This window comes from Nycticebus coucang, chromosome 11 (genome assembly GCF_027406575.1).
Source record: "Nycticebus coucang isolate mNycCou1 chromosome 11, mNycCou1.pri, whole genome shotgun sequence".
NCBI classification, from domain to species: Eukaryota; Metazoa; Chordata; class Mammalia; order Primates; family Lorisidae; genus Nycticebus; species Nycticebus coucang.
The window spans coordinates 56,820,473-56,892,561 of NC_069790.1; the positions used below are offsets into that span (position 1 = coordinate 56,820,473).

Genomic DNA, 72,089 nt, shown 5'->3' on the forward strand with positions numbered 1-72,089 from the left:
TGTCCATTACAAAATATTTCATGAACAGAGCAAAACAGCAACCTGCATAGAGAGATGATAGTTTCCATCTATAAGGCTGACAAAGGAATGGTATTCAGAATGCATAGACACTTCTATATATGATTAAGGAAGACAAAAACAGCCCATTGGAAAATGGGCAGAGGATATGAAAAAGCAATTCACAGAAGGGGAAACTGGAAGATTTCAAAAATACATGAATAGGCATTCAACTACACCGAGACAGAGAGAGTACACATCGAACCATTTCATCCCAAGAGATAAGAATGACAATAAGTCTGTTATCACCAAATAAAGATAAAAATGTAGGGCAGCAAACTAAGATAATGCTAGCAGGAGCAGATTGTGACAACCGCTTTGGAAAATAATATTTAATTAATAGTAATGATGGGAATGCACATATGCTGACGTTTTGAGATTCTCTTTTTGATTTACTCCTTAAAAAAAACTCTCACACATGTGCAACAAAATCCTCATACACCAAGATTTTCATTGCAGCAGTGTTTATAAAAAATGAGAAAGTGAAAACAGCATTAACTGCCCCTTAGCAGGGAACTGGAGAGATAAGCTGGTTTTATTTATACAATGAATATCGTACAATAGTTAAAATGAGTTAACTGTATCTACGTGTATCAGTATGAATAAATCTCACCAAGTGTGTTTACTGGAAAAAGCAAGTTGTAGGAAGATAAATTCAATAATAGAAACATTTATATAAAATTAAAAAACACTCCAAACAATAAGATGCCTTATTTATGGACATATGCCTAAGTGGTAAAATAGAGTAACTTAAAAGGCAAAGATATATCCACACTGAATAAAAGTGCTTATCACTCAAAGACTGGGGCAGGAAAGGCTATTGCTGGTAGAGCTTTGTTTGTGTTTGGACATTTTATTTCTTATCAAAATGTTAACAGCAAAGAGTTATGTATATTAAGTAAATGTGATAAAACAATTACATAATGTGTTTTGAATGTGGTGGATGTGTGATGGTTTTATAAACTGTATTTTTCTATTTGCTGGAAATTTCATTATTGCAACCCAAATTTTAAAAAGTTACATAGCCAAGATGTTTTATGTATTTCGGGTAAAGCTAAGAGCTCCACTCCTCCTGGGGAAGTTTTAATACGGACCCAATCTTCATTATTTCCCATCTTTCAGAATCACTGATACGTGCGGGAGGGAATTGTTACCTCCTGCTAGCATTTTGTTGCAATTTATCACTTGTGGTTTTTGTTATCAAAGCAAGAAAGCATTTCCCCAATTTGAAATATATTTTAGCACTGGTTACACTTTTCTAAACCAAACATACTCTTTGGAAATGCTGATAGACCCTCTTTCCATTCCCATCTCCCTGCACCTAATTGGGACTCAGAGGTACAAAGAGTTAGCAGTGCACATGTGTTTTTCTGGAAAGTTTATTAACAAGGAGCCTGAGAGTTAAGGGGATGGTTTTTGGCATTGGAGCCGGGAGGCCTGGCTTCTCTCTATGTTTTCTAATTGTGCAATTGTTTTCTGAACTTTTCTATGCTAGTTTACTTATTTTAAAAATGGGAATGTTGACTTTTCTCTAAATCTTTGCCTGCTATCAGGTTTTCTAATTTTATGGAGTGTGAGTGAAGTCAGTCATAAAACTAAGTGTGACCGAAATATACGAATTGAGGAGGGGTCTCGTGGCTGCTCTGTCTTGGAGTACCTCTTCCAGGGTCTTGGCCAGGGTATTGCTGTCTTGGGTTAAGGGAAGGAAGGTTGAAAATGAAAGCCAACATTTTCTGAGAATGATGATCTATTATAGTTTATTAATAACTTGGCACAAGTGGATTTTAAAATAGGCAGGACTAATAACAAAATCCTTGAAAGATGAGGGTTTTGATTAGAAAGTGAGGTAGGAAGAGGCTCAAAAGAGGAAAACACCATCTTAGCTGGGGTTCCTGCCATTTAGAAAGACAAAAAGGGCACTGGGTGCTTGGAAATGTGGATCCTGAATAGGGAGAAAGTGGGAAAAGAGGAAGACAGAAAACAAAAGATGAGCGTTGCCTTGAGCTGTGAGGGAAGCTCCCAGAATCACCTCCTTCATTCCAGCTTGTGAAGAACTGTTTCTCAGAGACAGAAGGAATTTTTTTTGTGTGTGTGGTTAAGCACACAGATTTATTTTTTTATTAAATCATAACTGTATACATTAATGCATTTATAGGGTACAATGTGCTGATTTTATATATAATTTGGAATGCTTGTACCAAACTGGTTAACATAGCCTTCACCTCACTTACTTAATTTAGGGATCTAAAAGTAGACCTGCCATTTGATCCTGCAATTCCTCTACTAGGTATATTTTCAAAAGACCAAAAATCACTTTACAACAAAGATATGTGCACCAGGTTGTTTGTTGCAGCTCAATTCATAATAGCCAAGTCACGGAAGAAGCCCAAAGGCCCAGTGACCCATGAATAGATTAATAAATTGTGGTATATGTATATATACATATATATACACATATATAATGGAATATTATGCAGCCTTAAAAAAGATGGAGGCTTTACCTCTTTTAAAGACAGAGGGACTTTACATTTTTTTTTGTAATTTAGGAAGGGTGTTCTGACAACTTTGAATCTGTGATGGGGATGGTATTCCTATCTCTCAATTAAATTGAAGAGAAGCTGCTAGCTAAACTGCCCAAGGACTTTCTCTACTGCACATGATCCTTCATCAGTTAGTTCAGCAATCTGTAAATGCACCTATGCTAAGCCTCATGCTTCTGTAAAAATTACATTAGCGTTAAATGAAAAAGGTAGAGGAAAACATGGTTCAAAAACTTTTAACAATGTGCAATCTACTCTCTTGTTATAGGAAAATCTGAATTGGTGTTTAAGTTCTCAAAGATTCTACAGGAGAGATTTAAATGCAATTTCCTTGGGTATAATTGCTAATTATTTTAACTAAGAGCTCTAAATTAAACGTTCTCTATTTTGAAGGCTTTAAGGAGTTTAAAGCAATTGCTGTCACTGGAAATGTGTTTAGTATCCGTTCTCAGGAGTGGAATCCAATCAGCCACATAAGGATGAAGACCTCAGAGAGACAGCCAGAAACCTTAATTATATTAAAAACTCAGTGTCCACTGGAATTAAAAACCACCTTTGACTGATGGAAAGTTTTAGAACTTAAACTTCAGTTGATTTTGAGGCTATCATGTGTGGAATATCTAAAAGATCATTTTAAAATGTATTATTCAATATGCCGATTCAATAGCCTATTGAGCAACTCAATAAAATAAAATTGAGATTGGTGATTTAAGGGTTGAGACAGGACCCAATCTGCCTGATTGTACCCTAAGTGACATTAAAAATTGTAATAAGAAAATATTATTTTCAATTGGTTATGTTTATTTTTTTTTTATTTCACCAAAGAAGGGGAAAAAAAATCTGTATATTGAAAGTAAATCTGTAGAATGCAAATTAATACATTCCTTTTGGAAAGATGTTTGGAGAACACTTAGAGATCTAAAAATAGACTTTCCATTAGATCCTACAATTCCTCTACTATGATATACCCAGAAGACCAAAAATCACATTATAACTAAGATATTTGTACCAGAATGTTTATTGCAGCCCAATTCATAATTGCTAAGTCATGGAAGAAGCCCAAGTGCCCATCGACCCATGAATGGATTAATAAATTTTGGTGTATGTACACCATGGAATATTATGCAGCCTTAAAAAAGATGGAGACTTTACCTCTTTCATGTTTACATGGATGGAGCTAGAACATATTCTTCTTAGCAAATTATCTCAGGAATGGAAGAAAAAGTATCCAATGTACCCATCCCTATTATGAAACTAATTTACAGCTTTCATATCAAAGCTATAACCCAATTATAACCTAATAATATGGGGAAAGGGGAAAGGGAGGGGAAGAGGAGGATGGGTGGAGGGAGGCTAATTGGTGGGACCACACCTACAGTGCATCTTAGAAGGGTAAATGTGAAACATACTAAATATAGAATATAAATGTCTTAACACAATAACTAAGAAAGTGCCAGGAAGGCTATGTTAACCAGTGTGATGAAAATATGTCAAATGGTCTATAAAACCAGTGTATGGTGTCGCATGATCGCATTAATGTACACAGCTGTGATTTAATAAAAAAAAATCTGTAAATATAGTACTTTCAACAATCCCTGAATCTGTAATATAGTACTTATTAATAGTAACTTTCAATACTTAAGACTACATATCCCCATAAAATTCTTTCAGAATATAGACTGTTAACCCATCTGCCATTTTTAAAATGTGCTAAAGTTTTATTTTTCCATATGCAAGACCCCCAAAGATTTTGATGATAAAATGTTTGGGTTACTATAAGAAGAGGTGAAACAAAATTTTAATATTTTTTTTCCTGTTTCTGAGTTATAGTTAAGTCCCAAATCTGTAAGGAAAAGGTACTAGAATTCTAAATGGAGGCAACCAGCAGTTTCTAGGACCAAATAACTTTCTGTAGGAAATAACTCCTATGAATACAATCTCTATGACCCGCTTACATCAGTGGAAGAAGAGAAAAGAAACTCCTTTTTGGGCAGTTCAGTGTTCCTGAAGATGGTCATACCCCACTTACAGATTGTTTTCCAGCTGAATATCTGCTTAGCCAGTTGACTTGCCATCTGTACTACTGAAAAGAAAAAGGCTATTGAGGAGACAGATGGCATACCTTGTAGGTGAGGGAATGGCTGGGACCGGGGCACAATCCCTACCTATTCCCAAGCCAACAATACTTGGTTCCAAGAGTTGTTTTGAGAAAGCAGATGATGTAAGGGGCTATAGTCTTGCTAGACCTGCTGCGTAACAAGGAGAATCAGCAGATCATGGACAATCTGTTGGGAATTGGCCAGAAGTCACAGAGTTCTCCTCTAAGTCTCATGGGAAATGGCCACTGCCCAGGGAAATCTATGAGGGGGCTCACCACTCTTCACCAGTAGGCATGTCGAAATTGCTGCTTACTTTCATCAAACCCACAAACTATGAACACGCATGGTAGTCTTGAGCCAATGGGTATGGAAGGCAACCTCCTCAGTCAAGAGACGTGGCGTTTTCCCTCTCCTAGGTCTGAGACTCTCCCTTCTGAACGGCTGCTACCCTCCTTGAATGCATCTCCACCTCTTGCAGTATGCTAACAGATTTTTAACTGGTTACTGGTGCATCTAGCTTGATTTCCCCCTTTCTCCAAACACCAGTTAGAATGATCTACAGAAGGCACATCTAGTCATGTCACTTTCCAGATTAAAACTCTCCAGTGGCTCCTTATGTTACCTTTAGGATAATTCAGACTTGTAATTTTTGCCTTCTTTGTCTCTCAGCCTCATCTCTTGACCCTGGAGAGCTTCTTTCAGTGCTTCCACCTTGCTGAAATGCTCTCATTCACACCTAGGCTTTCATGGTATCTTCTACTCTATGGGAATGCTTCTCTTCTCTAAAACACTGTTCCCTTCCCTGCCCACCTGCTTTGAACCTGCTAATTCTCACCTGACATTTACTTTAGCAGATTAAATGTTGCTTCCCTGCAATATGCCTGGCCATTAATTCCTGTAACATAAGCTGATCCCTCCAGTGTGGGGGGTGAAAACCTACCTGCCTGTCTTATTCACAGCATTATTCTGGCAGAGGGTACATACTTAATAGATATTTGCTGAAAGAATAGGAGTTAATTGGGGACCATTTAATCCTTGGGCACTAAAAAGATAAAGTTAGTTACCTTAATCAGATCAAAACTGGGCCTTCTGCCCACACCATATTAACTTCTGACTCAGAGCAGATGCTAACATAATATCAAGGTATCAACTAGAGAATAGTGCATATAATCTATCATTTTCTAGAGAAGAAGCAGAAGCAAAAGCTTAGTACTCATTATAGAGCTTGTCCTGACAACTATGCATCACACACCCTCTCCTGGTCTCCAACTGCCTGAACTATGCGCTATTGTTTGTCCTCAGCCTATTCTTTGTCTGCTAACTGCAAAACCAGCTGTTTGATCTCATCAATTTTTTTTCTCTGTGAACCCAAGGAAGACTTAGGCAAAACTGTGACATATTTAGATCTATATTGGGAAGCCAGACTATGAACTTTCTATAATAATTTCTCTGCTCTGGCTTCACCTACCACAATAACCTCATGTGAATTTGCCACCTTAATCTCCCCAAGAGTAGTCTCTCTCTCTCTCTTTTTTTTTTTTTTGCAGTTTTTGGCTGGGGCTGGCTTTGAACCCATCATGTCTGGCATATGGGGCTGGCGCCTTGCCTTACTCCTTTGAACCACAGGGCCACCTGGTAGTCTCCTTTTTTTAAGAAGAAAAAAAAGTGAGAGTGGGTGTTTTGATGCCTCATCAATTGCTAGGGCTCTTTTACAAAGTACCACAAGCTGGGTGGTTTAAATCACAGACATTTGTCTCAAAGTTATGGAGGATAGAAGTCTAAGACCAAGGTTGTGAAAGATCTCGATGATTGGAACTTCTCGAGAATCCCTTTCAGGCTCTCAGCCAGAAAGAATGGATTCTATTTCTTCCACCCTTCAACAACTTAACAAGCTCAGTTAGCCATGCTTTGGTCACATGCCTCCTCTCTGGCTGTAAGGGATGATGGTATGGTGCTGAGAAGAAGTTTTGGCAAGAGGAATCTCTTTAGTTTCCACAGTGGGAGGGCAGATACTTGGGTTTATTGTTCTGCAAAGTCTGCATGCAAGGGTGGGTAAAGGTGATTACCCAAAAGAGATCTGGGATCTCGGACTATTAGAGAGGAGAAATGAATGACAGGGAGCTAGAAAGAAAAAAAAAATTCTCTATTTTTTTTTCCTAAGGAGAAAGTAAACTCAAAAGGAATTTTTTTTTTCTCATGTGAATGTCACATCCTGCAATAACAAACTCTGGAGATATAGGCAGATGCAGTTGGGGCTTTGGGAAGCCCTTTGATCATACTATATAATGATCCTCTCTGCCCGACGATGGTATTTTTTGTCGTTGTTGTTGGGGTTTTTTTTGGTTTGTTTTTTTGTTTGCTTTTTGTTTTTGAGACAGATTCTCACTATTGCCATGGGTACAGCGCTGGGGCAGTATAACTCACAGCAACCTGAAATTCTTGGGCTCAAGCAATCCTCTTCCTCTGTCTCCTCAGTATCTAGGACTACAGGCACCCACTACAAGGCCCAGCTAGTTTTCTATTTTTAGCAGAGACAGTGGTCTCACTCTTGCTCAGCTGGTTTCGAATTCCTGAGCTCAGGGGATCAGCCCGTCTTGGCCGCCCAGAGTGCTAGCATTGCAGGCCAGAACCACTGGTGATGGTTCTTTAAAACAGATATCATCAACTGTGAAAGGGCTCAGGACATGTCCGTTTGTAGGATAAGGATTTCCTGGAAGAATCAAAGGATAGTCAGGCATCAGGCTCATCCAATTCTTTTGATGTTTGCTTTTCAAACCAGTCTTCAGGCCTAGCAGGGCCTTTGCACACTTGCACACGGGAAGTAGAACAAATCCTATGTAAAAGGCAATCTCAATGCCTCCTAACCTCCAACAGCCCAGCTTTTTATCTACCGGGCTCACTTGCCTGCCAGCTGCTGTCTGAAACTGAAGGCGCTAAACCATCTCCTTACAGTAGCAGCTCGGGTCCAGTGGGTAGGATGTGGACCTCGGCATCACTTTGTTCGTGGGAAGTAGCTGTGGGATGGAGCGAGCCAGGTAACTTCAGGATTCTCCAGTGTGAAAAGGGCAATAATATTTCACAGGGTTTGTGTCAGATCAAGTGCGGACATGTATGCCAAGTGCAACTCTAGAATATACAATTTTGTGGGGAGAAGAGAGGTCACATTAGCATGTATAATCAGATTTTACTACCCAGCTATCTCCTTCTTCAAAATTGCGCTACCTTACATGTCACTGTTTCTCCTCCAAAAATCCACCCAAGTATTTCTAGAATTCCCAGGGAGCCCTCTTGTCTGCTCAAAACAGCCCTGTCACTACTGCACAGACCATCTTGCTTTTGTCATCTGTCGGCTTCTCAAGGAAGACACTTTCTCCCTTGCCATTTTCACTCTTTCCTGCTGTGAAGACGGTGCTTCTGTCTTCTGTGTACACATGATCAGTCTGATCCTGGGGTCCTTTGGGCTTCTTCAGTCTGGCTAAAAGTATTAAATATTCTAAAGGGGATGTTAGACTTGAAGAGTGAGATGAAATGAGCGAGTTACAGCCTCTCCTATCACCAGCTGACCATGTAATAGACACTTGTGGGGGTTTGAAAGCTCACTGGAGCAGCACCATCGGCACCTGTAACTTTCCAAAATGTGTTGGCAAGATTGGAACATCTTATCGGATTAACTCAAGGATCAGTAAGTTTGAAAATTTACTTAGAAGATTAAAAAATCTTTTATTGTGAACTGCTTTTATCTTTCCACCCAAATCTTCTCTAATAAAATTTCTACTACAGTGAGTGAAAGTAGAGAGGGAGATTATAGTTTGGAAAGTTTTGGAAATGTGTTAACATTGGAAATCTATGTACATGAAACCCAAACTCTGTAAATAAATATGGGGGATGATTTCCTGAGGCTGTTGACTTTGCTCAAACTGGAAAGTTGCAAGGTCCCTCCTTTCCCCTATCCAGGCCCCTGATGTGCCCAGGCTGGGCCTTCCAAGCCTTTGGCTGCCCAGCCCTCTCAGGCTATGTGGGCCCCCTTCCTTTGCACGTTCCTCCATACTTCTTAATGGCTTCCTCCCTTTCTTCCTCTTCCTTCTTTGTCTGAATGTTTAGCACTTTTTATCTGATAATCTTTGTTAGGAGAAGATAAGTGCTCCAGGATAACACTTGTGTACTTTAGGAAGCTCTATTCATTCGTTTACATTTTTATTTTTGAAATCTAACCCCCAGTTTCCCAAGCCTCTACCATCTTCACGAATCTACCATCTTCACGAATTTATATCTTAGTAACCTTAGTATCTTTGTTCAATAGTATATTGAACCAACTAGCATTTTAAATTTCAGTGCATATTTCAGCCTTATTCTAAGCAGTAATATCTGTGGAGAAATAGCTTTGTCCTATAAGCTATGTAATTTCAAATACATATTAAAATACTACATAACTATTAAAAACTTCTTTGCAAATCATCCTATATACTATCACTAGCTCCCTCATCAGTCTATGTTAGTGCTATCCAATAGAGCTTTTTGTGACAATGGAAATGTTCCATAGCTGCACCATCTAATATGGTAGCCAACATGGTACCCACTAGCTGCATGGGGGGGGATTTTGTTGTTTGTGTTGTGTTTATTGAGATAGAGTCTTGCTCTGTTGACCTGGGCTAGAATGCAGTGGCACCCTCATAGCTCACTGCAACCTCAAAGTCCTAGACTCACGTGAACCTCCTGTCTCAGGCTTCTGAGTAGCTGGGACAACAGCACATGCTTGGCTGATTTTTTTCTATTTTTAGTGAAAATGAGGTCTTGCTGTTGCTCAGGCTGATCTCAAACTCCTGAGCTCAAGTGATCCTGCAGCCTTCCAGAGTGCTAGGATTATAGGCATGAACCACTTGGCCCAGCCTGCTTGTGGGTATTGAGGACTTGGAATGTGGCTAGTGCAACTGAGAAACTTAATTTTAAATTAAATTAAATTTAATTAAATTTAATCAATTAACTTTAAATAGCCACATATAGCTCATGGCTACTGTATTGGAAAATGAGAGTCTATGTTGTGAGGCAATATAGTACCTAGTTTTTTTTTTCCAGCTCTAAAATTAAAAAATGGAGCTGTAAGGCTCCCTTAAAAAGAAATAAATGGGTAGACATAAGATGAACAGGTTTCTAGGACCATAAATTGGGCAGGAGAGACATTTTTAATATGGTTAGCTAATAGCACAGTACTTGCCACACAAAAAGGAAAGGAAGGAAGGAAGGAAGGAAGGAAGGAAGGAAGGAAGGAAGGAAGGAAGGAAGGAAGGAAGGAAGGAAGGAAGGAAGGAAGGAAAAATTCTCGTGGGTAGTAGCTTTAATTTAAGCTTTAATGTGATTACCAGCAGGTCACATCGCATCAGCCTTGGCGATAGAAAAATAAAATTTAAGTGACCTTGATTAATTAAAGTTGGGAGTTTGTCACCTTATCTATCAGTCTGTCACAACACTTAATCCAGGATTGACTGTGTTCAGAGCTGTTTATTAGAAAGGGGTACAGACCCCAGAAATTTAGCTCCAGATATGTGGTCAGAGGCCTGCTGGTAGAGTATACGTTTTATTAAAGTTATAGTTTATAGAGCTAGAAAACTTTCAAGCACAGTTCTTTCTCCAAGTTAGTTTCAACTTGAACAAACACAAGAGTACTTGTAGAGAGAAATTCTCCTGCAAAGGACGCTCTTCTGGTGATTACCAGCAGGTCCACAGGCAGCAGCTAGATTGAGTGTCTGAATCAGCCCGGCTGATTACCTTAATCACCTTAATCATAGAATCTACCCTCCCTGGAATGGCGTCAATGTGAAGAGTGGCAGAACAGTCACTCCAAGCTGAAGCCTCATTGTTAGAACATATTCTGATGCGTTTAATGAAGAGCTTGTGATTTGTATTAGGGACAAGATAATTTCCAGGCTTTGTCAGTCCTTCGCCAGTTCTTTTATTACTAATGAAGAGTTTTCCAAGAATGTCTTTGTTAAAACCCCTGGCACATCCTGGAGAAGTGCGGCTGACATCTCAAGGTGAGCATCTTTTCGCCGACTACTCATTAACCATTTAAAGTTGTCCATGGTGACTTTTCCTTCTCTATGTCTTCATTCCGAAACCCCCTCATTCCACACGTATTTGGGAATGGGGGATGGAGCTCCCCATTCATCAGCTCCCCAGAGTAAGAAGCAGTGCCCCAAATATTCATCATCATAAATACTTCTAAGCGGGTTCACTTGATAGACATTCACTTTCCCAGGGTCAAATTACTTGAGTATTCACAGTGTTCTGCCAAGTTGATTGTTTGTGTTGTTTCTCAAGCGCTACATCAGTAGATAGGGAACAACAACAAAACGAACTTGCATACTCACACCCATAATTGTATTGTTGGAGTTTTTATATCTTCTCATGAGATTATAAGTTTGAGTTTGAGAGACGAACCCATTAGAGAACTTTTTTTTTCTAGCATTGCCTTTTGGTAAAAATCACCATGAAAATAATAATGGTAGGATTATGCTGTATTGCCCAGACTACTAGATTTATCATAGGCAGGGCTCACATTTAATGATTGTAATAAATGATCTCTTCACTGACCTAATAACATGCTAGTATCAATGAATTTCTAGTTACTGGTATTCAGAGAAAACTTGACAGAGCAATGCATTTTGGTTATAGCTAGGTCTAGTTTAGTATGCTTATTAGAAAAATTAATCACTCATAATGATTAGAACTTTAATCTTGGGTTCAGGACCCAAGGAAGACCTGGATTTGAATTCTGCTTCCTCTTTCTATGACCTAGTGAGGCAGATTTCTAAACCACTACCTTGATCCAGTTTCCTTGTCTATAAAATGGTGATAATTTGTAATTCATAAAATTTTCTGAGAATTTTATTAAGAAATATATGTGAAATGATTAGGATAGTCTCAAGCACAAGGTAAAATCATAGTAAAAGGTAACTAATTGGGAGTGATATCATTATATTTGTTAACCGATCCTTGAGAATGTCTATTTTCCAAAGTTGTTATAATTTTTCAATTTGCCCTGATTATTCCTATTTTACAAATGAGAAAACTGAAGCCAGAGAGGAAAGAGAATTTGCTTGAGATAATCCTAACAGAGCCCCAGGGTATGAACCTGGTAGGTAGCTCAAGCTATGCTGCCTTTTAGAATCAGAAACAAAGGTTAATGTATGATTATAATTAATAGAATTATAAACTACATACGTTAACTGAAGAAAATAAAAACATATGTAAAAATAAATAATGAGTGATATCTTTAGGATGTCATTGAACAAGACAACCACAGCATAATTTGTTCCTCCGGGTCCCCCTGGATGAATATTCCTATTCAGAAGACTCTGCATTTGGCTTAAGACTCAGGATTTCAATTTTTCTAGAATAACAAAGTTCTCTGTAGATGAGTGATTTTCTCTTTTTTGTGTGCCAGATCTCTTACTCTTAGTGAGTAAAACCCCAGTTTACTTTTGTAAAAGTCATCCTGAAAAGAAACCCAACACCTAGTGCCAGGGAGACACAGAGAGAGTAAAGGGTATGAAAAAATAATGTCTTCTTCAAAACCAAAATTTTAGGCTGATTAAGAATAGATGGGGGAGTCTGCCTGTCACTTGGCTCTGTGATTAAATGGAGCTTTAAAAAGACCTATCTTAGGCTCTGTAAAACCTGAGTTTGGGCGGGAATTATATGCCATTGCAACAGTTAAAAATTTGGGGATTTCCAAAGTACATATTCATGAAGAAACAGAGCCTGTGTGTAAATATATTTTAAAACACACAATTGGGATTGTAACTACATATACACATATATTTTAAATTTTATTTATTTAAATAATATACTGTATTTTCCTGTTGTGTTAAATCTTCTACCAGATCTTTTAAACAATTCTCCTCATGGAAAATAGATTGTTTCTGTTATTCATTATTACAAATAATTCTGTAATAATTACCCTCGTGCATGTATCATTTCATGTCATTTATTGTCCTTGATTGCATCCTAGTAGTTTACTGAATCGAAAGCTCTAAATTCCAGGGCATATCACCAAACAACTTTTCACAGAAGTTATCCCCGTTTGTGCATTTGCTGCGTGTGAAATAGAATGCCTATCCAAGTACCTTTGCCAGTCTTGAATATCATAATGAAATAACTGTATTTTATTTTGCAATTTGCAAGTTATTATGAGATTGGACAGGCCATTGGTAGTTTTCTTCTGATTAATAAGTGCTCATGTCTGTATTTTAATTAGACATAACAATATTTCTTTTTTTTTCTTTTTTTATTTTATTATTGTTGTTCTTTTTTTTTTTTTATTGTTGGGGATTCATTGAGGGTACGATAAGCCAGGTTACACTGATTGCAATTGTTAGGTAAAGTCCCTCTTGCAATCATGTCTTGCCCCCATAAAGTGTGACACACACTAAGGCCCCACCCCCCTCCCTCCTTCCCTCTTTCTGCTTCCCCCCCATAACCTTAATTGTCATTAATTGTCCTCATATCAAGATTGAGTACATAGGAGTCATGCTTCTCCATTCTTGTGATGCTTTACTAAGAATAATGTCTTCCACGTCCATCCAGGTATTTCTTAGTAACTTGTGTCAGCTCTTTCGATTTTAAGGATGTCTGTCATACATTAATTTTTACAATATTTTTCTAAGCTTGTCATTTGCATGTTACGTGTATACTTATGACTTTTTAATATGTTTTAAAATCAAGATAGATTGTGGCTTATTCAAAAATATAATCAAACATCATATTTACTTTAATAGAGAGTCATAGTGAAGAAGGACAGGCTTAGTAAAATCTGTCTTCTAGGCTAACATCACCTGCTATTAGCATCAAGGTGCCCAACAAAAAGGACACGGAGTTCTTACAAAGGGCTTAAAAGTTATTATAGGGATAAATTCACATTATATAAAAGAGTTCGTTTTCTCCCTTTCACCATTCTTGATATATCTAGTGTTTCTCTCTCCTTCTAATGTATTATATTCCATCTGCCTTACACATCTTTTCTAGAACTTGTGTGTATTGGATTGTAATCCTGGAGCTTCTGTCCCCTGCCTTCTCCATCATTCCTTTTCTTCTCTACTGCTTACTTTTACTACCTACCTGTTTTCTTTGTCTTCTTTTCAGAACAATACTTTCAAGGAAAGAAGAAAATACTGTAAGAAAGAAAAAAGTTCATTTTTTCCCCCCATGGCATTTGAAAATCAAATGAACTATCCTAAGGGCTCTCCGTTGTGGGACAGGATGGGGCTCTTGTTAGCCTGGGGCATGTCGCTCTGTACATGAACTTTGCATAAATAATTTCCCCGTGTGTTTAGGGGATAATAGAGAATCAGAACTTCTGACCTGGGGGGCTCTGCAGAGACTGCTTATTACTTGGTTTTTGTCTGAAAATTAGATAAGGGTCCTGACCAAAAAATGATACCACATTGAAAAAACAAAATCACTGAAGTTCAGCAGAACAGTGTTTGGGTCAGCGGAAGGGGCAGGATGATCATTTGACAAAAAGGACCTCTGAACAGTCAGATGAGCACCACGTGCTTCCAGAGCCGGTCAGTGGATGTTGGTGACAGCTGCTGTTTTCTTTTTGTACTTTCATCTAATCTCAAGTCCAAATGTATATATTTTTTTCCATCCAGCCCTCTGCTCAGTCACTAGTGGTACACTGTAGGCAAGAGGAAACTGGATGGCAAGCCCTTTAGTGAAAAAGAGCGGCTGGGTGCCTGAAGCTCAGTAGTTAGATGCTGGCCACATGCCCTGGGCCTGCTAAACAAAAATAGCCGGGCATTGTGGTGGGCGCCTGTAGTCCCAGCTACTAGGGAGGCTGAGACCAGAGAATCGCGTAAGCCCAAGAGTTTGAGGTTGCTGTGAGAGGTGATGCTAGGGTCACCACTACCAAGGTCTCTATCTAAAAAAAAAAAAAAGAAGAAGAAGAAGAAGAAGACAAGGAAGAAAGAGAGAAAAAAATGGAATGTTCCTAGACCACGCCTTGTTTTATGCAGGACTCCACCTGCTTCTATCAGCTTTTCCTTCAGATTCAAGCAACTTGCCTCCAGGAAGTTCCCAGAGACACACTCTAATGGCTCTTCTTAAAGGGGAAAATTGGTCTGGTTAAAATAATCCTGCAGGTTACGTCTCATTCCTTGAAGACTCTTTGTTTCCTATTTGTTCAGAGTTTTAAAGGGGCATTTCCCTGTGGATGTACTTGGTGTACAAGTCAGAAACCTGGCAGCATCTGAATGGTGTCATATTCATCTCATCATCCAGATGTTCATTCACTACCATCATGCTCTTTTGGGAAACAGCCAAAGAGATATGAAAGTTCCATTTAAAAACAAGCACTTCAGCGACTGTGTGTCTAGAGCCTCGTTCTCATGTTAAGCCTCTGCACTCCTCCCCACAATGTGGTTACTTTGTGTAGTTTTTCTCATACTTCTGGGGTATCCTCTTTGATTACATTCATTTTATCAAGCTAGTGGTTGGTAGGAACATACTTTAACCTGATTTTACTAATTTTCCAGGCAACCTCATTCATTAGGCATTCACTGACACCCTGATATACTGGTGCCATTAGAAACCAAAATACAGAGGGAAGTGGTTTAAAATCAACTCATTAAAACTCACTTCTTCCATGAAGCCTACTCCTGACACTGCCAGCTACAGGCTGCCCCTTGGCACATTCCAAACTCACCGGGTCACGGCTGTCATTTGTGATATTCTCTTTAAAGGACACATTGTTTTATCCACCCTGGACAACATTGTTTCAAGTGGGCCTGGGAATGTATATTAAAAAAAACATATTAAATATATATTTTAACACCATCCCAACATATGTCTTATGATTAGGCAAGCTTAGGAAACTATCTTAATTATTGCTTCCCATCTTCTGCCTCAAAGATCTGATGACTTAATTACATCTTCAGTCTTATGGTTGAAGTGTACCTTGCGGAGAGATTTCAAAGAAACAAGAAGGGCAGTTTGATTTTTAAAAAGGTGGTCATAGGGACTGGAGTGTGAAAAGATAATTAAGGAGAGAGACAGGAGTAGTGCTTCACTGAAGAAAAAGGGACAGAGTGGGTGTGAGTGGGGAGCTGAAGCACTCGAGCTGTCCAGGCAGCGCGGTAATGACCTCCTTATGAGTCTTCCCGCCTCAGCCTCTGCAGCCCCAGATCCTTCACAGCTGTCAAAAACCTCTTCCTCAGGACTCTCTTTGATTGCATTATTTCCCCGCTCAGAGTCTTGTGCCAATGCCCAATTGCCTCTCGAGCCAAATTAGCACTCTTAATCACAGGCATCAAGGCCCTTCTCCCCCTGGGTTCCTGTCACTAATGGCCGCCTCACCCCAGCCCTTGCATGAGACTTGTCATCTTGCTTCTGGCAGAACACCACTCTGCCTCGAACAATTCCCACTTCCTTTCCAGGAAGTTGTGTGCTTTTCTTTTTGAAAAAATACTGCTCAAAAGTAACCTTTCCAGTGTTAGAGTTTCTCTTTTCTTATTTACTGATCAGCCTTAAAGTTCTCCATAGCTTGACTAAGTTTTAGACAGACTTCCAACTTACTCCAGGCCCCAGGCCTCCCTCTTCCTCAAGCATTTATTTCAGAAAAGTTATCATGATGAATGCTTTCCCTGCCCCTTTGAAATGTGTATAAACTTTCTCCCAGCCTCAAGCCACTTTCACAGCCCAGGAAATGCCTTTATCAGGGATCTTGGAATCATGTGTTTGAAATGTAAACATCGAAGGAAACAGCACCCCTATCTCTCAGTCTCTGTGGTTGGGTAGGAGCCTAACTTAGATGCACACCAATTAGCAGAAACAGATGGCCTAATCACAGAGAAAAGCATTTTCAAGCTCAGGAATAACTCAAATGTGCTTAACACATCCATTGATCAGCTTCCCCGCTAACGTCCTCCAGTATTTTTCCACTAGCTCACAGCAGGGCTTAAAAACCTTCCCGCCTTTTGTTTCAGTAGAGTTGAATTCTCTCCTCTATTACGATAGCTGAAAATAAAGTATTCCTTGCCTGTTTAACTTTGCCCAGAGCAATTATTGTTTGACATTACGTGAAACTCTAGAGATAGAACTGGTTGTACTAATATACAACCAACACATTTCAGAAAAAAATAATACAGATGTATGTTTTATTGTATTTCTTAAATGTAAGACTTGAGGTTGGTGACCAGTTATCGAAGCACTAAACTCTTCTTGGCATGAATTCTTGTTAAACCAAAGAGAAGTTAAACTGTGTATGATTGAGCTGTCATTCCGTAGAAGTGATGGAAGTTTGAAGAATGTCTGAAAACATATTAGAACTCTTTGCCAGTAGAAGAAAAAAAGCTGCTGTCTATTTTAATGTGGAATTTTCTCCTAGATTTACACATTGCCGTAATTTAAAAAGGTAGAATGATTTGCCCCATATGCATTTTGGTAAAGAGCTACTGCCTAATTAAATGAAATCCCAGGTCCAAGTTTCAATCTAAATGGAACTTCAGTCTTGTTAGTAAAAAGTATGAAACAGAAGAAAACTTTTAAAAGAAGAAAAAGAAAAGAAAAAAGCCAATCAAAATGTACAGACAGATTTTTGTGTGCAACATATTCATGTAAATGGTAATTAGGCTATATATCTTTTATTGATTTGTCAAGAGAAAACCAAACAAATGTTTTTTTGCCACATAGTTTCTTCAAATTGGAGAATTATTATATCGAGTGTGGAAAAATACCTGCTAACAGAAGTATGTATGTGCTTGTAAGATTGCCTTTTTGCGGGGTAAGACTGCCTTTCTTTTTTTTTTTTTCTTTTAAGATTGCCTTTTGTAAGATTGTGTCAAGTTTCAAAACTTTTCATTGTATGCCTTGTCAATATAGTTTTCTGTTCAGTGTGTGGGAAAGGACCATCAATTGTTGGATGATTTCAATAAGAACAAGGAAGATTTATAGCATTTCTTTTCTGATCTTCAATTCCACCTGGACCGTCCTTGTTTTTTTCCCAGCCCAGGCGAAGGTACTCATTTATTATTGCATTGTGAATGAGGACTCATTCGTGGGAGACAGAGATTTTTCTTGGTCGTGCTGAATTGCTTTGGGAATCACAACTGCTCTCACTAGCCAGCAGCTGGGAGAAACTTTGTTTGCCAAGGACTTCAAAGGGATCCCTGCCTTCCCTTTCCTGGGAATGTGAAGAAATAAACTCCACAAAAAATGCAATGAATTAATTTGCTTTTAACCCGAGAGCCTGTTTATTTTTCTTCCCATGTACTTATTTATTTTATTTTAAAATTTTTGGGCACACCAGTCCTGGGTTTGCCTTATGTATTGTACTATTTCAGATTCTAGGTGTTAAACTGAAATAAAGAGGTTGTCACCCTTGTGAAAGAGAAACATGGGATATTGATATGGTATCAGTTAATTAATTTTCAGAATTATGCTAATCTTCAGATCCTACTCTTTTTTTAATTTTTAAAAAATTTTCAGACCCTATTCTGTCCCTAAAGAAAAAAATACCTTAGATTAAAAAAAAGCTGTTGGTGAGCCTTAACATTTATTTGCATATGCATGTAGGATTATACATTTGAGAATCACTGAAATTAGGAAGTGCAGATGGCAAATTTGAACCAATCTGCTAAATCTCTTACATCAAGTCAAGATTATATAATTTTCTGTTATTATGTAAACAGCCCCTTACAATTTGCAGATACTGCTCTGTGGCCAAGTTTATTAGACCTTTTCAAAAAAACGAATGACTTCCAATTAAAACTATTCCTGTTCTTTCCATTTCCCACCTTGAAATGCAGATGGAAAATGTTGAAAAAAAAAAAAAGCTGTAGACAAATTTAATTTAACAGTTTAATTGAGCAAGAAAAGACAAAAAAGAACAAAACTATTCGTGAACTGGGCATCCATCAGGATCAGAACAGTTTCAGAGAGACACTCCAGGGCTGAGGCCCAGCTAGGTAAGATTGATAGACAGGAAAAAGAAAGTGGTGTACAGAAGTCAGAACTGAGGTACAGAAACATCTGGATTAGTTCCAGCTCTGCATTTGCCTTATTTAAACACAATTTGAATAGTTGGCCAACTATGAGGGGTTCAAGTACTGGCTGCTGGGGATGGCTGAGACTCAGCGATTGTTCCAGAAGTGAACTCTTTCAATTAGGTTTTTCATTTGTCTATCTACTAAGGTAGGTTGTGGTTTTTATGTAAGAATTCATAGACCTACCATTGAATCCAGAAGTCCCATTACCAGGTGTCTACCAAAAGAGAAAAAAGTCATTATATCAAAAAGACACTTGTACCCGAAAGTTTATTGGAGCACAATTCACAATTGCGAAGATAAGAAATCAACCTAAAGTGTCCATCGGTTGATAATGAGTAAAGAAACTGTGGTATTTATATAACACAGAGTTCTACTCAGCTATAAAAAGGAATGAATAATGTCATTTGCAGCAACTTGGGTGAAACTGGAGAACATTATCCTAAGGGAAGTATCTCAGGAATGGAAAAACGCGTACCACATGTCCTCTCTAATAAATTGGAACTAACTGATGGACACAAACAAACACAGAGGGAAGTAAAAGTCATTGGAAATCAACCAGTGGGAGGAAGAACAAAAACCCAGCTAACAAATACAATGAACACTATTTGGGCGACGAGCACATGTATAGCCCTGACTCAAGCCATGTCAAAAAAATCATTTGTACCTCTTGACTATTTTGAAATAATAATAAAAAAGAAGCAATAATGGGTGATCTCAGCCCGTAAACCCATTTGCTACAGGGAATTGTGTAATTTTTTTCTGTGAGCAGGGATATGAAATGTATGTTCAGCCTAATGACAGTGTCCGGAATTCCGTTGCATCCTTTCTGTTCATTTGTGGTCAATATCCCCACTAATACTCTTTCTCATCACTCTTTATGTTAAACTTACTCTTTGTTTTCAGCAGTTAGATCATGATAGGTGTAGGAATGATTTTCTTTGTGTTTAAACTCTTTGAGGATTATTGAGTTTACCGAAGATAATATACTTCTCAAATCTGAGAAAATTTTTTGCATTAAAAAAAAAATGTTTTCTGTGATATTCTGTCTTTTCCTTTGGGTACCTCTTGCTATCTCACACAAATCACACATGATATGAGTGAGATATCATATCATATCTTAATATATATGATGATATATTAAGTCTTTCAATTTTTTATGAGTTTAGAGTTTAGATAATTTTTATTGACCCATTATCGAGTTCTTTGATCTCTTTTGTTGCTGTGTCCAATCTGCTATTGAGGGCATCTGATAAGTTTTTTTACTTCAGATATTGTACATTTTGACTCTAAAATTTCCTCATTTTTTTACCCCTGGGACTATGTCTCTGCATTCTCATTATGTTCATCCTTCCTTCAAGCCCTTAAAGGACGTCCTTACAATTGTCTTTTCAAGTCTTTGATATTTCTAACATCTGGATTATCTTCAGGTCTTTTTCTGTTTACAGCTAAAAACTCTTGATTATGGGTTACATTTTTAACTGCTTCATGTCTAGTAAATTTTATTGTATCCCACACACTGTAGATTTTACATAGTATGAGGTTTGGATTATTGAATATTGTTGTGGCAGATAGTCAAATTACTGGTATATCTTCTTAATACTTTGAGGCTTTGTTTTTTGTGCTTTGTTAGGTTGAGTGTACTTCTGCTGTGCCCTTAATGTCCCAGATATGACTTTTTCTGTAAGGCACGGACTTTTGGGAGTGCCAAGTGAATACCTACTTAGTGTGGTCTATTTCCTCTTGCTGTGCCAAGACCCATCATTTCCCAGAACTGCACCACCTTCAATATTTTTGTTCAGCTTTCAACCCCACCCCAGCCATTTTCTGCTTTGCATCTTGTTATTTCTCACTGTACAAGATGCCCCAGTCCTTAGCTGTCACTCTGAGGAGAAGCCCATGCAAATCTCTGCTGTTTCTGTCCTTTGTGCAGCTTCCTCCTTTCCTTGCAAATTGCAGCCAGCTCAATGAACTCCTATGTTTGTCTCCTTAGCTCTTCAGCAGTGGAGACCAAGGCCCTCCGGCTGGGCTCTAGTAGTCCTTGCTGAAGTCAGGAAACTGCCCCCAGGAAGAAGATCCAAGTTCATCTCCTACACTGACGGTTATCTGATATCTGATAAGACGGACCAGTTTTATAGCAGTTTACGGTGCAAGAGTAAGTCCAGAAAACCAATTACTAAGTCAAACCAGATATCTTCTTGTTATATTTGGATGTTATTGTTTCAACATGCAAACTTTGGGAGTCTGGAGCCTCACCTTTATTTTTTTTTGAGACAGAGTTACTCTGTCTCTGGGTAGAGCGCTGTGGCATCATAGCTCATAGTGACCTTAAACTCTTGGGTGCAAGTGCTCCTCCTCCTGCCTCAGCCTCCCAAGTAGCTGCCACAATGCCCAGCGTCTGGTTTTTCTGGTTTTTAGTAAAGGTGGAGTCTCGCTTTTGTTCAGGCTGGTGATGCCATTGCACTGTAATGAGGGTTACAAGAATCATCTCCCCCCCTACCCAGACATGGTCTGTTTCTGTTGTCCAGGCTAGAGTGCAGTGGCATCACCATAACTCACTGCACCCTCAAACTCCTGGGCTTAAGCAATCCTCCTCCTCAGTCTCTCAAAGTGCTGGGATTATAGGTGTGTTAGCCATTGCACCTGGGCAAAAATCATCTTTGTAGTTGGCAATGAGGAAAAGTGAAAAAACAGATGTAAGCGCGTATAACAAAAACTTAATTCCTTTTGCTTATGGTCACTCTCTTTTTTTCTCTTCTCTAAAATATTCTCTCTTCTTCATGGTATTCAGATGGGTCCTCTGCTGATGTCTCTTCCTGCTACATTACTGGCCTTAGAATATTGTATGTATCTTATTTGGACTGATTTTCTGCTTTGTACTTGATATTGGTATCTTTGATTTTTACTATTTTGGCATTTGATCTCTGATCAGGTTACCCCAATTTTTCTTGCATAATTAGGCTTAGACTGCCCTGCAGGCCCCAATAATGTTGCCCTGGAGGCAACTCTAGGCTCATGTGCGCTCTCCTGCTCTCCTGATTCCCAAGTCATCCTCCCAGAGCCTTTGTCAATGTCAGTGCTCTTCTTTGGCCATATTTTCCTATAAGACTGGCCGCCCTAATATGATACTATCCAATTTCTGAAAAGCAGCTGAACTTATGTCACATTAATTTTCTGGGTAGTCTGCATGGCTCAGTCAGTTTTTCTTGCCTCTATCTCTGCTGCCTATCCTTCATGCTACATAAAGTGCTATTTCGATTCCTCCAGCTCAGGACTTGCTTATTTTCTTTTATACCCCTTGTTGTTTTGCATTGTTGACACCAATTACTTGAAATTAGAAGATTGGGGGGGGGGTTGTTAGCTTAGCACATATGATCACAGTCACATAAAACAATCTTATGGACATAGTAGATTTTGGGCTAAGTATGATACTAAGGCAATCTCTAATTTCCAAAACTACTAACACATGCTGTATTAATGGTTTATTACCATAGCAACAGCATATATAAGACAATCTTATGATGTTGCCACGTTGTTAGCCCTCTAGTTATAACTCTATATTTCTTTTGCAATTAGGGAAATATGCCACAATAGATATTATTGATGTGAAGTTATTGTAAGACTATCTTTAAACTAATTACTAATTATATAAAGTTAATAATTCATAAAATTCATTGTTTTATTATATAAGAAATAACTCACTTCATGAATGGCAGGCTAAGCTAGTTGGACATCAAGGCTGAGAACTGGCCCTCATACTGGGAGCATTTATGGACCTGGCAATCTATGATTCCTGTTTCTTGTCTCCTTTCTGAAAGTTATTGCAGCTTGCATTTGGTCCGTGGAGACGGGAAGAAGATCGCAACTTGTCTACTTTTGCCTACAATGGTACCCCTCAAACTCTAAGGTGTACTAAAACCTTTAAGGGCTTATAAAACACAGATTACTTTGAGTTTCTGATTCAGTAGGTATGAATGAGACCTGAGAATTTGCATTTCTATCAAATTCCCAGGTGATGTTTCTGGTGAGAATCACCCTCCTAAGATATTTCAGAATTTTTAAACTTGAAAATCCCCTAGAACTGATTCTCCTTTTGGATACTTCTAAGACATATTGCTATTGACTCAGCTCTGGTTGACCTTCTGTGACATTGCCCAAGTCCCTTAATGCTTCTGTGTTTCCATATCACTGTCTGCAAGACGGACTATGTCATCTAAGGCTTAATGATGCTTAGGCTCACATGAATAGTGCTATGGATTTGCAAGTATTTATTTTAAAGTATTATTTTTCAGACTTGGAAAATTCCCCAGAGAAGTTATGGTTAAGGCTCCATATAGAAATTGAAATCACTCTTTGGCTTGAAAATCGTTCACTCTTGAACATTGGCTTACTCAGGGGGGGAAATGTCAGCTTTTTTGTTATCTCAGTCTCTGTGAAGTGGTGGTTAAAAATAATTTTTAAAGTTAAACTGTCACTAAATCCAAATGCCTATTGGTACATTTGGTCAAACTTGGCCACACTTGAAGAACTTTTAAATGGTACGTTAGGAAGCTTTCAAGTAACTTTGAAAAGTCATAGGTACAACAGATATATACATTTTATTAATTATTAATTGTAATAAAGTTTTCTTCATAGGAACAAAATATTGACTTGATAAGAATGTCACATTACATTGCAGAGCCTTTAGGTCAGAGTCCTGTGATGCATTTGTTCTACTTTATCTCCAAGGTTTTAGCCTTGGCAAATGTTTACTCTTGGCATTCTGTATCCTTAAGAGTAATAGCTCACTTGAAACTCTTTCTTATTTGGTATTGGTGACAATGTAGAACTATCCTCCATAAAATTGATTAAAGCCTTAAGATTATGTAGTGAAAATATTTTGGGACAATATGGGTCATTAGGTAGTTGAAATTCACCCATTAAATATATATTTAGATCTTGCAATAATTACACAAAGCGAATTTTCAATGGATTGTTGCTCTTTTTAGAGTGTAAGGAAACTCTCTGTGGCAAATCAAAACAAAATGACTATTAAAAAATAAAACAAAAGGAGCAGTGAGCTAAGTCTAAACAGGGGAAAATCTCAGAAGTAAAGTTAAGAGTTATTCAGGCAAAAATCTCAGTTTTGAGAGTGAAGAATAAGCTTTGGGTTAGCAGCAAGATGAAAGAGAGAAATCTGAGATTCTCATATTAATTTAAGACCTCAAATCAGCTCTCATTCCTATTTCTGGAGATAAGTATGCCCATTTTTTCCTGAAACATAGAATTCCTACAAAGTAAGTTCAACAAAAAGTTCATAGTAAACATGTCCAGGAAAACGAGACTCTGTAAGTGAAAGTTGCAAGAACAGTGAACAACATATACGGTGCATATGCTTCTAAGGACTTCAGATATTAAAAATTGCAGATGATGAATATAAATAACAGTGTAAAAAAATTAAAAGGAAAATATGAAAAAAACACATGAAAAAGAATATATTAAAATGGCCAGGCATATTTGAAAGTCATCTAAGTAGAACCTCTAAATACAAAAATAATAATGTTAAAATTAAAACCATAATAGATTTGTTAACCACAGAATAAATGCCATGAAGAGCGAATGACTAAATTAAAATATAGATCAAAAGAAGCTCCCCCAGAAAGCAGCAGAGAAAAAGTCGAAGATGAAAAATATGAAAGAGGGCGGCACCCGTGGCCCTGTGTGTAGGGCACTGGCCCCATATACTGAGGGTGGCAGGTTCAAACCCAGCCCCGGCCGAACTGCAACAAAAAATAGCCGGGCATTGTGATGAGCATCTGTAGTCCCAGCTGCTCAGGAGGCTGAGGCAAGAGGATTGCCTAAGACCAAGAGCTGGAGGTTGCTGTGAGCTGTGATTCCACAGCACACTACCGAGGGTGATGAAATGAAACTATCTCTAAAAAAAAAAAAATATATATATATATATGTGTATATATATATATATATATATATGAAAGACAGTTTAAGAGTCATGGAAGATAGAATGAAAAGAACTAACATGTATTTATTTGAAGAAATATCTAAAGCATAATGGCCAACAGATTTTTTTCAGAAGTCTACCAATTAGAGGAATCAGATATGTTTCATGCAGAATAAAAAAAAATCCATATTTTGAACATGTTTAGCAAATTTTAGAGCATTACTGACAAAAAAAGTCTTGATAACAGCCAAAGAGAGGGAATGTGTATTATCCATAAAAGAGCAACACATAGACTAGCAGCTTGAATTTTCCACTTCAATGATAGGTACCAAATGATGGTGGAACAATATTTTCAATATGCTGGGGAAAATACGTATTCTTCCAAGTTAGATTTTAAGAACAAGAGTAAAATAATGATTTTTAATGTAAATAAAAAAGAACAGAATTTACCAGTAGAAGATCTTCACTTATAAGGGCTGTCTTTTAGAATAAAAAGATGAAAGGCCCGAGTTGCAAGAGAAAGTGACAAGCAAAGAAAGCAGGGCCATTTACAGAAATCTAGACACAAATGGGCACCATTATAAGGGATACCTAACAAGTGCAATCAGGGTAACTGGTTCTTTGTAACCTCAACCAATCCCCAATAATTAAATAAAAATCCTTATAAAATACCAATTTTAATAACACTTAACTTGGGAGTTAAAAAGTACATAGCTAATCTCTTAGAAAACAGTAGCATATATGTTGGGAAGGAGTGTTTATAATGAAACTATTATGAAGTTCTTGTATGGTCTTAGGAAAAAAGATTGACTTTAGATTTTGTGTACTAAGCATAATAAAATTTTAAGGATATGTATCAATAAGTAGAAATAGAACATGCAAATTTTAAACAAATAGAAGGAGGATTTGCAATGAGAAAAAGCAAGCCAACAGAGAATTCAACCATTTTTTTCACCTTCCATAAAGGAAAAGGAGACAATATTGGGAAATACAAGAAGTACAAAAATCAAAAAAAATACAGTAGAAAAAAATAAAAATATTTTAATAAGAACGTATCCTTTAGCTATTGCCATGAAATTACTTAGTGACAAACAATTCCACAACTCAGTGGATTCTGAAATCTTAAGTTAGATAACTAGCAAATTAATTTCAGCCTTTTTTATTTTCTATCATAGCATTAAAGGGCCAGGTGCAGTGGCTCACATCTGTAATCCCAAGCACTTTGAGAGGCTGAGGTGAGAGGATCACTTGAGACCAGGAGTTCAAGATCAGCCTGCGCAATATGGTGAAGCCGTATCTTACAAAAATATTTTTTAAAAAAGATTTTTTAGGGGAGGAGACAAGATGGCTGACTGAAGCCAGTTTTCCACAGAGGCTCCCATTCAGAAAGAGAGTTAAAGGACAAAAATTCAGCAAGTAACCTGGTGGATTTGAGCTGCACTAAGAGAGAAAGTTGTAGAATGCACGTCAACCCCGCTGAGGTGAGCTGCGACCACAAGGATACAAACAAAAGGTACAAAATCCATCACCAAGCGGACGGGAGTCCCCTCCCGCATGAGAACGGCTCAGAGTGCCCCACAAACAACCGGGCAGAGTTCAAAGGTCCTCCCATTACACTCCACGGGAAAGACCCTCTAAAAACTGGACCTACCTCCCCTACTGGGGTGCCATGGTGTCCTCCCGCCAGGCATAAAACTGTATAAACTGTATATGGTCTTTACCTGGAATTCTGAGCTCCCAGTGCTCTCCTTCGCTCACACTGGGGTCTGGAGGCCAGTCCCGGTCAGTCGGCGGAGAGGGGACTGCACCAGAGTGGCAGTTCCCTGAGGCACAGTGCAACAGCCGTCTTTTGGTGATAATACGGCCAGGCATAAAACTGTGCAGAGCTGTGTGTGTTCTCTGCCCGCAACCCCAGGCTTCCAGCGCTCCCCGCGCTCCCCTCTGCTCTCGCTCCAAGGTCTGGAGGCCTGTCCCCAGGGGTCCAGACTCTTGGGCGATTGCTCGAGGGGTGTAGATGGTGCTGGGTTGCAGCCTGTCGGTGCAGACTCTGGGGTACGGAGCGGAGAGAGGATGATTGGCTGGAGAGGAGCTACACTGGAGCAACGGTTGCCTGAGCCATAAGGCAGCAGCCCTCTTTTGCTAGCAATATGGCTCACTACAGAATATTCTGAAGCCACACCCCATGTCTCCCTGGGCAACCTCTGAGTTTGCCTGAGGCAACATAAACTTGCAAACCAGGGAAACTCCCAGGGCGGGGCTGACCCAGAGGTCCCCTTTACTAAACCTAAGACACACCTGGCCCTCAGGGGATCGTCAGCCTATAGACAATACAAGAACAAAGACAAGCTGATTTGGAACTCAATTCAGCTTCTCTTCTGCAGGGGAAATGCAGATTTGTTCTGTTCTGTTCTGTCAGTAACATTAATCAGGGGTGAGACTGGACCTGAGTGAAAACCCCTCAACCTTCATCTAGCACCCGAGGTTGTCAGGCCTCACCTCCTCCTGCTGGAGAGAGGCAGAGCGCAGCGGCCTGGCAGACTTCCTTGTGATTCAGGCAGGTACAAACTCCTGGAGTACCTATTCACTACAGGCAACTGGGTCAGCCAACTGCAGGGCTATCAGTGACTGGGTGTGAAGTGGTGCAAGGTGGGGAAGGAGGCAGCAACCTTCCCAGACTGATATATAGGCTGGGTGGCTTCTCCTGACTCCACGCAGCACTGGAGCAAGCCACACCAGAGTAGTCACCAGACCCCTGTGATCCAGTTCCCTGAGACCTCTTAAACTCTCTCACCCGAGAAAGGTGCAGACTGAGACAATTGATTTGGACCTTTTTGAACTAAACCAATTGCCTGAGGACAAATCAGGTGGTGCCCTGGGTGCACGTGGTAGGAAGGTTTGATTTTTCTTTTCCAATTATTTGCCGGTGGGGGCAGGGTGACTTAATTGCTGATATTTCTCCACAGCTGAGACTTCAATCCAAAGTATCTATTTCACTAGGGTGGAAAAGAAACCAGCTGAAAACAAGACAGAACCATTTAGCCCCACCACACCAGACAGGGCCCCAGTTTCTCAGGCCACAACACTGTACGCGCCCTCGACAAAGTCCCAGGGGAAAAAATCAGAGGGAGTAAAACAACCATGGGGCGGAATCAGCGGAAAAACTCTGGTAACATGAATAACCAGAATAGATCAACCCCCCCAAGGAAAGATATGGCAGATGCAATTGAAGATCCCATTCATAAACAACTGGCTGAGATGTCAGAAATCGAATTCAGAATTTGGATTGCAGACAAGATTAACAAAGTAGAATTAGGAATTCGAGGAGAAATTCAAAAGTTGTCTCAAGAATTTAATGAATTTAAAGACAAAACCACCAAAGACTTAGACACACTGAAGCAAGAATTTGCAGCCCTCAAAGATATGAAAAATACAGTAGAATCCCTCAGTAACAGAATGGAGCAAGCAGAAGAAAGGATTTCTGACATTGAAGATAAAGCCTTTAAAAGCTCCCAAACTCTCAAAGAGGAAAAGAAATGGAGAGCAAAAACAGATCACTCACTCAGAGAGCTCTGGGATAATTCGAAAAAGGCGAATATCTGAATCATAGGAGTCCCAGAAACAGATGAAGTGGCCTCACTGGGCATAGAGGCCCTTCTGCATGAAATTATGAAAGAGAATTTTCCAGACATGCCTAGAGATTCTGAAATTCAGATAGCGGACAGATTCAGAACCCCAGCACGACTCAACCCCAATAAGACATCCCCAAGGCATATCATAATTAACTTCACTAAAGTTAATATGAAGGAGAAAATCCTCAAAGCTGCCAGGAGAAAGAAAACCATTACCTTCAAAGGGAAGAATATTAGAATGACTGCAGATCTCTCTGCTGAAACTTTTCAAGCCAGAAGAGGGTGGTCACCGACTTTTAATCTCCTAAAGCAAAATAACTTTCAACCCCAGATCTTGTATCCAGCTAAACTGAGTTTCATTTATGATGGAGAAATTAAATACTTTAATGACATTCATATGTTGAAGAAATTTGCCATAACCAAACCAGCTCTTCAGGATATTCTCAGACCTATCCTTCATAATGACCAACCCAGTCCTATACCACAAAAGTAAACTCACTCAGAAACTTCAGATCAAACTCCAATTTCCACACTGGTGAAAAGATTAAAAATGGCCACCGGACTTTTGAAAAACTAGATACCCAAAACTTCACCAGACTTATCAATATTCTCCATTAATGTGAACAGCTTAAACTGTCCTCTAAAGAGGCATAGGTTAGCTGACTGGATACAGAAACTCAGGCCAGATATTTGTTGCATACAAGAGTCACATCTTAACCTAAAAGACAAATACAGACTCAGGGTGAAAGGATGGTCGTCCATATTTCAGGCAAATGGTAATCAGAAAAAAGCAGGTGTTGCAATTTTATTTGCAGATACAATAGGCTTTAAACCAACAAAAGAAAGGAAGGACAAGAATGGTCACTTCATATTTGTTAAGGGTAATACTCAATATGATGAGATCTCAATTATTAATATCTATGCACCCAACCAGAATGCACCTCAATTTATAAGAGAAACTCTAACAGACATGAGCAACTTGATTTCCTCCAGCTCCATAATCGTCGGAGATTTCAACACTCCTCTGGCAGTGTTGGATCGATCCTCCAACAAGAAGCTGAGCAAAGAAATCTTAGATTTAAACCTAACCATCCAACATTTGGATTTAGCAGACATCTACAGAACATTTCATCCCAACAAAACTGAATACACATACTTCTCATCAGCCCATGGAACTTACTCCAAAATCGATCACATCTTAGGTCACAAGTCTAACCTCAGTAAATTTAAAGGAATAGAAATTATTCCATGCATCTTCTCGACCACCATGGAATAAAACTTGAGCTGAGTAACAACAGGAATCTGCATACTCATACAAAAACATGGAAGTTAAATAACCCTATGCTGAATGATAGCTGGGTCAGAGATGAGATTAAGAAAGAAATCGCCAATTTTTTGGAACAAAACAACAATGAAGACACGAACTATCAGAACCTCTGGGACACTGCAAAGGGAGTTCTAAGAGGGAAATTTATAGCACTGCAAGCCTTCCTCAAGAGAACAGAAAGAGAGGAAGTTAACTTAATGGGACATCTCAAGCAACTGGAAAAGGAAGAATATTCCAACCCCAAACCCAGTAGAAGAAAAGAAATAACCAAAATTAGAGCAGAATTAAATGAAATTGAAAACAAAAGAATAATACAACAGATCAATAAATAAAAAAGCTGGTTTTTCAAAAAGCTCAATAAAATAGATAAACCTTTGGCGAACCTAATCAGGAAAAAAAGAGTAAAATCTCTAATTTCATCAATCAGAAACAACAAAGATGAAATAACAACAGACTCCTCAGAAATCCAAAAAATCCTTAATGAATATTACAAGAAACTTTATTCTCAGAAATATGAAAATCTAAAGGAAATTGACCAATACTTGGAAGCATGTCACTTTCCAAGACTTAGCCAGAATCAAGTGGAAATGTTGAACAGGCCCATATCAAGTTCGGAAATAGAATCAACTATACAAAACCTCCCTAAAAAGAAAAGCCCATGACCAGATGGTTTCACGTCTGAATTCTACCAAACCTTTAAAGAGGAATTAGTACCTATATTACTCAACCTGTTCCAAAAGGTAGAAAAAGAAGGAAGACTACCCAACACGTTCTATGAAGCAAACATCACCCTGATCCCCAAACCAGGGAAAGACCCAACAAGAAGAGAAAATTATAGACCAATATCACTAATGAATATAGATGCAAAAATATTCGACAAGATCCTAACAAACAGAATCCAGCAACACATCAAACAAATTATACATCATGACCAAGTCGGTTTTATCCCAGGGTCTCAAGGCTGGTTCAATATACGTAAATCTATAAATGTAATCTAGCACATAAACAAATTAAAAAACAAAGACCATATGATTCTCTCAATCGATGCAGAAAAAACTTTTGATAATATCCAGCATCCCTTCATGATCAGAACACTTAAGAAAATCGGTATAGAAGGGACATTTCTTAAACTGATAGAGACCATCTACAGCAAACCCACAGCCAATATCATATTGAATGGAGTTAAATTGGAATCATTTCCACTCAGATCAGGAACCAGACAAGGCTGCCCATTGTCTCCATTGCTTTTTAACATTGTAATGGAAGTTTTAGCCACTGCAATTAGGGAAGAAAAGGCGATCAAGGGTATCCATATAGGGTCAGAAGAGATCAAACTTTCACTCTTCGCGGATGATATGATAGTATATCTGGAAAACACTAGGGACTCTACTATAAAACTCTTAGAAGTGATCAAGGAATACGGCAGTGTCTCAGGTTACAAAATCAACATTCATAAATTGGTAGCCTTTATATGTACCAACAACAGTCAAGTTGAAAAAACAGTTAAGGACTCTATCCCATTCACAGTAGTGCCAAAGAAGATGAAATATTTGGGAATTTATCTAACAAAGGATGTGAAAAGATCTCTATAAAGAGAACTATGAAACTCTAAGAAAAGAAATAGCTGAAAATATTAACAAATGGAAAAACATACCATGCTCATGGCTGGGAAGAATCAACATAGTTAAAATGTCTATACTACCCAAAGCAATATATAATTTCAATGCAATCCCTATTAAAGCTCCACTGTCATACTTTAAAGATCTTCAAAAAACAATACTTCGTTTTATATGGAATCAGAAAAAACCTCGAATAGCCAAGACATTACTCAGAAATAAAAACAAAGCAGGAGGAATTACGCTACCAGACCTCAGACTATACTACAAATCAATAGTGATCAAAACAGCATGGTATTGGCACAAAAACAGAGAGGTAGATGTCTGGAATAGAATAGAGAATCAAGAGATGAATCCAGCTACTTACCATTATTTAATCTTTGACAAGCCAATTAAAAACATTCAGTGGGAAAAGATTCCCTATTTAACAAATGGTGCTGGGTGAACTGGCTGGCAACCTGTAAAAGACTGAAAGTGGACCCACACCTTTCACCATTAACTAAGATAGACTCTCACTGGATCAAAGATTTAAACTTAAGACATGAAACTATAAAAATACTAGAGGAGAGTGCAGGGAAAACCCTTGAAGAAATCAGGATGGGCAAGTATTTTATGAGGAGGACCCCCCGGGCAATTGAAGCAGCTTCAAAAATACACTACTGGGACTTGATCAAACTAAAAAGCTTCTGCACAGCCAAGAACACACTAAGTAAAGCAAGCAAACAGCCCTCAGAATGGGAGAAGATATTTGCAGGTTATGTCTCCGAAGAAGGTTTAATAACCAGAATCCACAGAGAACTCAAACGCATTAGCAAGAATAGAACAAGGGATCCCATCACAGGCTGGGCAAGGGATTTGAAGAGAAACTTCTCTGAAGAAGACAGGCGTGCGGCCTTCAGACATATGAAAAAATGCTCATCATCTTTAATCATCAGAGAAATGCAAATCAAAACTACTTTGAGATACCATCTAACTCCAGTGAGACTAGCCTATATCACAAAATCCCAAGACCAGAGATGGCGCGGATGTGGATGTGGAGAAAAGGGAACACTTTTACACTGCTGGTGGGAATGCAAATTAATACATTCCTTTTGGAAAGAGATATGGAGAACACTTAGAGATCTAAAAATAGATCTGCCATTCAATCCTGTAATTCCTCTACTGGGCATATACCCAGAAGACCAAAAATCACACCATAACAAAGATATTTGTACCAGAATGTTTATTGCAGCCCAATTCATAATTGCTAAGTCATGGAAGAAGCCCAGGTGCCCATCAATCCATGAATGGATTAATAAATTGTGGTATATGTACACCATGGAATATTATGCAGCCTTAAAGAAAGATGGAGACTTTACCTCTTTCATGTTTACATGGATGGAGCTGGAACATACTCTTCTTAGTAAAGTATCTCAAGAATGGAAGAGAAAGTACCCAATGTACTCAGCCCTACTATGAGACTAATTTAGGGTTTTCACATGAAAACTATAACCCAGTTACAACCTAAGAATAGGGGGAAGGGGGAAAGGGAGGGGAGGGAGGGGGGAGGTGGGTAGAGGGAAGGGGATTGGTGGGATTACACCAGCAGTGCATCTTACAAGGGTATATGTGAAACTTGGTAAACGGTCTGTGAAGCTAGTGAATGATGCCCCATGATCATATCAATGTACACAGCTATGATTTAATAAAAAAAAATTTTTTTAACTTATTATATGAAAACATTATCTTCAAAATATTCAGAGTATTCTTTTTTTTATTATGTGTTAATTTTTTTAACATTCAGGCCTGGGTATTTGTTATTTTAGAAATGGATGGTGTCTGTGAATTTTATCCATTAATTTAATTGTTCAAATTCTCCATATTATTACATTGTTTCTTCTGATTTTTCTAAACTACCAAAGATATGAGAAATTTGTGAATTTCTCTAGTAGTGAATTTCTCCTATAGTTTTATTATGTTTTGCTTTATATATCTTGGTGCTATTTAGCTAGATATATACAAATTTAGAATGATTTTTCTGGTAAATTGTTCTTATCATTTAATAGACATCTACTTTATCCTTTAAAAATGTGAATCTTGACCCTCACGTCATGGAGAAATATTTGCCCATTCTGTTAATCTTAGGAGTGGCCATAGGACTTGCTCTAGAAAACAAGATTTTAGCACATGTAACACAGCATAGAACTGGATTCACCCATGCTCATGAATCTCTAGGTTTACTCAGTATTGGTAATCTAGACTCCGTTGATTTGAAGTTTTGATCTGGATCTGCTCCACATGCTTTTCACCCCCTTCTTAGGAACAGCTGGCTAAACTAGGCATTTCTTATGGATACAGCAGAGACATATCCAAGCATCATTCACTTCTAGTTATCTAACTTAAGATTCCAGAAAAGAATCAGGAAATAAATCCAAGGAAAGTAGAAGAAAATAGATAATAAATAAGAGAAATTAATAAAACAAAGGACATATAATGAAAAGTATCAACAAGGGAAAAATTATTTTAAAAGACAAATATTATATTATAGGTAATCTGTGGCAGAATTTACCAAGTAAAAGAGGTAAGGCCCAAGTAAGAGATACTATGTATAATTTTTTATAAAAAATCTGAAACAGATGAAATGGATAGAGTTGTAGAAAACTGTAACATAACAAAACTGACTCAACAGAAATGAAGGTTGGGCACTGTGGCTCATGCCTGTAACCCTAGCACTCTGTGGGGCAGCCAAGGTAGAAGAATAGCTTGAGCTCAAGAGTTGGAGACTGGCCTGAACAAGAGGGAGACCCTGTCTCTACTAAAAATAGAAAAATTAGCCATGTATCTTGGTGTTTGCCTGCAGTTCCAGCTACAAGGAGGACTACTTGAACCCAGTTGTTGCAGTGAGGTAAGATGATGCCACGGCACTCTAGCAGAGATGTTTGTTTAAACAAAACAAAAAAGAAAATCCAGATCAGTAATTAAAAATATTCCCATGTTAAAATAGAAAACTCAATTTTATCCACCAATTCCTTAAAATTTTTAGGAAAACAAATAATTTTAACCTTATTTAACAATCTCTTCCAGGTAATGGACCAAGAAGAAAACCTCCACAACACAGTATTAAACCAAATCTAGCAGTATATAAAAATTATAATACATGGTTTGGTTTTTCCCAGAAATATAAAGGTATTTTGACATAATATAATTAATTAATGTTTCACTACATCTGCAGATTACACGAGAACCATTTGAGCTTCTGACGAAAAGCAGAAAAAATTCAGTATAATTCATGATCACAACTGTTTCTGACCTAGCAATGTAAGTATTTACCAAACCTTATGGTAAATGTCATTCTTAATGGTAAATTTTGGAGATATTTATTTTAGAATTAAACACAAGACAAAGATTCGTTCTGTCTTCCTTCTCAACATAACATTGGAGTTTCATAAGAAAAAGAAATATAAGTTTTGGAAAAGAAGAAACAAAACTATTATCTACAAATAATATTGTTCTTGTATAAAATCCAAAAATATAGAAATGATTGATTAGACTTAATCAGAAGAAATTAGGAAAGTCACTAGATATGAGATCAAATACAAAAAATCAATTGCATTTCTAAACACCAGCAATAAATAGAAAAATAAAGTTTTAAAGACAGATTCTACCGTTTTCCATATAAACAAGAATTATAAAGTACTCAGAAATAAGTATAGCAAAATATATGAGATGCGAGTATAGAGAAAATTATAAGATTTTATTGAAAGACATTTAAAAAATAAATGCAGAGAAATCCCTTATATTCAGGGTTAGGAAGAATCAATATTGGCAAGATGTCAATTTTCTCTAAATTAAGTGAGAGTTTCAGGTCAAATCCAATCAAATTCCCAAAAGGGGTTTTTGAGGAACCTGACTAGTTTATGGTAATATTTGAATAGAAGATCAAGGGGTCAAGAAGACAGGATACTCCTGATGAATAAGAATAAGGTTAAGTGAAGTGCCTTACCCCCTATCAGACCCACTGTTAGGGAAGCTAATTGAGAGAGTGGCATGGTATTGTGCCAGGGTAAATATTGATCAGTAGAACAACAGTGAGCCCAGAAATAGACACCTTCATCTACAGAAACAAGATATATAACTGATATGGAGTCCTCTAAATTTTACGGTGATAATTATTTATCCATAGAAGAAAAAAAAGAAGTAATTAAGATTCGCTTTTATAGCACACATGAAAATTATTTCTGGATAAATCAAATATGTAAGAAAAGATAAACCATTGCAAATAAGAGAATAAAAATTAAAAGAATAACTATCACTTCGGGGCAGAAAGATTTTTTAAACAAAATTCAAAAAGGATTAACTGAATGAGAATAGTTTGATAAACTCAAAGGCAGATCTGATCTATGCTTTTTAACTGCAATTCCAAAATCCATTAAGCCATGATATGCGAAAGTTTATGTTCATTTGCAACCTCATTTAGGAGCAAAAACAGACATGAGGCTATTCATGGTGTTTCTTTATACCAGATGTGAATATTCACCCCCTTTGCCTTGGGATATATAAACGAGTTTGACTATAGAATGCTCTGTGTTGAGAATGTGCATAATATGTAAGAGATACAGTCTTTCTGAAATTAAAAAGAAAATCGGAATCTGAAACACATCTAGTGCTAAGAGTTTTCAATAAGGGACGGGGTACTTGAATGGCTATTGACCTTAGGAATGAAAACCATGCATATGTTAATTCGCCTTATGTAGCCCCACCACCATGTATGCATAATTGAAAACGTCGTTTGTATACAGCAGATATATGTAATTTTTATTTGTCAATTAAAAATAAATTTGGAGAAAGAATGAGGAAAACATAATGTAGGCTAGTAGTGGTGATGGGTAGGATGGCACAGATACTTTGAATTGTGGGGCTAGGTGATCTTCAAGTAGATAGATTAGGGGGTCCTGATTTTATTTCGCTTCATTCCTTCCGTGTGTGTTACACGTATTGAGTGTGTTATATAGTAAACGATACATTTAAGATCCAGAATGCTTTAATTCTTCGCTATTCTTTTTCATCTTTTAATTATTATTCTTCTCACCAAACTGATGTTATGGCTTGCTCACGACGTGAGCTGCTTTTCAGAGAAATGGTTTTAAAAGGTTTAAAAACCTTCGTCCATGCGCAGTTCTGAACAAGACTATCAGCGGTCCTTATTCCCGAAGGTTTGAGTGGTTGACGCTTAAAGGATAGGTTGTTTTTTCAAGTCAAGAACAACGAACGAATTGACGTTATCAGAAATAAAAAATTGACGTTCTCCTCGCCCCAAAGGTTTTTATTTATTTTTTCTCTTTTCAGACGTGGACTAATTATTCCATAGATAACCTCACCTCTCTTTTCAAAGCAGAGGCCTATTATGCCTCTTGTGTTGTGAATTTAATGCTATTGTAAAGAATAAGCACCGCTAACCACAAAACAGCATTGAGCGGGCGAGGGGGCAAAGCCGTTCAGGCTGTTAACCACTGGAAGTTTGACAACCCCGATTCTGGCGCCCGGAGCTCCTGCACCGCCTCGGGCGCTCGGGGGCGCGGGGGTGTCTAACCCACAGCGCAGGCAGGGCAGCCGCCCTCCCGCCGCTGCTCCACGGGGAGGCCGTGCGTCTCCCTCGCATCTCCTGTGCATTAATTGAGTAAAACAGCCTTCCTGCTGGCAAGCCGAAGTGATCGGAACACACCAGAGAGGGGACTTTCAACAACTCCAGGTCTCCCTCGTTGGGACGCTTTGGGGCACGCACAACTCACACTGTGTAGACACCTCTTTGGAATTCGGGATTTTTGCCCAAATCATCAGAGATTACCCTTACTTGAGGAATCTCCAGCCGGATGTCTGAAAATCAGAGGGGAATTTCCATAGGACAAGCCCTAAGGGCGTGGGAGATTCCACAAGATGGGGATATTCTCAAAGGAAAGTGGAGGAGACCTTCTAAAGGGAAAGTGGCCTTCAGCCAGTAGCAACGATTACTGGCTACTATTTCTGCAAATAGGAGCTTATACAGCAGATATCTGGAGCTCGTCTATGGACTTAATGTCGAAAATAAAGCATTATCGAGATCAAATCTAACACTTTGCCCACTTTTCCTTCACAAGGGTCAAAATACTTGTCATCATTTGCAATAATCTACTTTATTAAAAACAATTTACAGTTAAATATTTCATGTTTGGTCAAAAACTTAATTTAATAAACTTGTGAAAATTAAATAAAAATAACATTAGATATTATGAACAGTGAACAACTAATTTTTAAAAATCTCTTTAAACAACGAATAAATTCTTTAGCCTCTATAAGTTTTAGTATTTTATTTATATCAACATGATTTTACATTACTTCGTGTGTGTTTCTGCAGGGTTCTCTTTATTTACTGAAATCTCAAATGATCCTTGCAATATTTTTAAGGCCACCTTAATGGAATTTCAGGCTCTTTAGGTTCAACTCCTAGCAGGTTTGCTTACTAAACTCTATGAGTTTGATCAAATTTTTGATGTTTTCTCACCTGTAAAATAGAATATAAAAGCTTTTGATTCCTTGAGATTTTCACGGGAATAAAATGGGTTAAACTATAGAAAATGCTTAGAACTATCCCATTGGTGCTTATCTAGGTCTTCAGTATTTCCTAGCTATTATTATTTCCCCATTGGTGCAGCACTTAAAAATTTTTATTCAACAATGCCATACTCTTCATTTTTGATGAAATATGGCTCTCTGGATGAATTTTGCAATAGCAAATTTGAGCCTAGTTCTTTTTTTTTTTTTTTTTTACTGTAGAATTATCTTTTTATTTTGGGTAAAAACCCACAGTCATTTTGGGGAGCTGTAATTAAGATTTAACAGCATTATAATTCTAACAAATAACTTAAATATCCTTGTGAGATAAATATAGTAATATTTTATGGGTATTTTGGAACCCGACAGAATTAAGACTACAAATCACACTAGCCTACATCTATCACCAGTGACTCATACTGTTTCTTTCTAATGAATTGACCATTAAATTTCCAAAGTTCTGAAATGGCCTAAAGACCACAGAAAGATAATTCTTTAGGCTCCTGCTTGAAACCAACAGCTTCAGCAAACTGCTCGCCTTGATTCAGAGCCGTTGAGCCTAGTTCTTTAAAACCCAGTTTTAAGATAACCAGCAAAATGAAGCCAGTAAGCAAATAATACTATTAAAATTTCCTTTTTAATGTATTACTTAACTATCAGCAGTTGTCTTCCATTGTTGCATAAGAACTGGAGCATACTAGAAAAAATGCCACAGACCTCATTGCTGGATATCACTGCAGTCACCTTTGAAGTACTCCCTTTGGGAAGCTACAGATGGACACCAGCACCTAGTCCAGTGGTTCTCAACCTTTCTAATGCTGCAATGTATTTTCATTGTTAAAAAGGGATTGCCACCCACAGGTTGAGAACCACTAGTCCATTCTTCAAAGCAGTTTTGGAACTCTGTTTCTGGAATGGCCAACGGAGCTGTTGTCATATGGCAATTAAATTTGTAAACTCATCCTAGGAAAAGAGCTCTGAAGGGTGGAGTAGGTGCTGGCATCAGCGTATAACTTCCTAAGAGAAGTACTTTGAAGGCGACCATAGTGGTATTCAGCAATGACATACGTAGCATTTTTTCTAGGTGTTACTAGGAGGTTGGCAAACTCAGTGTTCTGACCTCGTATGGGTTTAAAAAAAAAAAAAAATTTACATATAGGATTATAAAATATTAACAGAATACTTTTAATTTATTTTGGTCTAGTGGAGTAGGTAAGGTTCTGCTGCCTACCTAACCATGACAGTGTACCTTTAATTTTACACGTTTTTAATAGTTGAGCTTCTGTGCAATTGTTATTTGAATGAACTCATCAACAAAAGCTATCAAAATTTTTGAAAGCATATATATGTGTGTGCGCATCTCACTCAAAATGAGAAAACTGAGGAGAGATGACAAGACTTGTGGTCAGGAGGGCATATGCCTCTCTAGAACATATAGAACAAAGAATTGATTAAAGTTAGGGAACACTTCTGCACTGCTGGTGGGAATGCAAATTAATACATTCCTTTTGGAAAGAGATATGGAGAACACTCAGAGATCTAAAAATAGATCTGCCATTCAATCCTGTAATCCCTCTGCTGGGCATATGCCCAGAAGACCAAAAATCACAACATAACAAAGATATTTGTACCAGAATGTTTATTGCAGCCCAATTCATAATTGCTAAGTCATGGAAAAAGCCCAAGTGCCCATCGTTCCACGACTGGATTAATAAATTGTGGTATATGTACACCATGGAATATTATGCAGCCTTAAAGAAAGATGGAGACTTTACCTCTTTCATGTTTACATGGATGGAGCTGGAACATATTCTTCTTAGTAAAGTATCTCAAGAATGGAAGAAAAAGTACCCAATGTACTCAGCCCTACTATGAAACTAATTTGGGGCTCTCACATGAAAGCTATAACCCAGTTACAACCTAACAATAGGGGAAAGTGGGAAAGGGAGGGGAGGGAGGGGGGTGGTGGGTAGAGGGAGGAGGATCGGTGGGATCATACCTGTGGTGCATCTTACAGGGGTATTTGCGAAACTTGGTAAATGTAGAATGTAAATGTTTTGGCACAGTAACTGAGATAATGCCAGGAAGGCTATGTTAACCATTGTGATGAAAATGTGTCAAATGGTGTATGAAGCGAATGTATGATGCCCCATGATCATATCAATGTATACAGTTATGATTTAATAAAAAAATAATAAAAAAGAAAATTTTAGAAATATAAAAAAATAAAGTTATTTATAGGTGTTTTCTGTTCTTTATCTTGAAGTGTATGAAATTCCAAGCTACAAGCACTTTTAAAAAATGATTTATGTAAATAATAGAAGTCAGAATGCATGGATTTTTAAAATAATATTGGTTTTCTTTGTGTGATAATATCCAGTATTTATAAAGACATGTTATATCTTTATGTGGATTAGTTTGTTTTATCTTGGAATAACCTCCTTATGCAGGTTTCTTTTAAAATTCTCAGTTTTCAAATGAGAAATAGGAGGCCCAGGATCACCCAGTTGCCACTGAAGCTATGATTCAAACCCAGACTGACAGGCTGCAAAATGCATGCTTTTCATCCCTCCTGTACTAAGAGAGAGATCACCTAGGTCTTACCACCTATATCACCAGTAGTGAAGTTACAACTTGAATCTTCTGATGGTCCAATAATTATAATAAAAAATGATTTGGATTACATCAAAAAAACTTGCAGTGGGAAACAAGTAATTGAAAAATAAATGTAATGTAAGAGACAAAAACACTTCATTCATAGGAATGACCAGTGATGGTAATTTTAGGCACGATATTGTCCTAGTAGGTAAAACCTTTTAAGTTCCCTTCACCTCCTACCAAACAAGCGATTTCTTACTCTACCCCACCGTCCTACTGTAGGACCAGCCAAATACCATCTAAATCAGGTGTTTGCAATAAAATGCTCCTTTACAGGGCTAAGACGTTTCTTTATAGGGCTAAAGATGATGTATCATAAATCACCTTGTTAGGCTCGGCACTTATAGCTCAGCAGCTAGGGTGCCAGCCACATACACTGGAGCTGATGGTTTGAACCCAGCCCGGCCTGCCAAATAACTATGACAAATACAACAACAACAACAACAAAAATAGCTGGGTGTTGTGGCAGGGCACCTGTAGTCCCAGCTACTGGGAGGCAGAGGCAAGAGAATCACTTCAACCCAAGAGTTTGAGGTTGCTGTGAGCTGTGATGCTACAGCACTCTACTGAGGGTGACACAGTGAGACTCTGTCTCAAAAAAAAAAAAAATCACCTCATTAATGATTTCCTTCTCTCCCTGGCAAATGAAATTAACAAATGGCAACTTCATCCATGGTTCTAGATTTAGTTATATTAAGATTATTGTGCGTATTTCCTGGAAGATGTATTTTACATCTTCTAACAAATTAATCATTAAGTTCTTAAAATTTTCCACTTAGAAGTTTTTCTCTCAATTTGCAGCTTTCTGTTTAATGTTGTCATCAGAGAAAAGAAGGACCTAATTATCACATCCATCTCATACAAGATAATAGAATTTCTAGGTTAACAGAGTGATTCATTTCTGACCAAGGAAAGGTTATAAAATTGGCTCCTAACTCCCACCCCTTGAAACAGACAAGTAGATATAGGAAAAATACAGTATCTGCAACTTTCCCCACCCCACACCCCTCAGAAAGGAGAGGGAGTTAAGATCTGCTCAAGCTTTTATCATCTCCAGCAACTGGTGATTGTGAAAACCCCTAACTCTTTCCCTCATCACCCCCTGGTGATAATCACTCTCCCTCTCAGCAGGTAGAATATGCCTTCTTCCACATATTTCTACAATTCTTAAGTTAGCTTGACTACCTATTGATGCTAATAGGGTCCCTATTATGTTCCGGCAGCAATTTCATTTACAAATAAAGGTGAGGGAGGCTGTTCTATTACACAAACAGGTCATGAATGCTCAACTGTGTATGGAAAGAATCAGTAGACAAAATCATCTGCTAATCACCAGACATACAGCCAGAGCTAGGAGGCTATTTTCTTTAGCACCTTCTAAAGAAGGGACTAATAACCCAGTATAGACAGTGGAGACTGGACACGGGGTCTTTCCATTCACAGAATGTAATGAACTTTTGAAAATACTTTTTAATTGATTCATTAATTAAATTACATTCACAGAATATAAAGAACTCAGAGTGACTTTCTGGCTGAATTGTATCTCAGAATTTCCTTCAGTTCCCTGAAATCTCTTCCGAATCTCCTCTCTGTCCAAAATACGAAAGCCTGTGGGCTGTACCCATTGCAGAAATTTCATTTGATGTGGCAAATGAGTTCCCCTGTCCTCTTAGGACAAGGTTATAGTAAGTGAAATTACTTTTCTCTGTAGCTGACAGCACTGATGTGGTGTGCTTAGTAATTAGCCTGCCAGTGATGTAATATCTAGACCAGTGATTTTCAACCTTTTTTTTTACCTCACGGCACACTTGCACCTAAAAACTTTGTGGCACACTTAAATTATATTGATCAAAAAGGAGAATTAAAGAAGAATACATTTACTGTGCTTTGAACTTCTTTTGAAAATAATTTAATCAATGATCTTTAAAAATTGTCATGGCACATTTAAGATCCTCTCACAGAACGCCAATGTGCCGTGGCACACCAGTCGAAAGTCACTGATCTAAACTTTGTCAGGAGTGAGAAATCAACAGGTAACGGCAATTACAATGAGGAGAACCTTGAGGCTATGTAGAAAGTAGTTAATTTGTCTTTTCTTCCTCAGCCTTATTGAGGTATAATTGATAAAAAAAATGCAGATATTTAAAGTATACAACGTGATGGTTTGACATACATGTACTGGTAAACTACAGTCAAGCTAATACCATCACCTCAAGCGGTTACCTTTCCTTTTGTGTGTGTGGTGAAAACACTTAAGATCTACTTACATGGTGAATTAATTTTTCTAGGAAAAAAATGTGGTTATTCATTTTAGCACTCTTTGTATTTGGAAAGATAAATATATTTTTAGTTTTCAAAGTTCAGTTAGAAATAGCCTATGCTAGAGATTTTCAAAAGGTTGTCAAGCTCAATTTCCTCCAGGGAACACTGCCATAACTTCTTCCAGCCTTCAACAGCGAGCAGATTAAACAAGAACAGAAAGCAGTAGATAGATTCTAAAATCCTTTTGTTATAACATGCAATTGCTGCTGTATTTGGCACACCTGTAAGGAAATTGCCATTCAGTAACAAAGAAGGGCCGTTTATCTGGTTTGCTCATTTTAGGCACGAGAGTCATAACTCCAGTGATGATTGAAATCAGCTGCTTGAATTCCACCTCTAATAAGATCCAAGGGTTTTTCTATTATGAACTTCATCAAGATAACTAAATGAGATTGGCTGCACTAGCCATGAACAATGAATCCCGTACAAGTTGTACACATTTAACAGGCAGCATGCCTACAAATACAAAACAGTGGAATCTGATAGCAACTTCCAGCCATTCCTCAATAAGAATTAATGAAATCAGAGCCAGATAAGGTGAAGGAATGTATTGTCCTCGGTGCTGTCTTCTTTCTCATTTATCTGATGTTTCACTCCCTACTCATGTCCCTCACCATTGCTACGTCAGGCAGTGGAATCGTACTGCCACGGATATGCACTTCTCTGTTTTGTTTGCTACCACATGCACAGCAGCTAGCATGCTACCTGGCACTGTCAGGTTGTCAGTAGGTAAGTTTAGTGAATGAGGAATGTCCTTTGCTGGATTCAGGGCCCTGATTATTTCTCTGGCAGTGCGTCCCCATTACTACCGTCTTACAACCTCCTCTCTCACTAATCTGTGTCATTTCTTAGGTGATTCTGAAATTTGCTGGGATGGTGGAAAGATGTTTTTAAAGTTAAAGTTAAATTTTTCTGATGATTGAAAACATAATACTATTTGACAATAATACTGTTGACTGAAGAAAGTAATACTCTTTATTATGTTTTGAAAATATACCACAGTGCAATGAGGAAAAGAAATATCGCCCGAGGGGTGGTGCCTGTGGCTCAAGGAGTAGAGTGTGGGCCCCATATACTGGGGGTGGTGGGTTTAAGCCCAGCCCCAGCCAAAACTGCAAAAATAAATAAATCAATAAAAATAAAAATAAATAAATAAATATCACCCACAATTTTACTGCCCACGCATAAATGCTTGCTATTTTGAGGTTTGCCCTTTTTCTGATCTTACTATTTATGTATTATTATATATAATGAATTAAGGCAATATTATAATTTTATAACTATGTTTTAAAATTTAATATCATATAGTGTTTTCCTAGGTTTTAATTGTTCTTCAAATCATTGGTTTTTCTATAAGTGGCTCTGGTATTTTATAATTCTTTTAGCATATGGATTTTCACAATTATTTTAACCATTCTCTATTTGTTCTCTTGTCTTCCTTGCTGTTGAAAATAATGCTTTAACCGGAATATGATATATGGTTCATAAAGTAATTCTTGTATATACTTATATCTCTGTATTCTTCCTACAATGCTTCCTTAGGAACAAATGTTCAGAAATGGAAATTCTGGGTTAAAGAATAAGAATATTTTAAAGAAGATATAAACTGTTAAACTTATTCCCAGAAAGTTTTTACTTTGGTTGGGGCCTTTTCTTTCATGTGAAAATGAGCTGCTGACTAGGATTTGAAATGAAGAATGATTGAGCCCAGCACAGAAGTGATGAAGCCGCAGCTGGTATCCACCTCCATGACGGCCCCCTGAAGTCAGGAGTTAAGCTAGTTCACACTTCCATACTCGTTGTTACTTGGATAGTTTTTAAAATTCGAGATCTTCCTTATACAATTTTTGCTAGAAATCACTGGGTCCAAGACTGGCATGGTGCTGTTTTCACAGTTCGTCTCTTTTTGGCTATTTAGGGCTTACTGCTTTACCAAAGTGCACAGGGCTATATAATCAAATTCAGAGATAGGGTCATGGGTAAATTATCAGAGTCAACATTTGCACCTAGAAAGCTACTGGGATTGTCATCTATTGTGTGTGCTTAGAGAAAATGCACATTTACTCTTTTGAAATGTCATCCAATATAATGTGTTAAGTAGACTAAAGTAGACCAGACCCATCAATAATTGAGTGAAGTGGGAGTGACAATTGGCAAAGTTTAAAGTCACACAGTATGACTTTGTAAATATGTTAGTTAAACAATTAAAGCTGAGAGTCCCACACTATATCATAAGAACAAATAGTACCGAGTTGTTTCAAGCTTATTGTTTCCTAGAATAATAGATGAAGCTGTGCCATGCGTGGATTTTCATTAAATGGCCAATCAGTATTGAGTGTCTACAGTCCAACGTGGACCCATAGCCTCTAGTGTCCCTTGCTATGCAGCAGAATACGCATTGAGTAGATGGCATTGAATCATGTGCATAGTAAAATCAACTTTTTAATTATTAACAGAAGAGGCAAAGACATGTGTTCTGTTATTTGCTTTCTTTCCTTTTTTATCATCTTTACTGGTAATATTTCTCAGATGCACAAGTATAGAAAGGAGAAATTTATGCTTTTAAAGAGTGATAGAATCACAGGGCGCAGAATCGTAGAACTGAAGACTGACTCTGGGAGATACATGGTTCATAAAATAATTCTCCATCACAAAATGATGCTGCACTAGAGTTAGGATAATTTCAGTTCTCTTCAGGCAATTCAGTGATTAAACCAATATTGACTGAGTGCTTGCTATTTACTTAAACAGTGTCCTAGGTCCAGTGATTAAACAATGAGCAAAAAACATATCTGTCCTTGCCCTTGTATCACCTGCCATTTAGCATGGGGAAAGAGACATTACTAATGATTGCACAAACAAATGTTTAAATGCAAATGTGGAGAGGGCCACCATGAGGGGATTTAACCCTGCTGAGAAGATGAGGGAAAGCTTCCCTGAGAACATGCCACTTGAAACGAGAATGGAGAGATATACAAGTGTCTCAGTCTGTTCGGGCTGCTATAGCAAACACATTATTAGCCTGAGTAATTCATAAACAATACATTTTTTCCCCCTCACAATTTGGAAGCTGGTAAGTTCAGGATTGAGGCACAAGCAGATTCAATGTCTGGTAAGGACTTGCTCTCTGCTTCACAGATGGTGCCTCTTGCTGAGTTGGCAGAAAGGAAGCCATGGCACTCACTGGAACCTCTCTTACAAAGTCACTAATCCCATTCTTGAGGGTGGGACTCTCATAAGTTAATCATTTCCCACAGGCCCCACCTATTACTATTATCATGTTGGATATTATGTTCCAGTGTATGAATTCTGGGGGACACAAGCATTCAGACCACAGCAATAGAAATTAACTAGGTGAGAGAACAGGTGAGGATTTAAATGGAGAAACCGTGTGCTCAAAAGCTCAGTTGAGTATGAAATAGAATTTACAACCAGAGAGTAAGTAGGAGCCAGGCCACACACAGCCTTCCAGGTCGTGTTACATGTTCTTATCCTTATTTTAAGAGTAGTGGGAAGATATTAAAGAATTCAAGCAGAGGACTAATAATTTCAATTTCATAATTTGAAAAGACCACTCTAGTTTTAGCATGAAGAACAGATTAGAAAGAGTTAAGATAAATGGAGACCAATAAGTTAGAAGACCATTGTAATAACCAAGAGAGAGTTCTTGGTAGCTTGGACTAGAGTTAGTTGGTGTAGATGAAGAGAAGTAGACACTGCTGAGAAATATTTAGGATATAACATGAACAGAGCTTGGTAAATATTTGGAATGTCTGGTGGAAGGAAAGCAAGGTGTCAATGAAAATGTAGGTTTCTGGTTTAAGCAGCTGCATGGAAGGAGGTGCTGTGTCCTGAATTTAAAAATAATGGAAAAGTCACCAGTTTTGAGAGAATATATTGTGTTTGGTTTGGGACATGTTATATAGAAATGTCTTTGAATTGCTCTGAAGAGATGTGTGGATAGTTGACTGGGGTACTCGGGGCTCAGAGGGAACATGTGAGCTGAAGGTACAAGTTTGCCAGTCATATGGATATAGGACTTGGAGGCTGTGAATGAAGACAGAGTTACCAGGATGAGATTTAAGTGGGTGGAAAGACAGCCAGGCCTAGGCTTAATCATCCTCTTTGTGTCCCGGGTTCTTTAACGAGGTTTCTTGAGTTTTATTCCTATGCCTTCTCCTCTTTGTACCTAGAGATCACAGTGTTTGATGAATAAGAGAGTCATCAGTGGTGTCAGATTTTGTTGAAGAATCAAACAGGGTAAGAACTAGAAAATGTTAGTTGGGTTAAACATTATTACGGACATATTTTACTTTATTGAGAGTTGTTTCAGAGAAATTACGTGGCCATATGTTAGCCTGGATTAGGCCGAGCAGTGAAGAAATAAACAAAACATTCTGACAACTTGAGTCTGGCTGTGAAGGAAAAAAGAGTGGGGCAGTAGTTGGAAAAGAATAAAAATTGATGAGGATTCTTTTATTTTAATGTCAGAAACGTAAACTGTGTAAAGCTCAATAGAAAAGTCCATTAGAGGGGGAGACATGTTCAATTTACAGGAGAGAAGACATCTAATCAGTAGTATAAGGTTCTTAACCATTCAGAAAAATATTGAGGCCAAAGCACAGGTGGTCAAGAATTCAGATTTAGCTAGGAAAAGAGAAATCTCTTTTGTTTTTCTCGGGGAGGGAGGGGAACCCCTAAGATAATTGGAAATGTAGATGTGTGTTTTTCTGATATCAAGGACTTTATGTAAATTCCACCTGATCATTTCTATTTTCTTTGTAAAATTCCTACATGTAGTATTTTTATGAAAAGATGATTTGCAGAGTTTGAGAAAAGGAGAGTGATTTGAAGAGGTTGGAAGACTTTTAACATAGTCATTGAGGTACGAGTAGGAGTGAATGAGCCAAAGAAAGTTGATGAGATTATTAGGCAGTGCTGAAGGGACCCACTTGAGGCTGCTGATTACACGTTTACAATGAAGCCAATCTGGCTTATTGTGTGATTTTTTTCTGGCTGCTAAGAGGCAGGCATCAAGAAATCAGATAGTTACAGACATTCAGTTCCAGGATTTCCTTGGGTGGAAGTAATGAACAAAACAGAAAGTCAGTGAAATTTTTAGCATTGTCAAGAGCATTACTGAAACAATGAAATGTGTATTCTAAATGATCTCAGAAGGAAAGTAAAGAAGAAAGTGGAAAATAAATTGGGAAGAGGTAGAGGGAACATTAAACTGGAGACCACAAAAAAATAAAAGAATTGTTATAACAGAAGAAATTAAAAATTAAGCTGTGAGGAAAAGCTTAGTGGTCAAAGAATAGTAATATATCTGGATCATTGTTTTGGACGTAGAGAAGTCCAAAGGGAGATTGTGCTTACTGAAGATGCAGAGACTGAGAAACTGAGAGGCCAAGTCACTAGGCGGGCAGGCAATCCAGGGTGACTTACATGACACAGAGGGGCACTGTTTTGAGACTAGTGGAAAAGGTTACAAGCCAGGAATCAATTTCCCTAGGACCTGCAGGCAGTGATCTTGACTAGAGAAGAGAAAGCCATTCCAGAGTGAAGAGTTTGATGTGATTAGATGGTGTATGCCTCAACTGAAGATTTTTCTTGTCCCTGTTTCTTCTCTTTTCCTTTTTCTTCCCAAGAAAGTGAGGAAGTAAGGGTCTAAAAGTAGCAATTGAGAACAAAAACATCAATCCTACTTTCTAGGCTGAGAATATGGGGGATATGAGCAGATGTGAAGCTATCCCTTTAGATGGTTTGAGAGCCTTCTAAGTTGACAGCCCAGCATGCAGATACAGCAGAAGTTAGATGAACATTCAGAGAAGAGGCAGAGATGTAGGGGAATCAGTGATTTCCACAATAATGGTTTGAAAGGGATCAGCAGAAGGATATGAGAGATGAGATAAGAGAGAGGGGGGCTGGGTCAGGGACAAGAGAGTACACAGGATGACAGAGATAATGGTGTGGTGCAGATTGAAAGTAGAGGGCTTACCTTTTGGGAGTTGGTTTAAAAGGCTTTGGTCTCAAAAGAACCTGTGATGAAGAGGAGCAGCCAGCCTAGTGGAGGAATAAGTTCTGGTGTTTATTGCACAGGACAGGGTCTATAAATAATAATGTATCATATACTTCAAAAATTATGGAAAACAGGATTTCGAATGATTTTATCACAAATAAATGACAAATGTTTGAAGTGATGGACATGCTAATTACCCTGATTTGATCACAACACAGCATATATTTTTTATCAAAACATCACGCTGTGCCCCTGAAATATGTGCAATTATTATGTGATAAAAATAAAATAAAGCTGATTAAACAAACAAATAAAAGCCAGGGATGGGTGATTAAGTCATACCAGGAGTAATTTAAAGCCCATGTGGACAGAAGGGCATTTAGACTCAGGTGAAATCATTGTGTATCTGTTTTCCCTTTCTTGAGGCCTCTCTGTGACCAGCTCTAAGCTGACAGGATAGTGCCTCTGCTCATGCTGTAGGGTCTGGGGGCTCAAGGCACTCATTCCTTGTCATGGAAAGATCTAGTATTATCTCCAGTTCTGATGTCCTCTTATTTCATTGTTACTTCTCCTAAAAGTTTTAAATATATGTGTGTCCAATGGGGTATATATGGAAATGTATTTTCAATATATTGTTAAAATGAAAAAAAAGTGGATTACCAAATCAATGTGTAATAACATTTAGGTAAAAGTGTGTAAAGCATGTGTATGTGTTTGTGTTTTATAGGCATAGAAGGAAGAGTTTAGAAATGTTTGCTAACCTGTTTATAAGGGTAATTGCAAGGAGTGAGAATAATGATATATCATAAAATATTTATAAAATGTTTTATGTTTGTGTCCACATTTATCTTAAAATAAATTAATCTCATTCATTTTTATGCCACCTTTTAAGATGATAGGCCAATATTTGAGATTGAAATCACTGATTCAGACTCTATGATTTGATGTTATAATTTTAAAAATGGGACAAAGTTTTTGCCTTACTTTAATAGCTAACACGCGTACATTCTCTCTCTCTCCTCTGTCCCTCCCCACTTTATGAGTTTTCTTTTCTTTTTTTTTTTTTTTTTTTGCAGTTTTTGGCCAGGGCTGGGTTTGAACCCACCACCTTTTGACCGGGGCCGGATTTGAACCTGCCTCTGTTATATGGAGCCAGTGCCCTACTCCTTTGAGCCACAGGTGCTGCCCTATATGAGTTTTCTTATATGAAAGTTTGGAGTGCATTATTTTGGGCCTGAAAGACATGCCAATTCATGTGTTTCTTTACGTGAAAGTGTCTGCCTTTATATATTAGTTGATAAACTCTGAGTTGGTTTAAAAGATAAGTTGTGAGATTGAAGTGCTTAAGCAACTAGGACAAATAAAACACTAATAAGAAATAGGTAAATTTGATAATTGTTAGGAAGGGAAAAGAAAAGTGCTCTTGGAATAAAAGTTAAATAAGATCTTGTCATAGTTATGAATGATCAGGTAGATACCTTGAAACCTGTATCCATGGAGCAGTTTTAGTAGCATGTGTGGGAGGAGCAAGGAGCAGAAGAGGAGAGAAGCACCCAGCTAAGTCCAGCAAACCCAGGAGGGATTAGAGTGTCATACCCAGCAAAGGGACCTGTAAAGGCCCCTAACTGTCTCAGCCTGAGTCCCTGCACATCTCAACCCCCACCCCCGTTGTGTTAATTCCTCAAACAGGTTTCAGAATAGAGCAAGGAAGTTCCCTGAGTTCCCAAGAACTCCTAGCAACAGGTAACAATGGTAGAACTTACCCCAACCCCCTAGCAATGACTAAACAATGGTGGAAAACTTACCTAAGCAATACTTCCCAAAGCCAAGTTTGTCCCCATGCCAGCTGCCATGCTACAACCCCCTGAGTCACTGTAACTGGTGCCAAGCCCCCCTCTGAGCCAACTCTGTAACCCCGTCCCTGAGTTAACCAATAGCCACATTTTACTTCTTTTTTGCTTGCTTGCCATGTAGCACAAAAAGGGTATAAAAGACAGCCTGCTTTTCTCTTCGGGGCCGTTTGCCCTACACAGGTGTAATAAATCACCATCTGATTTATACCTGAAGTGGGGTCTGAGTTGTTCTTCGGGTGGCAAATGAGTACAACATGTATAGAGGCCCCAGTGAGATGCCATCCCCGGACCCCCAACTAGGCCTGTCACCGCCTGACAGCTCCAGGGGAAGGCCTCAGAGAGACGGTCCTCCATCCTGGAGTCCTTGGACGTGTGGAGCGAGGGCATAGGTTTCCAAAACTTCTGAACTGGCAATTAATCAGTAACACCTGGGTGAGTTTGTAAAATCTATCTGTTCTCTAGAGATTTGGGGGAGATTTCAGCCCCGTTAAGTCTTTTGACCTCCAGAGGTAAGAAAACACTGGCTCTATGCTTCTGTCTGGGGACTGCAGTCATCTGGTATCAGGGGGCTGAGGGAAGGTCAGATGTGACATTAACTTCCCCCCCACAGGAAGCTGTGGCGGGTCTCTGTCTTTGGTCTGTTAGGTTGGACTCAAGGGGTGAGTCCTAGGTGTCAGGTTGGACTCAAGGGATGAGTTCTGGGTGTCAGGTCAGACTCAAGGGGAGTCCTGGGTGTCAGGTTGGACTCAAGGAGAGTCCTGAGTTCAGGTTGAACTCAAGGGGTGAGTCCTTGTTCTCTTTAGTCTGTCTGGTTTCTCTTTAGATTCACAGAGGATGAGTCTTTAGTCTGTCTTAGGTCTTTCCTTTTAGGACTCACAGGAGTCCCTGGTCTGTCTGTCTGTCTCTTCTCTTCTTAGGACTCACAGAGGGTGGGTCTTTGGTTTGTTTAGTCTGGTGTGTGTAAGTTGTTTGTCAAATTTATGTTTGCTGTTTCCAATGGTTTGTCAGAATTCCTTTCAAAGATTGGTCAATTCCAAATTTGAGTGTCAACATCTCTGTTTTCTTATTGTCTGTCAAACCCAGGCTACCGGTTATGGCTGGGGCACAAGAGCCAATTTTCACTCAGGGGATGGCCACTGATAATTTCTCAGCCCCTGGTAAAAGACCAACTCTGTCCCCCTGCCTCACCCTGCCTACTGGCCTGTTTACCTTCTCTCTTATATCCCCTATGTCTCCCACTGCCCTTGACATTGCTTTCTGGGTGGGAGTTGGATCTTACTAATATTGTAGTGTAAATAGCCCACTTGCAGTTGAGACCCTCTCTTTCCAGCAATTAAAGGGTCACTACAAAGTTTATTAAAGCTATTCTTCTTATTGGCAAAAAAAACCAAACAAACAAAAAAACACCGTGGTTGCTATGTTACAAATGGTCTTGAGATAAGGTGCTGGCATTCAGCAAAAAACCCAAAGTCAATTACTTATTTGGAACTAAAGAAAAAAAAAAAGGTCCTCTTTACTTAAAAACAAACAAACAACAACAACAAAATAAAACAGCAACTGCTTGGCATTACTCTGTTTGGCTCTTATTCTGTTGATCCTCAGGTGACCTCCAGGAGGGGGGCAGGCTGTGTCCCTCTGAGGGGAGGTGCCCCCTCATTGAAACATCCCAAGGTCCCCAGAAAACCTGGAGCCCCCCAGGAGACCGGCTGATGATCACTCCTAAATTCACCTATAAGTCCACCTCCGGAGGTGAGCCACTTTAACATCTAATTTTAACTAGTGTCAGCAGACATTAATATAATTATTCATGGTATTTTTGTTTTGCTTATTTGTTATAAATTGTCAGAAAAATATGTAATTGTTTATTAAATTCAATTGTTTTAGCCTCTGAGGGAAGGCCACCTCAGGTTGCCGGACTATTGTCCTGTCAGAAATTTTTAGAAGCATGAGAAGCCTCAACCCTACTGGTCAGTCAGAGGCTCCCAGAAATGTGTGTTTACACCCATCACCAGAAATATCATTGAAATGAAAGCAGGTGTCCAATCAACCCCCAGGGTATTAGATCACCCACAGGCCTGTTAAAAATTATATGACAAAGTGTTCTGGTTCTAGTTTTGAGAATATGAAAATGTGAAAGTAAACGTAAACTGAAGAGAAAAAGAAAACAGTATAAAAGAGTTTAAAAAGATTCCCTAGAACTCAGCCTTCTAGTTCTTGCCAGCAATTAGAGGTTTCTTCCTCTATATTATTAGTATAAATGTTTGTCTGTTTTAATTCACTGCTTTTCCTGCAACATTCTGGTTCCCTGATGAGAGTGCTCCCCAGCATCCTGACTGACGCCATTCCCATAGTAATTACATGGAAAGGAGGGCCCCAGCAGGATGGCAGGAAGGTCCCATTGTAGTCCTCTGTGACAGCAGCCCACCAATAGAGAAATAAACATGCAGGGGGAGAGCAGGCTCTGACAATGAACTTACTTTTATTAACTCCATCTCTAAAGTAAAAAATAAAATACAACCCCTGTGCATAAATTTGTCCTGAAACAAAATAGTTATATAAAAAAGTGAAAGACAAGACAAAGATTAAAAAGGTCTAAAATATTTGTAAAATGTCTGTGCAGATTGAACGAAAATTAAACAAGTTTGCATGTAATCCAGTTAACTATGTATTTCCTTTAAATTATAAAGCATTGGTCTATCCTTACTTGTAAAGCAGTGGTCTGTCCTAATGTAAAAGACATTGGTCAATCCTAACATATATTGTCAGTAATAATTTTAATTCATCTAAAAAGGACTGAGTCCAAAGTTTATCCCTGAAAGGACAAAGAGATATTATTCCTACTGTCTTTAGAACTTTCACTGGAAAGATAACATGTCTAATCAGTTATGTGGAACTGGGCTAATTTGTAATGACTTTTTGTTTAAAATATTAATTCTTTCTGTGTTCTATTTTCCAGAAGTCAAGAAAATATTTTTCTGTCTTTTGAGCTATTTGTAGCTTTTCAAGCAATGTATATACTTATAAACAGAATCTAAAACATGTATTTTTTCTCTCTCCTTAATTTCTCTAAAATTTAAAAGCCATTTGTAAGTATTCTTAATTCCTGACAGTACAGTTATTTGCATAAGTTCAATAAGAATCTGTTTTGTTCTACTAATAATTATTCTTATTGCACTCTATGCAAATAATCAGACCCAGTATACTGAAAGTACAGTTTTATTTTGGCAACTAAGTTAGTTTTGCTATATTTTGTTTTTAGTAAAAAGAAAAATTAGAGAGAGAAATGATTCAAAAAAGACTGTGACCCACCTGTATTAAATCCCAGCCTTGTCTGTAATGTCAACTCATAAAAGGAGCCATAACTGTTTTACTAAACTAATCTGTTAAATGGGACTAAGAGAATAGTCAAAGAGTATAAAATTATATACAGTAGTTGCACTGAAAAGTTTGTGTAGTATCAAATATTAATAGTGTAACTGTAACATTTCATCCTACTGTGCCTAATCCATATACTCTACTAAGTTTATTACTAGCAAAAGCCAAGTGGCCCACTTACCTGGACTCAAAGAATGACATCTAGAGGCAGTCAACATGCCCTGCTCTAGCCACATATGAAGAACTGGCTGGTCAACGCATGGCTGAAGCTTGAGGAAACACCTCAAGGGACTTGTCTTAATTAGACTTTTGGACTTTGGGAAAAAGGGGAAAAAATGTCACAGGGAAATATTAGCCCACCACCACGGTACTATTAAGGCCTGAGTAAAAAACACAAGAAGAATCACAGTCCCTAAAACCTCAGTGCTAAAATATCAGCACCTACGAAGACAAGCTGATATTAAGACCCTAAATCAACTCCATAGAAAAGTGTATAAAAGTATATAAGTGTATAGGTGGGGCTTCACCACCCACCCCCATTCATGGGGTGAAGCGAATATGTAAGTATGCCCTTCTTCCCTGCTCCAACTTTGTCCCCTAGCTATTAGGTCTTTGCTGCAGTTTTTGTCTAGGGAGGGGATTACAGTGTATGCTCCTTAATCAAGGTAGAGCCATCCAAAGTGTTTAGAATTGCTTTGTTCATAACCTTGCTGAGACTCAGAGAATTTGTACCTGGAGATAGAAGTCTGATACATATCAATTATCAGCCCCTTCCCAGTGACACAGACAAATCAAGGATTTGATTCCCCATAAGACCAGTGGGGAATGTCATACCCAGCAAAGGGACTGGTAAAGGCCCCTAACTGTCTCAGCCTGAGTCCCCACATGTTTCACCCCCCCCCACCCCTTGGGTTAATTCCTCAAACAGGTTTCAGAATAGAACAAAAAAGTTCCCTGAGTTCCCAAGAACTCCTAGCAATAGGTAACAATGGTAGAACTTACCCCAATCACCTAGCAATGACTAAACAATGGTGGAAAACTTACCTAAGCAGTATTTCCCAAAGCCAAGTTTGTCCCCAGGCCAGCTGCCATGATACAACTCCCTGACTCGCTGTAATTGGTGCCGAGCCGCCCCCCGCATCCCTGCAGCCAACTCTGTAACCCCGCCCCTTAGCTAACCAACAGCCATGTTTTGCTTTTGTTTTTGCTTGCTTGCCATGTAGTACAAAAAGGGTATAAAAGACAGCCTGCTTTTCTCTTCAGGGCCATTTGCCCTTTGGCCTGGTGGCCCACCTGTGCAGGTGTAATAAATCACCATCTGATTTATACCTGAAGTGGGGTCTGAATTGTTCTTCAGGTGGCAAATGAGTACAACAAGGGAAGAGTCTTAGGAGGAGGGACTCTTGAGATGAGCTTGAAGGATAGGTAGGAGTCAGCTGGCAAAAGACTGTAACGTGAATAAATTGGACACATAGAGTTGGTGGGGAAGGGTCATAACAGGCAGGAAATTTACTATCATTAAAGAACAATAGAAGGTAATAGAGTAAAAACAGATACATTCTGAAAGGAGTTATGGCACCCAGATCAATTTATCAGGATTAGCCACCAAAGCTTTGAGTGTGAGGTTTTCTTTATGTTTGGTGTATTATTCAAGCCCTGTCCTTAGTTTAAGTCAACATGAGGATACTATTCATCTTCCCTTCACTGCATGTCTACACAAAATCGTAATTCCTGGCATTTGTATTTAATATCTCATGATTCCACCTGATAAGAATTCCTGGTTTATTTGTATTCCCTGAGGGCAGTTTAGGGCCTGGTATGTCATATGTGGACCCCACAGATATGGGAAAGTGAATGAAGAAGTGCTGACACTGCTGTGTGTGGGTGTTTAGCAGGTAGTTTTCAAGTGCTTCGCCTGTCATTGAGAAATGTGGGAATATGGGGTAACCAGCAAATAGAGCACTATATGCTGATGGTGCCCTACTTCTAACAGCAACATGGAGATGATGATAAAACATGATAAATATTTGGGGATAGACCATTGCCAAAGGGAAACTCCAAGGTTGGGCTTCCTGAGTACCTAGGTAAATTACGTAGAATTGAAACAGATACTTAGCTGGGAATTGAAAGGAGAACAAAAATACTGGCTTCCATTAAGCTGTCGAATTGTATGTTCCCCAAACTTAAAATCCACACTATGAATAGTAAATTCCATATTTTAGCAGTTCACTGGAACCCTATGAAATAAAATAGCATTGATAGAATTCTGAGACTGAAGGAGAAAGGATGCCTTCTTGTGATCTTCCAGTTCATGGTAGTAATAAATATTAGGGACCAAGAAATGTAACTCCATGGTTCTTTGTGAGGGCAGGATTGCAGGTGGCATTTCAAAAAAGGCATGACTGAGCCTACCCTCAACATTTAAATGGAGTCCACCTATGTGCATTTTGAAGATGTCTCACAGTGAGTATTAATGCCCAGTCCTGGATGAGAATTATCGATAAATCATATACAAAAGAAGAACGCAGTGGCAAAAATGATAGCTGTTTTGCAGCTCATGAAACATTTTAACTGATTATTTTACCTAATCTTCATAATAATCGTGTGAGATAAGTAATGTTAATCCATTTTACAAAAGGAGAAAGTGAAGTTTAGTGAGGTCTAATAAATTTTCCAAGTTTCCACAGAAACAGAACCAGTAGAGATAAACTTAATCCCAAGTTAGTTTGACTTTTCTAGCATTGATATCTTCTTTGGCATGAAATCTTTTACATCACACAGATCATATTGGTTGTATTTTCCCCATCCTATTTCCCATAATTCTTACCAAGAAATTCCAATTCTGGAAAGTTGTTTCCAGATATATTGGTTGGATTCTAGAAATGTGAGTTTGGCCAGGCACGATAGCTCATGCCTATAATCCTAGCACTCTGGGAGGCTGATATGGATGGATTGCTTGAGCTCATAGGTTCAAGACCAGCCTGAACAAGAGTGAGACTCCACATCTCTAAAAATAGCCCTGTGTGGCAGCGGGTGTCTCTAGTCCCAGCTACTCAGGAGGCTGAGGCAAGAGAATTATTTGAGCACAAGAGTTTGAGGTTGTTATGATCTATGATGCCACTGCACTCTACTAAGAGTGACAAAGTGAGACACTGTCTCCCCTCCAATAAAAGAGAAGAAATGTGAGTTTGGTAACTTAGCTTCAGAATAAGCATTTGACAGCTATAGCATTTTGATAAACTCATAATAATTTCCTGACTTTTTCACATGTTGAAGATGTCTCATTGTCAAAAATTTATGGGGGATTTCCAGTGAATGTTTTAAGGGAATTCCAGATGCCAAATTAATGTAGAACTACTATTAGAGGAAAGTAATCACTATTAAAAACTTAATTCTTTCCTTCCCTCACAGTTACACAATAGAATGACTAGATAGATAGTAACTTCTGAAATCAAAGCTTTAAGCACAGATGTACAGATGTTCTTATTGAGCAATTTCAATCACTGGGGAAATTCGTTAGAAAAAAAATTTTGCATTTCTGAATTAAGAACTTTCAGTCAGTCAAGGATTCGAGTATATTTCCACTTGTGTCGTAAAGGTATTTATAATAATTCCTTGTGAAGCTCTCCACTCCTTCTTTGATCTTCCCTCAGAGTGCAAGCTTTTCTCTATGAGGAAGCTTTTCTATATCCTTATTTTTTTTTTACACTTACTACATTTATTATTTATTTCTATAGTCTTGCTTTTCTTTCTGAAAAGAATTCTCTATAGCCATATTTCTTTAAACACTACCTTTAATATTCATTTCTAGAATATTCTCTTTTGTGACTTGACAACTCATCACTTTGTCCTTCTTTCCATAGGATTTATCTACGCAGACTAATGTTCCTTGATTTTTTAATGTAATCTTGATCCTAAAAAAAAAAAAATCTTTTAGACAATTCTCAAAGTTTCTAGAGGTCAAATTCATGATTTAATCACAGTGACAACCTAGCACAAAAATCATGGAGACAGCACCTTTGAATAAGACATGTTCTACAGGCAAGATATTTAGCCAAGACATTATTCAGTGGTGCTTTGGCTTAGAACTAACATAGCTCCCAAATGAAGTCTCAGATTAGTCTGATTTGTTTTTGAGTTTATCCATCTAAGAAATAGAAGAATTGAGTCTATTTATTAGCTTCCAACTCCTCTTTATATATTTTTGCAGCCCATCGTTCAAAGCAGCTGAACTCAGGACTGTCACCACCTGACTTGAGCACTGAGAGGTGAATTGTGGAATGATACCATTTAGTTCACATTGTTGATGTGCCTGTGGGAAATAAAAGCTTGGCATGGAAAAAGAAAGCCAGCTCTGCTATCTATTTATCTCAGTGCTCTTAATGATATCTATTATCTGCATGCACAGTGTAAAGAATAATTTGTACTGTAAGTTTATTTTCTATATCATTGAATAAATGAGAGAGAAGATGGAATACTTCAACTTTGTCAAAGGAAGACTTTTTCAGACTTCTTTCCTTACTTATTCAATTTGTTTTTTGATTAAAAAGCTGACATTTAAATCTTAACTTCTGCCCAAATCCATTCTCCTTCAGTCTTTGGGGGTGTTGAGGGTAATTGCTGGAGATTTCTAAGGGATTACATCTCTACTGACCAACAACAGATATTATATTCTTCTTTGAAAATTAGATTCTAACTGAGAATTGAGCCAGGAAATTGGTGTCTGCTTAGAAATTGGGACGTTTGTATGGGAATCAAAAGCTAAATAAGCATTCAGCTGGACCACTGTTCTGTTCACTAAGTAAGCAATAGCTGGATATACTGGCAGGAATTTCTTAAGATAAATAATGTTAGGAGCCATATTCATCATAATGTAGATACTTGATAACAGTATTTATCAGTGTAGCAACTTCACAGAATATATCCTTTTAAATCATGATTCCTATAATCTAAATAAGGATTGACCATGATGGTTAGCACTTATAAGACAAAACATAACCACCTTGGAATAAGATCCTTGAAACTCTGTTTTGAAGAAAAATATATTGTCTGTATTTTAAGAGATGGAAGTTAAAAAAAAAAAAAAGCAAAAAATATCCAAATACTCTTGAACGGTTGGTCCTTTGTTCTCATACTTAAGGTGCTAAAAGAAAACTTCTAATCCATAGTCCAAAACACTACAAATAATAGTAGGATAAGCATAATGCAAGCCTTTTGATTATGATGAGCACAACATAGAAACAGGGCAAGTTAAACAACAAAAAGTTTACTTTGAAAAATAATGCCTGCAAAGAGGCATGCTTCAGTGTAGAAAGTTTGGAGAATGTTTTCAGCTCCACAAAAAGTAACTGCAAATGTAGTTAAAAACTGCTTGAATAACTTCCAAAGTTGCTCAGGTAGTGACATGAAACAACAATAAAGACAATAACACACCAACTACGTGATAAAAGATAAGAACATAAAGAAAATAATAAGCCCATAAAAGTAAAAAAAAAAAAAAAAGAAAAAATTATGAGATGACCAAAGTATAACAAACATATTTTTCATAACAACAAAGATAAATGGGATAACTCATTATTTAAAAGAATGGTACTCTGAACTTGGGTTTAACAACAACAACAACAACAACAACAACAAAACAAACTATGTAGTCTATAAGAGACCCACTTGAAACAAAATAATCGTAAAAATCTAAAAATAGGCCAGGCATGCTGGCTCATTTCTGAAATCCCTGTACTTTGGGAGGCTAAGGTGAGAGGATTGCTTGAAGCCAGAATTTTAAGACCAGCCTGGGCAACATGGTAAGACCCCATCTCTACAAAAAATAAAAACATTAGCAGGCATAGTGGCGTGTACCTGAAGTCCTAGCTATTTGGGAGAATGAGGTGAGAGGATCATGTGAGATAGGAGTTTGAGGTTGCAGTGAGCTATGGTTGTGCCACTGAATTTCATCCTAGGTAACACAGTGAGAGCCTTTCTTCAAAAAAAAAATCTAAAAGTAAAAGGATAAGAAAATATATACTATGCAAATACAATCTGCTGGAAAGAAAATACGAGTACTAACATTGTATCAAAAACTTTAAATTTGGGGCTTAAGAAAAATGTAATGTGTAGAAGTGTTACTTTATTATAATGAATAATTCTATTCTAGACATACTAAAGGAAGCTCGAAAATAGTACATGAAAAGTTGCTAAACAGCATTAGTCAGTAGAGAAATTCAATTTAAAATGATATACTATTGTATAACTATTAAAATAGGTATAAATAAAAAGATTGATCACAGCAAGTGCTAGTGAGAATGTGGAGAAACTGAAACTCTTCTGTACTGCTGCTAAAAATATGAAATGACAACACCTTGGAAAAGTTTGTCAGTTCCTTAAAAATTACACAGACACTTACCATACCCTCCAGCCATCCCCCTCCTAGGTATTCATCAAAAGCATAAGCATGTACAAAGGTTTGCATAGGAATATTCACAGGATATGTATTTGCAACAGCCCAAACCAGAAACAATGCAAGTGTATCTCAACAGATGAACAGATGAAACAATTACAGTGCATCTGTATGATGAAATTATTTGGCAAAACAGGGAATGAACTATTGATAACACCCAATACTGTGGATAAATCTCAAAATAATTATTTTGAAAGAGTATGTACTGTATTATTCCATTTATATGAAATTAGAAAAAAATGCAAACTTATTTTCAGTGACAGAAAGCTCAGGTTAGTGGTTACCTGGGAATGGGCATGGGGAATGAAATGGGCGGTGGAAGGAGAAAGACACACAAGAAAACTTTTGGAGGTGAGGGTATGTTAGCTATATTAACTGTGGGGTTGGCTTCACACCCACATATGTATACATGTGTAAAAACTTATCTAATTAGACACAATACAACAAGTACAGTCTGCTGTTTATAAATACAAAAGAAAAGGTGTCATTCACAATGGCAACATAGAGTAGAAGTTGCCTAGAGGAAAACTTAGAAATGTCAAGGACAACGATGAAGAAACTTCAGGACTCTATTTGGGGAATATGAAAAGATTTGACTAAAAGGTGAGACATCTTGTATCTTTATTATTGGATATAAGTTTTATTATAAAATTGTCAGTTTCTCTAAATCAACATATGGTTTCCATGCAATAATTCCAAAAATCTTTATTTTTCTGAACCACAAAAAATTTGTTACAGTGTCCATATAGAAAGAATATATGTCAATAATCAGAAATCAAAATAGAAAGTTCTGAGAAGTGACTTTTTCTTTTACATTTTAACCATAAACGATAATAATTAAAACAGTATCAATTTAGTGCATAAATAGTCAGTGAAGTAGACAAGGACCCAGAAATAGACCCAGGTATGTAGGAGAAATAAGTATGACGAGAGTAGCATTAGAATTTGTAAGAATCCCTATTTAATAAACGATGCTGGGAGAAGTTAGCCACATGTAAGAGGTTGAAACTGGACCTGTACCTCTCGCCACTTTCAAAAACTAACTCACACTGGATAAGAAATTTAAATCTAAGACATGAAGTGATCAAAACTCTAGAAAAAAATGTGGAAAAACTCTTGATATTGGCCTGGGAAAAGATTTTGTTAAGAAGACTCCACTTACTCCAAAAATAAGTACATGGGACAAGATCAAGCTAAAAACCTTCTGTACAGCTAATGGCACAACAACGAAAGCATATGGACAACCTTCAGAATGGGAGAGGATATTTGCATGTGGCAAATCTGACAAAGGCTTCATAACCTCTGAGAATCTATAGAGAACTCAAATTAATCAACAAGAAGAGAGCAAACAACCCTGTTTAATACTGGGCAAGAGATATGAACAGAATCTTCTTTGAGAAGGCAGGCAAATGGCCAACAAACACTTGAAAAAATGTTCATCTTCCCTGATCACCAGAGAAATGCAAAACAAAACCACTTTGAAATAACACCTAACCCCTGTGAGAATAGCCCGCATTGTAAAGACTCAAAGTTGCAGATGCTGGTGTGGACGTGGAGGGAAAGGAACACTTACACACTGTTGGTGGGATTGCAAGCTAATACAGCCTTTTTGGAAAGAAATATGGAGCCAATTCTCAAAGAGCTAAAGAGAACTTCCTTTTGATCCTGTAATCCCACTAGTAGATATTTACCCAGAGAAAAAAATCATTTTACCATAAGGACATTTGCACTAGAATGTTTGTTGTAGCTCAATGTACAATTGCCAAGATGTGGAAACAATCCAAGTGCCCATCAACTCACAAATGGATATATAAACTATACTATATGTATACCATGGAATACCGTTCAGCCATGAAGAAAGATGAAGACATCACATCTTTTGTATTTACCTGGATGTATTTGGAGAATTTTTCCTAAGTAAAGTATCACAAGAATGGAAAAGCCATCATCAATGTATTCAACACTAATATAAAAGTAGTAGATGAACAACTATACACCGCATGAGAAAAATCTCAATTCAAGTGGGGAGAAGGGGAGGAGAGAAATGGGAGGGGGAGCATAGAGGGGGTTTGGTAAATTCTTACCTAGTAGGTACAATGTAAGACTGTATGGCACACCTCCTGGGTGAAGGGCTTAACTATAGCTTGAACTTTACCTAATTGTTTGTAGATGATGTTTTTGAGGTGAAGGTATGTTAGCTGTAGTGATTGTGGTGTTGAAATAAAAAAAAATTGTAGGAAAAGAGATAATTCTTTAATAAGCAGAGTTGGGATAACTAACCAGCTATTCAATAAAAGCTAGAATGTAACTGTAGTTCTTAAAAAAATAAATTCCAGATTGAACAAAGATGAAATATTAAAGCAAAATTATTAAAAAACCCGAAGATGTAAGGGAATATTTTTATAATTTTGAAGACAAAGATTTTTCTTAGCCTGAAATAAAAGCCATAAAGGTAAATAAATAACTAAAAATTTATAATTTATAATGCTGACTATATAAAAATTGAAAACTTTTACACTGCAAAAATACCATAAAAGAGGCTTGTGAAAATTAAATATCTTCAATAATGTGGTAGAAAAAGAGTTTATATTTGTTGTATATAAAGCCCTCTTAAAATTGGAAAGGAAATAGGTTATTACTGAAAAGAAATATAGGCAAAAAGACAATAGAAAAAAAGGAAAAAAGATACAAATAGGCAATAAACTGGAGTAGCCGAGGTCCATCTGGGACTCTGGTCTCACCAAAGAAACATGTTGACCAAGGAGAGCAGATGGCAGAGATCCAGGAGTGGCCTGGCTGCCTGGCCACTGCAGACCAGCAGTGCAGGCGCAGCCTAGGACAGCAAGGACATGCTTCGAAGGCAAAGGCTTGGAAAGCTGAGGGTGAAGCCACCAGTAGTGGCACTTTCTCCTGATTGAGGAGCTGACAGAGAGAGAGAGAGAAAACACCACTACAGAGAGGGGGATCAAAATTGGACTTGAAAAGTAAAGGGAAAGGATTAAAGATAGCGGCCGAGTAACAGCTTCTCTGCAACTGGGAACAGCGAGTCTGGGGAGACAAGACTCCAGGCATCTCTGGCCGGTGGGATCTGCCTATAATCATCCCTTTGAGGATACAGGGAGCCAGCAAGGGACTTCTGGACCCCAAGAGGAGGACAAAAACAGTGGAAAACTGGCAAGTGCTTGCGTGTGTTCGATCGACCTAAACACGCCGGCAAACGTAAGTACAAGCAGCAGTGAGACTGCAAACCGGAAAGGCCTTACCTGTGAACTGTTTCGGTGTTCTTGGACTTGGCACTCAGTTGAACTGCCTTGGGGAGAGCTTGAGCAGGAGTGTGGAGAACTTTGGGCATTGTCTGGGGCCCCAGACTGAGCCACTGAGCTGGGCGCAGAAAGCCATTGTGAAAGAACTGCCCCATCAAGCTCTACCCTCAGGGTCTCAGAGCAAGGATTGGGCGGGTCAAAGTAACCTACTGACTGAACAGCCTAAAGGCGGAGACTGAGCTGCCTTACAGCCTTAATCCTTAGGGGCAGAGTGAGACGGTTTTAGCACACTGGAGCCTTGGGCTGTTGCCCTGGGTAGAGTGCCGTACATCACAGCTCATAGCAACCTCAATCTCCTGGGCTTGGTGCCGCTCAGACCTCCCATAGGAGCTTTGCAGCGATCCCCGACCGGTGACCCGCACCCACCGGGCCTCCACATTCCCTGACCAGGAAATGTGGGAGCCACGCAACCCTGCGTCCTCCCTCCTGTGTCCTCCCAGCTTCCACACTAGCCCGTTCATCTTGACAGGGACTCTGGTAGCTGCGTGCCCTTTGGAGCCCTCCCTGCCTCTGCGCAGAGCTCTTCTCCTGGCCAGAGACTGCTGGAGCCTTTGGCTCTCTGTGCCAAAGTCACTGGGTGCCTGGCACTCCCAGAACTGTGCGCACCACACCCAGCTCTGTTGCTGGATCCAGGTGTGTCACAAACCAGAGCTGCTTCCACAACCAGAACTCCCTAGCTAGAGCAGCCCCAGAGGAACTACACAGGGTCATTCCCTACAAAGATCCAGCAACAATAGAGTGATCCTGCTGGGGTCTAATCTTGGAGAGACACCTCCCCAACTCCGAGGATGGCCAGAGGCAACGGTGAAAAACAATCATGAGGCGAAATCAACAGAAAAACTCTGGCAATATGAATAATCAGAGAAACACAGATCAACTTCCCCAAGGATCAATGGGGCAGAAACAGCACAAGACCCCATGCACAAACAAACAGCTGAGATGTCAGAAATTGAATTCAGGATCTGGATAGCAAATAAGATCGAATTAGAATTCCAAAAGTTATCTCAAGAATTCAACGGATTCAAAGACCAAATGACCAAAGATTTTGACACATTGAGACAAAAAGTTGCATCCCTCAAAGATCTGAGAAACACAGTAGAATCCCTCAGTAACAGAATGGAGCAAGCAGAAGAAAGGACTTCTGACATTGAAGACAAAGCTTTGGAATGCTCCCAAACCCTCAAAGAAGAAGAGAAATGGAGAGCAAAAACAGACCACTCTCTCAGAGAGCTCTCAGATAATTTGAAGAAAACTAATATTCGTCTTAAAGGGATCCCCGAAAGTGACGAAGTGGCTTCACAAGGTACAGAGTCTCTTCTCCATGAGATTATGAAGAGAACTTTCCAGACATGCCAAGAGATTCTGAAATTCAGATAGCAGACAGTTTCAGAACTCCAGCACGACTCAACCCAAATAAGACACCCCCCAGACACATCATAATCAATTTCACTAAAGTTAATATGAAAGAGAAAATTCTGAAAGCTGCCAGATGAAAGAAAACCATTACCTACAAGGGGAAGAATATTAGAATAACTGCAGATTTCTCTGCTGAAACCTTTCAAGCTAGAAGAGGATGGTCATCCACTTTTAATATCCTAAAACAAAATAACTTTCAACCCAGGATTCTGTACCCAGTTAAACTGAGCTTCATTTATGATGGAGAAATTAAATACTTCAATGACATTCACATGTTGAAGAAAATTGCGATAACTAAACCAGCTCTCCAGGATATTCTCAGACCTATCCTCCATAAAGACCAGCATAATCCTCCACCACAAAAGTAAACTCACCCAGAAAATTTTGATCAAAATTTTCACAACTTCCACACTCGCAAAAGGATTAAAAATGTCCACTGGACTCTCCAAAGGCTTATCAATACTCTCAATGTGAATGGTTTAAACTGTCCTCTAAAGAGGCACAGGTTGGCTGACTGAATACAAAAACTCAAGCCAGATATCTGCTGCCTACAAGAATCGCATCTTACATTAAAAGACAAATATAGACTCAAGGTGAAGGGGTGGTCATCTATATTCCAGGCAAATGTAAAGCAGAAAAAAGCAGGAGTTGCAATCCTGTTCACAGATGCAATAGGCTTTAAACCAACCAAAATAATTAAGGATAAGTAAGGATGGATACTTCATATTTGCTAAAGGTAATACTCAATATGATGAGATCTCTATTATTAATATTTATGCACCCAACCACAATGCACCTCAATTTATAAGAGAAACTCTAACAGACATGAGCAACTCAATTTCCTCCACTTCCATAGTAGTTCGAGATTTTAACACCCCTTTAGCAGTGCTAGATACATCCTCCAAAAAGAAGCTAAGCAAAGAAATTTTAGATTTAAACTCAACCATTCAACATCTGGACTTAACGGACATCTACAGAACATTTCATCCCGACAAAACTGAATACACATTCTTCTCATCAGCCCACAGAACATACTCCAAAATCAACCACATCCTAGGCCACAAATCTAACCTCAGAAAAATTTAAAAAATAGAAATTATTCCTTGCATCTTCACAGACCATCATGGAATAAAAGTTGAACTCAATAACAACAGGAACCTGCATACCTATACAAGAACATAGAAGCTAAACAACCTTATGCTGAAGGATAGAAGAGTTATAGACAAGATTAAGAAGGAAATCACCAAATTTTTGGAACAAAACAACAATCAAGACACAAATTACCAGAACCTCTGGGATACTGCAAAGGCAGTCCTAAGAGGGAAATTTATAGCACTGCAAGCCTTCCTCAAGAAAATGGAAAGAGAGGAAGTTAATAACTTAATGGGACAACTCAAGCAACTGGAGAAGGAAGAACACTCCCCCCCCAAACCCAGCAGAAGAAAAGTAATAACCAAAATCAGAGCAGAGCTAAATGAAATTGAAAACAAAAGAATTATACAACAGATCAATAAATCCAAAAGCTGGTTTTTTGAAAAGATCAAAAAAATAGATAAACCTTTGGCCAATCTAACCAGGAAAAAAAGAGTAAAATCTCTAATTTCATCAATCAGAAGTGGTAAGGATGAAATAACCACAGAGCCCTGAGAAATTCAAAAAATCCTTAACGAATACTACAAGAAACTCTACTCTCACAAATATGAAAATCTGAAGGAAATCGACCAATACCTGGAAGCACACCACCTACCAAGACTTAGCCAGAACAAAGTGGAAATGTTGAACAGGCCTATATCACGTTCTGAAATAGCATCAACTATACAAAAATCTCCCTAAAAAGAAAAGCCCAGGACCAGATGGCTTTACGTCAGAATTCTACCAAACATTTAAAGAAGAACTAGTATCTATACTACTAAACCTCTTCCAAAATATAGAAAAAGAAGGAATATTACCCAGCACATTCTACGAAGCAAACATCACCTTGATCCCCAAACCAGGGAAAGACCCAACAAGAAAAGAAAATTATAGACCGATATCATTAATGAATATAGATGCGAAAATACTCAATAAGATCCTAACAAACAGAATCCAACAACACATCAAAAAAATTATACACCATGACCAAGTTGGATTTATCCTAGGGTCTCAAGGCTGGTTCAATATATGTAAATCTATAAATGTAATTCAACACATAAACTTAAAAATAAAGACCATATGATTTTTTCAATTGACGCAGAAAAAGCTTTTGATAATATCCAGCATCCCTTCATGATCAGAGCACTAAAGAAAATTGGTATAGAAGGGACATTTCTTAAACTAATAGAGGCCATCTACAGCAAACCCACAGCCAATATCGTATTGAATGGAGTTAAATTGAAATCATTTCCACTTAGATCAGGAACCAGGCAAGGTTGCCCATTGTCTCCATTGCTCTTTAACATTGTAATGGAAGTTTTAACCATTGCAATTAGGGAAGAAAAGGTGATCAAGGGTATCCACATAGGGTCAGAAGAGATCAAACTTTCACTCTTTGCAGATGATATGATTGTATACCTGGAAAACACTAGGGATTCTACTACAAAACTTTTAGAAGTGATCTAGAAATATAGCAATGTCTCAGGCTACAAAATCAACACCCATAAATCTGTAGCCTTTATATATACCAACAATAACCAAGCCGAACAAACAGTCAAGGACTCTATTCCTTTCACAGTAGTGCCAAAGAAGATGAAATATTTGGGAGTATACCTAACAAAGGATGTGAAAGATCTCTACAAAGAGAACTATGAAACTCTAAGAAAAGAAATAGCCAAAGATGTTAACAGATGGAAAAACATATGATGCTCATGGCTGGAAGAATCAACATTGTTAAAATGTCCATACTGCCCAAAGCAATATATAATTTTAATGCAATTCCTATTAAAGCTCCATTGTCATACTTTAAAGATCTTGAAAAAATAATACTTCATTTTATATGGAATCAGAAAAAACCTCGAATAGCCAAAACATTACTGAGCAATAAAATCAAAGCAGGAGGAATCATGCTACCAGACCTGAGACTGTACTATAAATCGATAGTGATCAAAACAGCATGGTACTGGCACAAAAGCAGAGAAGTAGATGTCTGGAACAGAACATAGAACCAAGAGATGGATCCAGCTACTTACTGTTATTTGATCTTTGACAAGCCAATTAAAAACATTCAGTGGGGAAAAGATTCCTTATTTAACAAATGGTGCTGGGTGAACTGGCTGGCAACCTGTAGAAGAATGAAACTGGACCCACACCTTTCACCATTAACTAAGATAGACTCTCACTGGATAAAAGATTTAAACTTAAGACATGAAACTATAAAAATACTTGAAGAAAGTGCAGGGAAAACTCTTGAAGGAATCAGCCTGGGTGAATATTTCATGAGGAGCACTCCCCAGGCAATTGAAGCAGTATCAAAAATACACTACGGGACCTGAATCAAACTAAAAAGCTTCTGCACAGCCAAGAACATAGTGAGTAAAGTAAGCAGACAGCCCTCAGAATGGGAGAAAATATTTGCAGGTTATATCACCGATAAAGGTCTAATAACCAGAATCCACAGAGAACTCAAATGTATTAACAAGAAAAGAGCACGTGACCCCATCTCAGGGTGAGCAAGGGACTTGAAGAGAAGCTTCTCTAAAGAAGACCGATGCAAGATCTACAAACACATGAAAAAAAGCTCATCATCCTTAATCATCAGAAAAATGCAAATCAAAACTACTCTGAGATATCACCTAACCCCAGTAACAGTAGCCCACATAACAAAATCCCAAAACCAGAAATGTTGGCGTGGATGTGGAGGAAAGGGCACACTTCTACACTGCTGGTGGGAATGCCCACTAATACGTTCCTTCTGGAAGGATGTTTGGAGAACACTTAGAGACCTAAAAATAGACCTGCCATTCGATCCTATAATTCCTTTACTAGGTTTATACCCAGAAGACCAAAAGTCACAATACAACAAAGACATCTGTACCAGAATGTTAATTGCAGCCCAATTCACAATTGCTAAGTCCTGGAAGAATCCCAAGTGCCCATCAATCCACAAATGGACTAGCAAATTGTGATACATGTATACCATGGAATATTATGCAACCTTAAAGAAAGATGGAGAGTTTACCTCTTTCATGTTTACATGGATGGAGCTGGAACATACTCTTCTTAGCAAAGTATCTCAGGAATGGAAGAAAAAGTATCCAATGTACTCAGCCCTACTATGAAGCTAAATTATAGCTTTCACATGAAGACTATAACCCAACTGTAGCACAAGACTATGGGGAAAGGGCCAAGGAAGGGGAAGGGAGGGGGGAGGTTTTGATGGAGGGAGGGTAATGGGTGGGGCCACATCTATGGTGCATCTTAGAATGGGTACAGGCGATTGCACTAATGTACACAGCTACGATTTAACAATAAAAAAAAGAAAAGAAAAAAATAGGCAATAAGCTGTAGAAGAAAAATTAATGGCCAGTAAATAATACACACACGCACACAAACAGATGTGTGTGTATGTAAATGTATATATATGTATATTTCAGTCTTATTAGTAATCTAGGAAATGTGACAAAACACACAATGAGGTATTGGATTGCCACCTCTCTGGCTGACAATTTAAAAATAACTGACCCGGGCAGCGCCTGTGGGAGGCGGGTTCGAGGCCAGCCCCGGCCAAACTGCAACCAAAAAATAGCCGGGCATTGTGGCGGGCGCCTGTAGTCCCAGCTACTCGGGAGGCTGAGGCAAGAGAATCGCTTAAGCCCAGGAGTTGGAGGTTGCTGTGAGCTGTGTGAGGCCACGCACTCTACGGAGGGCCATAAAGTGAGACTCTGTCTCTACAAAAAAAAAAAATAAATAAAAATAACTGACCCAGCTGTTCTCAACCTGTGGGTCGCGACCCCTTTGTAACAATGAAAATACATCCTGCATATCAGATATTTAAATTACATTATAACAGTTACAAAATCTCAGTTATGAAGTGGCAACGAAAATGATTTTATGGTTGGGGGTCACCCAACATCAGGAACTATATTAAAGGGTCACGGCTTTAGGAAGATTGAGAACCACTGAACTGACCAAACGCCGATTGACAAGAGAATGGATTATTAGCTTTCTTATGTATTGTTAGAGGGAGAATAAACTGACACTTTTTTTCCAGAATGTGAATTAGAAGTATATGTCAAAACTTGAAATATGCAATTACATTTATAAGCAATTATTATTGATGGATAAATATACATGAACACAAGACTTTCTGAACAATAATGTTCACTGCTATTATATTTTTTCTTCAAAAATTACATTTTATTTAGGGAAATTTTTAAACATGTGAACGAGAATGGTATAATGAACCATTAATAGAATCACCCAGTTTCAGTGGTTACCAGCATTTTGCTTATTTTGTTTAATCTTCCTTACTCTGTACTCTTATTGAGGGGAACTTTACATTTTTACTTAAATGCAAGTTATGTTCAAGTAAACCCCAAACTGTACAATATACTCAACAAATACTTTAGTATACATTCTTAACAAATAAAAACTAATAAAAAATAACTAGAATAAACTATTAATACTATTTTAATGTCTTCAATATTCTCACAAATATTTAGAGTTGATTTGTTTGAATCAAAATCTGAAGTTACATTTTTTCATTATATTGTTTAGTTTCTTCCTTTTTAAAAAAGATAGCCTGTAACAATTTCTCTCTTCTCTCTTTTTAATACTGTTTGTTGAGGGAATGCAATCATTTTACAATAGAATTTCCCGCAAATTGAATTCGGCTGATTGCTTTCTAATATACCATTTAACTTGTTCTTCATTTCCTTACATTAATATTTACTGTATAATGATAAAAATATTGACAAAAATATTACCTAAAGGATGCTATAGACTTGCTGTCGCAGAAGCCGATTGTCACGTTTTAGTGATTTTTAGATCCAGATGGGTCCAGATGTTAACAACCTGATGTATCCATTGCAAAGTTCTCCAACAAGTTCTCATTAACTGTGTTAGTGTCCATGTTGACAGTTGCATAGATCCAGTAAAGGTTGAAAAGTGTGATTTTCATATTCTATTATATTCCTTGTGCATTTATTAGCTGAAATTTTGAAGGAAGTTTATTTCTTTAACAGCTACAGACAGTCCCTACTTACTGCCGGTGTGACTTAAGATTTTTCAACTTTATGTTGTTGCAAAACTGATACACATTCAGTAGAAACTGTACGGCAAGTACACAAACAGCCATTCTGTTTTTCAGTTTCAGTATTAAACAAACTTGGAAATTAAGTGTTGGGGACTCAATGAATCCCAACAACAACAAAAAAATAAATAAATAACCTTGTGGCTATTGCACACGGAAAAAAAAAATGGAATTGCACGTCCCTCAAGGTTGCTATGTAGATTAAATTTTATGCAGTCAAATGTCTTAGAATAGGATTAAACTCATAGTACATATTCCATGGCAGCACTCAAATTTGATTATTTATTTTTAATTTTATGTATTTATTTAATTATAAATTTATTTGAGACAAGGCCTCACTCTGTTCTGAGGCTAGAGTGCTGTTGTGTCAGCTTGGTTCATAGCAACCTCAAACTTCGTCCAAGCCATCTTCCTGTCTCAACTTCCATGTAGCTGGCACTACAAGCACCCACCACAATCCCCAGCTAATTTTTTCTATTTTTAGGAGGGACAGGGTCTTGCTCTTGCTCACACTGGTCTTGAATTACTGAGCTCAAGAGCCCCTTCTGCCTCAGCCTCCCAGAGTGCTATGATTACAGGTGTGAGCCACCACACCTTGCCCAAATTTGTTATTATTGGCATTAATAGA

At 38.1% G+C, this 72,089-nt stretch overlaps 1 non-coding gene across 1 annotated transcript; it reads right to left on the reverse strand.

Moving 5' to 3' along the window:
* Positions 1-38,229: 38,229 nt before the first annotated feature.
* Positions 38,230-38,366, reverse strand: LOC128560611 (small nucleolar RNA SNORA2/SNORA34 family). The gene has a single exon (XR_008373091.1). It is a non-coding gene; the product is annotated as a small nucleolar RNA SNORA2/SNORA34 family (small nucleolar RNA).
* Positions 38,367-72,089: the final 33,723 nt, after the last annotated feature.